This window comes from Microcebus murinus, chromosome 12, assembly GCF_040939455.1.
Source record: "Microcebus murinus isolate Inina chromosome 12, M.murinus_Inina_mat1.0, whole genome shotgun sequence".
In the NCBI taxonomy this organism is placed as follows: domain Eukaryota; kingdom Metazoa; phylum Chordata; class Mammalia; order Primates; family Cheirogaleidae; genus Microcebus; species Microcebus murinus.
The window spans coordinates 82,182,373-82,254,461 of NC_134115.1; the positions used below are offsets into that span (position 1 = coordinate 82,182,373).

The window sequence follows — 72,089 nt, forward strand, 5'->3', positions numbered from 1 at the left end:
ACAACAGATAATCTTAATCAGAAGATGATATGAACTTCATTCATAGTCTGCCTCTGTGGTTCCTGTGATAATCAGCCACAAATAGAGATGAGGAAAAACGTATCAAACTCTGAATCCTAATATCTCTGTCTTCTCAAACCACCTTGTCCCTCTCTCCCTCCCTACATTCTCTATAGATCTTGCTGTGGACTGCATATTTGTGTCCCCTCCCCAAATTTCATATGTTAAAATGCCAATGTCGAATGTGATGGTGTTAGGAGTTGGGGCCTTGGGATGTAATGAGGTCATGAAGGTTGGAGCCCAAATGATGCAATCAATGCCCTTATAACAAGAGCTGCTTCCTCCCTCTGCTCTGCCAGGTGAGGATGCCATGGGAGGATTGTCATCTGAAAACCAGAAACAGGCCCTCACCAGACAGTGGATTTGATGGCATCTTGAGCTTAGACGTTTAGCCTCCAGATGTGTGAGAAATAAATATTTGTTGTTTAAGCTACCCCACCTAAGGTAATTTGTATGGCAGCCTGAACTGACTAAGGCAGATTTATACCTCAAAGATTTTTAAAAGGAAAACAGACTAGCAGCTCTGGTTTTTTCCATACACAGGAAGATAATTAAACATGAGACTAAATGCTCTGTTGATACCTGTTCAGAGTAAGAACAATATCAAAAAAGATGCAACTTGTAGATGACAGAAGAACTGTTAATTGACAATGTTGTTTGCATTTAGGTACATACTGTCCATGGGAATGTCGAACCTGACAGGACTTTCTGAGTTTATCCTCCTGGGACTCTCCTCTCGGCCGGAGGACCAGAAGCCACTCTTTGCCCTCTTTCTTATCATATACCTGATCACCTTGGTGGGAAATGTGCTCATCATCTCTGCTATCCACTCTGACCCTCGACTCCAAAACCCTATGTATTTCTTCCTAAGTGTCTTGTCCTTTGTTGATATTTGCTACACAACAGTCATAGTCCCCAAGATGCTGGTGAACTTCTTATCAGAGAAAAAGACCATTTCTTATGCTGAATGCCTGACACAAATGTATTTCTTCCTGGCCTTTGGAAACACAGACAGTTATCTCCTGGCAGCTATGGCCATTGACCGCTATGTGGCCATCTGTAACCCCTTCCACTATGTCACTGTAATGAACCGCAGGTGCTGTGCCTTGCTACTCGCTTTCTCCATCACTTTCCCCTATCTCCACTCCCTCCTACAAGTCCTCCTGATGAATCGGCTCACCTTTTGTGCATCAAATGTTATCCATCACTTTTTTTGTGATTTCAGCCCTGTCCTGAAGCTGTCTTGCTCTTCTACTTTTGTCAATGAGGTTGTCACCATGACAGAAGGGCTCACCTTTGTGATGACTCCTTTCGTCTGTATCCTCATCTCTTACCTGAGAATCCTCATTTCTGTTCTCAAGATTCCCTCAGCAGCTGGAAAACGCAAAGCCTTCTCCACCTGTAGCTCCCATCTCACTGTGGTGACCTTGTTTTATGGAAGTATATCCTACGTCTATTTTCGGCCTTTGTCCAGCTATACTGTCAAGGACAGAATAGCAACAATCACCTACACTGTGTTGACACCAATGCTAAACCCATTTATCTACAGTCTAAGAAACAAAGACATGAAACGGGGCTTAGAGAAATTGTTAAACAAGATTAAGTTTCACATTGGTAGGTTTCCTCCTACAAAGGGCAATTAAATTTGTGGACCTTGATTAACAAGGAGTGGGTATGAATCTCTGTGTGTGTGTGTGTGTGTGTGTGTGTGTGTGTGTGTGTGTGTGTGACAGCACCTGATGAAACTACTGTGTGGAGAATGCTCTTTCATCAGTTGTAGCTGCACCTTGTAATTTTGCATCCAGTGGCCTCTGTCAACCCAGTACTGGATGGTTCAGATGTCTTGATAATGATATTCTAATCATAGACTTGCATTATAATATCTCTCCATTCCAGGAAATCATTCCATTCCCTTTACTCTTTCCATATTTATTTGGAGCCTCCTATATTTCCTTCTATTTATCAATTAAGCCACAGGAAATCATCCATTGCCTTTACTCTTTCCATATTTATTTGGAGCCTCCTCTATTTCCTTCTATTTATCAATTAAGCCAGGTTTTGTCATTTGAACTAGCAGAGAATGTTTGTACACATCTCTATATTAACAGAAATCTACCTATGCAAAGATATTTATGCATACATAGCTACTCAATTCTATTTGAAGCTGTCAGAAATGTTTTGCAGTTGTGTAGGGGAGGGTGGATAGGTATGTCTTACCTCCCATCTGACTAAGGGATTCCCAACTGCTGAGTCTGTGTTCCCTGATCATGTGATGGTACAACTATGGTCCCTTTTCTACATTCTCACAAGAGCTGGGTGGATATCCTGGGCTGTGGGGTCTTAGGTTCTAAACAACTGACACCAATCACCTCACTGACTGTCAGTAACACACCTCTATGCCTCTACATGTGTTTGGTCTCTACTCTTCCTTCCTTCATATACTTGAGGTGTGTTCATCCCCTGGCTCTTCCTGGGGCTTCCTGCCTGTGTGCTCTTCTGTCTAAAGATGTCTGTATTTCTGTAGTCAAGTGTTGAGTTTGTCTCAGATTAAAGGAAGGTTTATTCCATGCAATCAGAAATGTTTCCTATGGGCACTTGAAGCAGAGCCAAAAATATGTGGATATAAACTACTAGTACAGATTATTTGTTGTCATGGATGTTGACTAGGGCTTGCTTTGAGATTGGCAACTGGCTTGCATTGCTCTCTATAGTCTCTAATGAAGACTCCATGGAGATGCCACCCTTTGCCACCATGGGATGGCTAAATAAAACATTATTTTCCCATTAAATTAAAAAATCTCTGATATCATGTAGTAAATTCCAATATGCACTTAAATCTATTTCCTAACTTGTTATTTTGTTTTGCTAATGTAATCACCTCTACTTGTGTCAAACCATGATGTTTGATGGTTATAGCTTTTTAAAATGTATACTAAAGTAATCCTTCTCTCATTGAATCTTACCTTTTATAAATACAACTGACATTCCTCACACATTTATTCCTTCATGTGAAATTTTTTAAGAGTGGTACTTTTTTTCTTTTACCAACTGTTTTTATGTATGGTGTCAACTTGAAAATATAGAGTTTGAACTTGGTTTTTCCTTAGTTGTAGGATGAGACAGTTTAGATAGATATATTAAGAAATCACTTCAACCACTCTCATGCTACAAACATATGACTTGTATATTGATTTGCTTAAACCTGACATTTTTATGGTATTAATTTCCCATCCTAGAAATTTTATATCTTTCCCTATACTAATAAATTGATCCTTCCTACCAACCTCATACTCTGTGGTTCTCTAACATTTGTTTGACTGTTTCAAATGACAGAGAATTTGCAACACAATGGGATAAGCTATCAGGAAAATTCAAATTAAAAATACAATGAGATATCAGCTTATGCCTATCAGAATGGCTACAATTAATAAGGCAAAAAACAATAGATGTTGGCACAGATGCCTTAAACAGATCGCTTATAAACTGTTGCTGGGAATATAAATTAGTATGACCTCCATGGAAAACTATATGGAGATTTCTCACAGAACTAAAAGGGGATCTACCTTTCAGTCCAGCAATTCCACTACTAGGGATCTATCCAGAGCAAAGGAACTCATTTTATAGAAAAGACACCTGACCCTGTATGTGTATCGCAGCACAATTTACAATTGCAAACACATGGAACCAACTTAAGTGCCCACCACGTGATGAGTGGATAAAGAAAATGCGTGTGTGTTTGTGTTTGTGTGTGTGTGTGTGTGTGTGTGTGTGTATACATACCGTGGAATATGACTCAGCCACGAAAAAGAATGACATCATGTGTTTTGCAGAAACTTGGATGGAACTGGAAGCCATTATTATAAGTGAAGTAACCCTGGAACAGAAGCCAGGTACCACATGTTCGCACTTATAAATGGAGCTAAGCAATGAGTATGTGTGCTCATCTACTGTGACTTAATGGACATTGGCGACTCAGTAGAGGAACGGCATGCAGGACAAGAAATTACCTATTGGATACAATGTGCACTATTTAGGTGATAAGTATTTTAAAAGCATAGACTTTCCACTATGCAATTCATCCATGCAAGAAAAAAACATTTTTTAATCCCCTAAATGTATGAACATTCATAAAAGTAAGAAAGAAAAAATAAAAGAAGAGAGAGTACAATGGTGGTTGTCAGGAGCTGGGAGTTGGTGGGGGTAGAAACATATTGGTCAAAGGATACACACTTCCAGTTATAAGATGAGGAAGTTGTGAGGAATTAATGTACAGCATGATGATTATAGTTAATAATACTATATTGACCACATAAAATTTCCTAAGGCAGTAAATCATAAGTGTTCTCACCAAACACACACACACAATGTCAATGTATAGTCATGGATGTGTTAATTAATTTGAATGTGGTAATCATTCCACAATGTATATGTCTAGCAAATCATCATATTTATACCTTGAATATGTACAATTTATATTTATCCTTTATACCTTAAGAAAAATTGGAGAGAAAAGAAAAAAAGAAAGAATGTGAGGTGACTGAATTTTAAGATGGATTCAAAAATCAGTAAGTGACAGAAAACGGGTAAGTTGTAAAATACAAGGCAATTGCAAACCCTGATGTGTGGTTCTGTGTGCTTCCAAAAATAAACCAGAGTAAAATATCTGAAGCTATTGACTTTCTTTAATGTGATAACAAGGAATGGGAATCAAATATGTGCTCATCAGACTTGGAGATTACCTAATGAGGAAAGGGTGACCTATGGTTGAATTAAAAGGTTATGACACTACGTTTCATTAGAAGTTAGTCATGGGGTTGCTGATACTAAACGGCTGGCTATATCTAATCTTGGGAGGGTTGGGAAAGAAGGTACTGATGGTGTTGGGGTACTCGAGGGTAGTGTCCTTTGGAGAAATTGAGGCACTAAGGGGGAATCCAAATTGAAATTTTATAGGTTCCAGGGGGAAATAGGTTCACAGGTAGCAATACCCAGTAGTCTGTCCTCAGTACTACTTGTGACATCTCCCAAGTGAGTCCTCAAAGAGCTTGGAAGAGCCAGGAACAGGAAAGTACTGTCCATCTTGGATACCTATGCTAAGCTAAGCAGATATTGCACAACACTTGGAGACTCTGAGAGGACTATGGGTCCACCTGGGGAGTGAGAACACTTGTAATCCCTCTGGATCATTGGAGACAGTTCTGCACAAAGTTAATGAATGTGTGTTTTCTTATTCACTCCCCCACCAAACACCAGGGACTTAGTGGCAAAGTCTCAGAAGATACTCCCATGAGGAAAGTAGGGGCTATGAGTACATAGACATTATGAATGATGGTAAGAATCCAGGGAAGGGAGAAATCATAAGCAAGAAGCATTTTGAGACTTTCTTCAGTGAGATACCTTTCTGTGTGCTGTCTCTAGGCACACATTTGTTTTTCTTTTGATCATTCATTTCATGGAGCAGAAATGAGAGGAATGAATACATGAGGCAAAATATCAATGTCCTTTCCAGGTGAGAAATCAACTTTTAGACTGCCTGGTGAGAACGTGGAAATATCTGATCTCTGAGAGAAAACTAGTCATCGCTGGACGCTAAATGAGAGAGCTACCTGCTGTTCATCCTGAGTGTAGATGTTCCATAGTCATATTCCAAGGTTGGATCTTTCTCTATGGCAGCCTACTTCTGAGTCACATTCTCCTGACCTCAGGGTATTAATTATCAGCTGAAGAGAAGGGAAGTTTAGGAGAGAATTTTCCTACACAAGCTAACTCTCTGCTCATACTTTGTCTCCCCCATTTTTCTGAATGAAAACATAGCTGTTTACACCCCATCAGTGTTCTTTAGGTGATTTTCTTACTTCCATTGCAAATGATGTAGAAGGAAACATCTTGACTTCAAAGAAAGGTTGTCCATCTACCACAAGATAGGGATAACTACCACATTATGATCTAGATGTGGGTGAACAATAGATAATCTTAATCAGAAGATGACCTGAACCTTATTCATAGTCTGCCTCTGTGGTTCCTGTGATGATCAGCCACAAAGTAGAGAGGAGAAAAAAGGTATTGAATTCTCAATCCTATTATCTCTCTATCCCTCACCCACCTCTTACCTCTCTCCCTATCTATGGTCTTTATAGATTTTGCTGTGGACTGCATATTTGTGTCCCCTCCCAAAAATTCATATGTTAAAATGCCAATGCCCAATGTGATGGTATTTGGAGTTCGGGCCTGGGGACGTAATGAGGCTGTGATGGTTGGAGCCCAAATGATGCAGTCAGTGCCCTTATGACAAGAGCTGCTTCCTCCCTCTGCTCTGCCAGGTGAGGATGCCATGGGAGGATGGCCATCTGAAAGTCATGAAATATGCCCTCACCAGACAGTGGATTTGATGGCATCTTGAGCTTAGACATTTAGCCTCCAGATGTGTGAGAAATAAATATTTGTTGTTTAAGCTACCCCACCTAAGGTAATTTGTATGGCAGACTGAACTGACTAAGGCAGATTTATACCTCAAAGATTTTTAAAAGGAAAACAGACTAGTAGGTCTGGTTTTTTCCATACACAGGAAGATAATTAAACATGAGACTAAATGCTCTGTTGATACCTGTTCAGAGTAAGAACAATATCAAAAAAGATGCAACTTGTAGATGACAGAAGAACTGTTAATTGACAATGTTGTTTACATTTAGGTACATACTGTCCATGGGAATGTCGAACCTGACAGGACTTTCTGAGTTTATCCTCCTGGGACTCTCCTCTCGGCCTGAGGACCAGAAGCCACTCTTTGCCCTCTTTCTTATCATATACCTGATCACCTTGGTGGGAAATGTGCTCATCATCTTGGCTATCCACTCTGACCCTCGACTCCAAAACCCTATGTATTTCTTCCTAAGTGTCTTGTCCTTTGTTGATATTTGCTACACAACAGTCATAGTCCCCAAGATGCTGGTGATCTTCTTATCAGAGAAAAAGACCATTTCCTATGCTGAATGCCTGACACAAATGTATTTCTTCCTGGCCTTTGGAAACACAGACAGTTATCTCCTGGCAGCTATGGCCATTGACCGCTATGTGGCCATCTGTAACCCCTTCCACTATGTCACTGTAATGAACCGCAGGTGCTGTGCCTTGCTACTCGCCTTCTCCATCACTTTCTCCAACCTCCACTCCCTCCTACAAATCCTCCTGATGAATCAGCTCACGTTTTGTGCATCAAATGTTATCCATCACTTTTTTTGTGATTTCAGCCCTGTCCTGAAGCTGTCTTGCTCTTCTACTTTTGTCAATGAGGTTGTCACCATGACAGAAGGGCTGGCCTCTGTGATGGCTCCTTTTCTCTGTATTCTCATCTCTTACCTCAAAATCCTTATTTCTGTTCTCATGATTCCCTCAGCAGCTGGAAAACGCAAAGCCTTCTCCACCTGTAGCTCCCATCTCACTGTGGTGACCTTGTTTTATGGAAGTGTTTCCTATGTCTACTTTCGGCCTTTGTCCAGCTACACTGTCCAGGAGAGAATAGCAACAATCAACTACACTGTGTTGACACCAATGCTAAACCCATTTATCTACAGTCTAAGAAACAAAGACATGAAACGGGGCTTAGAGAAATTGTTAAACAAGATTAAGTCTTACATGGGTAGGTTTCCTTCTACAAAAGCCAATTAAATCTGTGGAACCTGATTTGCAAGGAGGGTGTTTTCATGTCTGTTTGTGTGTGTGAGAGACACCACCTGATACAACTCATTGTGGAGTATGTCCTTTCATGAATTGTAGCTGAATCTTACAATTTTGCACCCTGTGGTCTCTATCACCCCAGGTCTAGATGGTTCAGATGTGTTGATACTGATACTCCAGTAGTACTCTCAGTGTATAATATCTCTCCATTCCAGGAAATCACTCTCTTCCGTTTACTCTTTTCATATTATTTGGAGCCTCCCATATTTCTTTCTATTTATCAGTTAAGCCAGGTTTTGTCATTTGAACTAGCAGCGAGTGTTTGTACACATCTCTATATTAACAGAAATCTACCTATGCAAATATATTCATGTATACATAGCTACTCTATTCTATTTGAAGCTGTCAGAAATGTTTTGCAGTTGTGTAGGGGAGGGTGGATAGGTATGTCTTACCTCCCATCTGACTAAGGGATTCCCAACTGCTGAGTCTGTGTTCCCTGATCATGTGATGGTACAACTATGGTCCCTTTTCTACATTCTCACAAGAGCTGGGTGGATATCCTGGGCTGTGGGGTCTTAGGTTCTAAACAACTGACACCAATCACCTCACTGACTGTCAGTAACACACCTCTATGCCTCTACATGTGTTTGGTCTCTACTCTTCCTTCCTTCATATACTTGAGGTGTGTTCATCCCTGGCTCTTCCTGGGGCTTCCTGCCTGTGTGTTCTTCTCTCTAGAGATACTTTTATTTCTATAGTCAAGTGTTGAGTTTGTCTCAGATTAAAGGAAGGTTTATTCCATGTAATCAGAAATGTTTTCCATGGGCACTGGAGGCAGAGCCAAAAATCAGTGGATATAAACTACTAGTACGGATTATTTGTTGTCATGGACGTTGACTAGGGCTTGCTTTGGGATTGGCAACTGGCTTGCCTTTCTCCCTCTTTTTTAATTTCCAGATATTTAGAGGGTACAAGCATGTTGGTTACATTTTATCTTTGGCTCACGCAAGTGAGGATTACAGGCTCTCAGTGGAGATGTCAGCCATTGCCACCATGGGATGGTTAAATAAAACACTATTTTCCCAATATCTCCAATATCATGTAGTATATGTGTTTTAGTATGTAGTATATTCCAATATACATGCAGTATGTAGTATATGCCACTATACACCAATCTATTTCCTAACTTTTTATTTCATTCCACTAATGTAATCACCTCTACTTGTGTCAAACAATAATGTTTGATGGTTATAGCTTCTAAAATATACACTAAGGTAATTCTTCCTTCTTTGAATCCTACCTTTTATAAATACAGTGGACAATCCTCACACATTTATTTCTTCATGTCAGGTTTTTTAAGAGTGGTACTTTTTTTCTTTTTACCAACTACTTTTATGTTTGGTGTCAACTTGAAAATATTGAGTTTGAATTTGGTTTTTCCTTAGATGTAGGATGAGACAGTTTAGATAGATATATTGAGAGATCATCTCAATCACTTTCATGCTATATATGTTAGATGGCTATATATATATACAAATATATGTCTTATGTATTGATTTGCTTAAAACTGACATTTTTATGGTATTATTTTCCCATCCTAGAAATTTTATATCTTTCCCTATACTCATAAGTTGATCCTTCCTACAAACTGCATACACTCTGTGGTTCTCTAACATATGTTTGACTGCTTCAAATGACAGAGAATTCAGAAGGTAATAGGATAAACTATCAGGGAAATGCAAATTAAAATTACAATGAGATATAACTTTATGTCTATCAGAATGGCCACAATTAATAAGGCAAAAAAGCAATAAATGTTGGCACAGATGCCTTAAAACAGATCGCTTATAAACTGTTGCTGGGAATGTAAATTAGTATGACTTCCATGGAAAACTATATGGAGATTTCTCACAGAACTAAAATGAGATCTACCCTTCAGTCCAGCAATTCCACTACTAGGGATCTACCCAGAGCAAAGGAATTCATTTTATAGAAAAGACACCTGACACTGTATGTTTATTGCAGCACATTTCACAATTGCAAAGACATGTAACCAACTTAATTGCCCACCACGTGATGAGTGGATAAAGAAAATGTGTGTGTGTATGTATATGTATACATATCATGGAATATGACTCAGCCATGAAAAAGAATGAAATAATGTCTGCTACAGAAACTTGGATGGAGCTGGAAGCCATTATTATAAGTGAAGTAACCCTGAAACATAAAACCAGATGCCACATGTTTGCACTTATAAATGGAGCTAAGCAATGAGTATGTGTGCTCATCTACTGTGACTTAATGGACATTGGCGACTCAGTAGAGGAAGGACATGCAGGACAAGGTATTACCTACTGGGTACAATGGACACTATTTAGGTGACAGTTATATTAAAAACATAGACTCTCCACTATGCAATTCATCATGCAAGAAAAAAATGTTTTTTACCCCATAAATCTATCTACATTTTTGAAAAGTAAGAAAGAAAAAATAAAAGAAGAGAGAGTAGAATGGCGGTTGCCAGAAGCTGGGCGTTGGTGGAAGTAGAGATATATTGGTGAATGGATACACACTTTCAGTTATAAGATGAGGAAGTTGTGGGGAATTACTGTGAAGCATGATGACTATAGTTAATAATACCATATTTCCCACATAAAATTTCCTAAGAGAGTAAATTATAAGTGTTCTCACCAAACACACACACAAAATGTTCACCATGTGTAGTGATGGATGTATTAATTAATTATTATCTGGTAATCATTCCACAAGGTATATGTCTAGCAATTCATCACTTTGTACACTTTGAATATAGACAATTTTTATTTATCATTTATGCCTTAATAAAATCTGGGGAGAAAAGAAAAAAGAAATAAAGTGAGGTGACTAAATTGTAAGATGGATTCAGAAATCAGTAAGTGACAGAAAATGGGTAAGATGTAAAAGGCAGGGCAATTGCAAACCGTGATGTGTGGATCTGTGTGCCTCCATGAATCAACATGGGTAAAATATCTGACACCAATGGCTTTCTTTAGTTTGATAGCAAGGAACAGGGATCAAATATGTGCTCATCGGACTTGGTGATTGCCTAATAGGGAAAAGGTGACCTATGGTTGAGTCCAAAGGTTATGACACTACGTTTTGTTAGAAGTTAGTCATGGGGTTGCTGATACTAAATGGCCAGCTGTATCTAATCTTGGGAAGGTTGGGAAAGAAGGTACTGATGGTGTTGGGGTACTCAAGGGCAGTGTCCTTGGAGAAATGGAGGTACTATAAGGGAAGCCAAATTGAAATTTTATAGGTTTAAGGGGGAAAATATATTCACAGGTAACAATACCCAGTACACTGTCCTCAGTGCTACTAGGGACATCTCCCAGGTGAGCCCTCAAAGAGCTTGGAAGAGCCAGGAACAGATGAGTACTGTTCATCTTGGATACCTATGCCAAGCTAAACAGACATTGCACAACACTTGGAGATTCTGAGAGAGCTGTGGGGACACCTGGGGAGTGAAAACACTTGTAATCCCTCTGGATCATTGGAGACAGTTCTGCACAAAGTTAATGAATGTGTGTTTGCTTATTCTCTCCCCTACCAAATGCCAGGGACTTAGTGGCAAAGTCTCAGAAGATACTCCCATGAGGAAAGTAGGGGCTATGAGTACATAGACAATGTGAATGATGGTAAGAATCCAGGGAAGGGATAAATCATAAGCAAGAAGCATTTTGAGACTTTCTTCAGTGAGATACCTTTCTGTGTGCTGTCTCTAGGCACAGATTTGTTTTTCTTTTGATCAATCATTTCATGGAGCAGAAATGAGAGGAATGAATACATGAGGCAAAATATCAATATCTTTTCCAGGTAAGAAATCAACTTTGAGACTGCCTGGCAAGAACGTGGAAATATCTGATCTCTGAGAGATAATTAGTGATCACTGGACACTAAATGAGAGTGATCACAGGACACTAAATGACACTACCTGATGTTCATCCTGAGTGTAGATGTTCCATATTCATATTCCAAAGTTGGATCTTGCTCTATGGCAGTCTACTTCTGAGTCACATTCCCCTGACTTGGGTTTATGAATATGAGCTAAAGAGAAGGGAAGTTTAGGAGAGAATCTTCTTAACACATGTTCACTCCCTGCTCACACTTCGTCTCTCCCAATCTTTCTTTTCCCCATAATTGTTACACACCATCAGTATTCTATAGGTGATTTTCTTTTCTTTTTTTTTATTTCGGCATATTATGGGGGTACAGATTTTAAGGTTTCAATAAATGCCCTTTCCCCCCACCCCCCACAAGTCTGATTCTCCAGCATGACCATCCCTCAGATGGTACACATGTCACTCATTATAGGTGATTTTCTTTCTTCCATTGCAAATGATGTCGAAAGAAACATCTTGATTTCAAAGAAAGGTTATTCATCAACAACAAGCTAGAGATAACTACCACATTATGATCTAGATGTGGGTCAGCCACAGATAATTTTAATCAGAAGATGACTTGAACCTTATTCACAGTCTGTGTCTGCAGTTTCTGTGATGATCAGGAACAGAGTAATGAGGAGGAAAAAGGTATCAAACTCTTAATCCCAATATCTCCCTCTCTCCCCTGCTCCCTCCTTATAATCCTTCCTATGGTCTCTGTAGGTGTTGCAATGGACTGTATGTTTGTGTCCCCTCCCCCAAATTCATATGTTAAAACCCTAATGCCCAATATGATGGTATTTGGAGTTGGGGCCATGGGAGGCAATGAGGTCGTGACAGTTCGAGCCCAAATGATGCAATCAGTGCCCTTATAAGAAGAGCTGCTTCCTCTCTCTTCTCTGCCAGGTGAGGAAGCCACAGGAGGATGGCCATCTGAAAATCAAGAAACAGGCCCTCACCAGACACTGGATTTGATGGCATCTTGAGCTTAGACTTTTAGCCTACAGAAGTGTGAGAAATAAATGTTTGTTGTTTAAGCTACCCCAGCTACTGTGTTTCCCCGAAAATAAGACAGGGTCTTATATATATTTTTCCTCAAGAAGACACCTAAGCGCTTATTTTCAGGGGATGTGTTATTATTTTAAGTATGGTACAACAATCTACATTTTTTCAAATATAGTTAAATCATCTTCTTCTGGAACATTATCATAACTCTCCAAATCCCGAATTCCCTCCTGAATTTCTTGCAACTCTATTTTCTTTAGAACCATTGGCCCCAATCTCTCATGTCGAGCAATAGAGCTCTCATCAAATGAGCAGGGCAGGCTTATTTATCAGAGATCCAGTGAGCACTGAGTCCAATCTGCACAGGGGAGCAGAAATGATCTCTCTGGGCTCAGTAGAAGACTTCTTGCTGAAGCTTTTACCCTATCCCCTGGTGTTTGTGGGGCGTGAGAGAGGCCCACAGTGCTGAGTAAAATGGCAGCCACAGCTTTCGTCTTCCCCCTGGGCACACACAGACCTAAAGCAGAGCGTCCAGCTCCTCACTTCACTGAGGAGACTTTCCCCTCAAAGCCTCAGCTTGCAGCATTCACAGGATGGCCAGGACCTCACAGGGGGAGCCGACCTTGTTCGTGGGGCTGCCCACACCTTTCTGGTCACCTCTGGGATAGTAGCTGTCACGATGGGGCAGATGAGAAAGGCTGCTCTTCTTCTTTACTGCCTTGCGACGAAATGCATGGGTTGTTTAGATACACTGCATAGCCACATGCATCACTAGGTCTTATTTTCAGGATATGGCTTATATTACACAAATGCTTAGAAATACTTCCAGAGCTTATTTTATGGGTAGGTCTTATTTTCGAGGAAACACAGTATAGTAATTTGTTATGGCAGCCTGACTAAGGCACATTTATGCCTCAAAGATTTTTAAAGGGAAAACATACTTGCAGCTCTCATTTTTCCATACGCAGGAAGATAATTAAACATGAGACTAAATGCTCTATTGATACTTGTTCAGTGTAAGAACAATATAAAAAGATGCAAGTCCTAGATGAAAGAAAAACTGTTAATTGACAATGTTGTTTACCTTTAGGTACAAACTGTCCATGCAAATGTCGAACCTGACAGGACTTTCTGAGTTTATCCTCCTGGGACTCTCCTCTCGGCCTGAGGACCAGAAGCCACTCTTTGCCCTCTTTCTTATCATATACCTGATCACCTTGGTGGGAAATGTGCTCATCATCTTGGCTATCCACTCTGACCCTCGACTCCAAAACCCTATGTATTTCTTCCTAAGTGTCTTGTCCTTTGTTGATATTTGCTACACAACAGTCATAGTCCCCAAGATGCTGGTGAACTTCTTATCAGAGAAAAAGACCATTTCCTATGCTGAATGCCTGACACAAATGTATTTCTTCCTGGCCTTTGGAAACACAGACAGTTATCTCCTGGCAGCTATGGCCATTGACCGCTATGTAGCCATCTGTAACCCCTTCCACTATGTCACTGTAATGAACCGCAGGTGCTGTGCCTTGCTACTGGCCTTCTCCATCATTTTCCCCTACCTCCACTCCCTCCTACAAGTCCTCCTGATGAATCGGCTCACCTTTTGTGCATCAAATGTTATTCATCACTTTTTTTGTGATGGCTACCCTGTCCTGAAACTGTCTTGCTCTTCAACCTATGTCAATGAAGTTGTTACCATGACAGAAGGGCTGGCCTTTGTGATGGCTCCTTTTGTCTGTATCCTCATCTCCTACCTGAGAATCCTCATTTCTGTTCTCAGGATTCCCTCAGCAGCTGGAAAATACAAAACCTTCTCCACCTGCAGCTCCCATCTCACTGTGGTGACCTTGTTTTATGGAAGTATTTCCTATGTCTACTTTCGGCCTTTGTCCAGCTACACTGTCAAGGACCAAATAGCAACAATCACCTACACTGTGTTGACACCAATGCTAAACCCATTTATCTACAGTCTAAGAAACAAAGACATGAAACGGGGCTTAGAGAAATTGTTAAACAAGATTAAGTCTCACATGGGTAGGTTTCCTTCTACAAAGGCCAATTAAATCTGTGAACTCTGACTTGCAAGTAGGACATTTCATGTCTGTGTCTGTGTCTGTGTCTGTGTTTGTGTGTGTGAGAGACAGCACTTGATGGAACTTAATGTGGAGAATGTTCTTTCATGAATTGCAGCTGAATCTTACAATTTTGCACCCTGTGGTCTCTCTCACCCCAGATATGGACGGTTCAGATGTCTTGATACTGATACTCCAATCGCACACTCGGTCTATATCTCTCTATTCCAGGAAATCATTTCATTCCCTCTACTCTTTCCATATTTATTTGCATCCTCCTGTATTTCCTTCTATTTATCAATTTAGCTAAAGTTGGTTATTTGAACTAGCAGAGAATGTTTTTACACATCTCTATATTAATAGAAATCTACACATGCAAAAATATTCATGTATACATAGCTACTCTATTCTATTTGAAGCTGTCAGAAATGTTTTGCAGTTGTGTAGGGGAGGGTGGATAGGTATGTCTCACCTCCCATCAGATTAAAGGCTCCTCAACTGCTGAATCTGTGTTCACTGATCATGCAATGGTACATGTATGGTCCTTTTTCGTCATTCTGACAAGAGCTGGGTGGATATCCTGGGCTGTGGGGTCTTAGGTTCTAAACAACTGACACCAATCACCTCACTGACTGTCAGTAACACAGCTCTATGCCTCTACATGTGTTTGGTCTCTACTCTTCCTTCCTTCATATACTTGAGGTGTGTTCATCCCCTGGCTCTTCCTGGGGCTTCCTGCCTGTGTGCTCTTCTCTGTAGAGATACCTGTATTTCTGTAGTCAAGTGTTGAGTTTGTTTCAGATTAAAGGAAGGTTTATTCCATGTAATCAGAAATGTTTCCCATGGGCACTGGAGGCAGAGCCAAAAATTGATGGATATAAACTACTAGTACGGATTATTTGTTGTCATGGATGTTGACTAGGTCTTGCTTTGGGATTGGCAACTGGCTTGCATTTCTCTCTTTTTTTGATTTCCGGATATTTAGAGGGCACAAACATTTTGGTTACATTTTATCTTTGGCTCACGCAAGTGAGGATTACAGTCTCTCGGTAGAGATGTCACCCATTGCCACCATGGGATGGTTAAATAAAACATTATTTTTCCATTAAATTAAAAAATATCCAATATCAGGCCGGGCGCGGTGGCTCACGCCTGTAATCCTAGCTCTCTAGGAGGCCGAGGCGGGCGGATTGCTTGAGGTCAGGAGTTCGAAACCAGCCTGAGCAAGAGCGAGACCTTGTCTCTACTATAAATAGAAAGAAATTAATTGGCCAACTAATATATATAGAAAAAATTATCCAGGCATGGTGGCATGCCTGTAGTCCCAGCTACTTGGGAGGCTGAGGCAGCAGGATTGCTTGAGCCCAGGAGTTTGAAGTTGCTGTGAGCTAGGCTGACGCCACGGCACTCACTCTAGCCTAGGCAACAAAGCGAGACTCTGTCTCAAAAAAAAAAAAAAATCCAATATCATGTAGTACATTCCAATATATACCTCAATCTATTTTCTAACTTGTTATTTCATTCCACTAATGTAATCACCTCTACTTGTGTCAAACCATAATTGTTGACGATTATAGCTTTTTGAAATATATACTAAGGTAATTCTTCCTTCTTTGATTCTTACCTTTTATAAATACAATTGACAATACTCACACATTTATTTCTTGTGTCAGGTTTTTTAAGAGTGGGACTTTTTTTCTTTTTGCCAACTATTTTTATGTATGGTGTCAACCTGAAAATCTAGAGTTTGAATTTGGTTTTTCCTTAGGTGTAGGATGAGACAGTTTACATAGATATATTGAGAGATCATCTCCACCACTCTCATGCTATATATGTTAAATGACTATATATATATATATATATATATAAACATATGACTTGTATATTGATTTGCTTAAAACTGACATTTTTATGGCGTTAGTTTTTCATATCTTTCCCTATACTCATAAATTGATCCTTCCTACAAACTGTACACACTTTGTGGTCCTCTAGCGTATGTTTGATTGCTTCAATGACAGAGAATTCACAACACAATGGGATAAGGCATCATGGATATGCAAATTAAAATTACAATGAGATATCACTTTATGTCTATCAGAATGGCCACAATTAAGAAGGCCAAAAACAATAGATGTTGGCACAGATGCCTTAAAAGAGATCGCTTATATACTGTTGGTGGGAATGTATATTAGAATGACCTCCATGGAAAACTGTATGGAGATTTCTCACAGAACTAAAAGGAGATCTACCTTTCAATCTAGCAATCCCACTACTAGGGATCTACCCAGAGCAAAAGAACTCATTTTATGGAAAAGACACCTGACCCTCTATGTTTATTGCAGGACAATTCACAATTGCAAACACATGGAACCCACTTAAGTGCCACCAAGTGATGAGTGGATAAAGAAAGTGTGTGTCTTTGTGTGTGTGTGTGTGTGTGTAAACATACCATGGAATATGACTCAGCCATGAAAAAGAATGAAATAATGTCTGTTGCAGAAACTTGGTTGGAACTGGAAACCATTGTTATAAGTGAAGTAATCCTGGAACAGAAAACCAAATACCATATGTTTGCACTTATAAATGAAGCTAAGAAATGAGTATGTGTGGTCATCTACTGTAACTTAATGGACATTCATGACTCCAGAAGAAGAAGGGCATGCAGGACAGGAAATTACCTATTGTGTACAATGTACACTATTTAGGTAACAGGAATATTGAAAGCATAGACTCTCCACTATGCAATTCATCCATGCAAGAAAAAAAAACACATTTTACCCTCTAAATCTATTAAATTTTTAAGATGTAAAAAAGTAAAAATAAGAGTGTGTAGAATAGTGTTTCTTAGGAGCTGGAAGTTGGTGGAAGTAGGGAGATATTAGTGAAAGTATACACACTTTCAGTTATAAGATGAGCAAGTTGAGGAGATTCAATGTACAGCAATAATGACTATATTTAACAATACTATATTATCTACATAAAGTTTCCTAAGACAGTAAATCATAGATATTCTCACCAAACATACACACAATGTTCACCATGTGTGGTTATGGATGTGTTAATTAATTTGAATGTGGTAATCATTCCACATTGTATATGTCTAACAAATCATCACATTGTACACCTTGAATACATACAATTTTTATTTATAATTTGTACCTTAAGATAATTTGGGGAGAAAAGAAAATGAGTGACTGAATTGTAAGATGAAATCAGAAATCAGTAAGTGACAGAAAATGGGTAAGATGTAAAAGGCAGGGCAATTGCAGACCATGATGTGTGGATTCTGTGTGCCTCCATGAATCAATAGATGCAAAATATCTAAAGCTGGTGGCTTTCTTTACTGTGATAGCAAGAAATGGGAATCAAATATGTGCTCATCAGACTTGGAGATTGCCTAATAAAAAAAGGGTGACCTATGGTTGTGTTCAAAGGTTATGACACTATGTTTTGTTAGAAGCTAGTCATAAGGTAGCTGATACTAAATGGCTGGCTGTATCTTGGGTTGGGAAAGAAGGTACTGGTGGTGCTGGGGTACTCTAGGGTAGTGTCCTTGGAGAAATGGAGGTACTACGAGGGAAGCCAAATTGAAATTTTATAGGTTCAAGGGGGAAAATACATTCACAGGCAGCAATACCCTGTACTCTTTCCTCAGTGATACTTGGGATATCTCCCAGGTAAGCCCTCAAAGAGCCTGGAAGAACCAGGAACAGAAAAGTACTATTCAACTTGGTTACCTACACCAAGCTAAGCAGATGTTACGCAACACCTGGAGGTTCTGAGAGGACTGTGGTCCACCTGGGGAGTGAGAATACTTGTAATCCCTCTGGATCATTGGAGACAGTTCTGCACAAAGTTAATGAATGTGTGTTTTCTTACTCTCTACCCTACCAAACGCCGGGGACTTAGTGGCAAAGTCTCAGAAGATACTCCCATGAGGAAAGCAGGGGCTATGAGTACGCATAACTTGAGAATGATGGTAAGAATCCAGGGGAGGGAGCATTCAGAATCCAGAGGCATTTGGAGACTGTCTACAATTAGATACCTTTCTGTGTGCTGTCTCTAGGCATAGATTTGTTTTTCTTTTGATCATTCATTTCATGGAGCAGAAATGAGAGGAATGAATATATGAGGCAAAATAGCAATGTGTTTTCCAGGTGAGAAATCAACTTTGAGAGTGCCTGGTGAGAACGTGGAACTATCTGATTTCTGAGAGATAATTAGTGATGACTGAACACTAAATGAGAGAACTAACTGTTCATCCCTAATGCAGATTTTCTATATTCTTACACTAGATTTGGATCTTGCTTTATGGCAGTCTACTTCTGAGTCACATTCCCCTGACCTCGGTGTATGAATATGAGCTAAAGAAAAGGGAAATTTAGCAGAGAATCTTCTTATACAAGTTCACTCCCTGCTCACACTTTGTCTTCCCTTTCCTTTCATTTCCTCATAACTGTTTATATCACATCAGTGTTCTTTAGGTGATTTACTCACTTTCATTGCAAATGATGTGGAAAGAAAAATCTTGATTTCAAAGAAAGGTTATTCATCAACCACAAGCTAGGTGAGATAACTATTGCATTATGATCCAGATATGGGCTAGCCACAGACAATCTTAAATCTAAAAATGACCTGAACCTGATTCATAGTCGGTGTTTATGGTTCCTGTGATGATCAGCCACAGAGTAAGGAGGAGGAAAAAGGAATCAAACTCTCACTCCTAATGTCTCTCTCTCTCCCTCCCTATATTCTCTATAGATCTTGCTATGGACTGAGTGTTTGGGTCCCCTCCCCCAAATTCATATGTTAAAACCCTAATCCTCAATGTGATGGTAATGAGAGGGAATGTGAGAGGTAATGAGGTCATGTGGGTTGGAGCCCTCATAATGGGATCAGTGCCCTTATAAGAAGAGCTCTTCCTCTCTCTTCTCTGCCAGGTGAGGATGCCATGGGAGGATGGCCAACTGAAAATCAAGAAACAGGCCCTCACCAGTCACTGGATTTGATGGCTCTTGAGCTTAGACTTTTAGCTTCCAGAAGTGTGAGAAATAAAAATTTGCTGTTTAAGCTACCCAGTCTATGGTTTTTTCTTATGGCAACCTGAAAAATCTACCTCAAAGATTTTTTTAAAAGGGAAAATATACTTTCACCTCTGAGATTTCCATACTCAGGAATATAATTAAACATCAGAGTAAATGCTCCATTAATAACTGTGGGTCTGGTGCAGTGGCTCAAGACTGTAATCCTAGCACTCTGGGAGGCTGAGGCAGATGGATCATGTGATCTCAGGAGTTTCAGACCACCGTGAGCTAGAGTGAGACCCCATCTCTACTAAAAAAAAAAATAGAAAGAAATTAGCTGGACAACTAAAAATATATTTAAAAATTAGCAAGGCAGGGTGACACATGCTTGTAGTCCCAGCTATTCAAGGGGCTGAGGCAGTCAGATTTCTTAAGCCCAGGAGTTTGAGGTTGCTGTGAGCTAGGCTGATGCCAAGGCACTCTAGCCTGGGCAACAAAGTGAAACTCTGTCTCAAAAATAAAATAAAATAACTGTTCAGTGAAAGAACAAGATGAAAATGTGCATGTTGTAGATGACATAAGAACTGTTAATTCACAGTGTTGTTTATCTTTAGGTGCATACAAGTCCATGGGAATGTCGAACCTGACAAAATTGTCTGAATTTATCCTCTTGGGACTCTCCTCTCGGCCTGAGGACCAGAAGCCACTATTTGCCCTCTTTCTTATCATATACCTGGTCACCTTGGTGGGAAATATGCTCATCATCTCGGCTATCCACTCTGACCCTCGACTACAAAACCCTATGTATTTCTTCCTAAGTATCTTGTCCTTTGCTGATATTTGCTACACAACAGTCATAGTTCCGAAGATGCTGGTGAACTTCTTATCAGAGAAAAAGACCATTTCCTATGCTGAATGCCTGACACAAATGTATTTCTTCCTGGCCTTTGGAAACACAGACAGTTATCTCCTGGCAGCTATGGCCATTGACCGCTATGTGGCCATTTGTAACCCCTTCCATTATGTCACTGTTATGAACCGCAGGTGCTGTGCCTTGCTACTGGCCTTCTCCATCACTTTCTCCTACCTTCACTCCCTCCTACATGTCCTCCTGATGAATCAGCTCACGTTTTGTGCATCAAATGTTATCCATCACTTTTTTTGTGATATAAACCCTGTCCTGAAACTGTCTTGCTCTTCTACCTTTGTCATTGAAGTTGTGGACAAGACAGAAGGGCTGGCCTCTGTGATGGCTCCTTTTCTCTGTATCCTCATCTCTTACCTGAGAATCCTCTTTTCTGTTGTCAAGATTCCCTCAGCAACTGGAAAACGCAAAGCCTTCTCCACCTGCAGCTCCCATCTCACTGTGGTGACCTTGTTTTATGGAAGTATTTCCTATGTCTACTTTCGGCCTTTGTCCAGCTACACTGTCCAGGAGAGAATAGCAACAATCAACTACACTGTGTTGACACCAATGTTAAATCCATTTATCTACAGTTTAAGAAACAAAGACATGAAACATGGTTTAGAGAAAGTATTAAACAAGATTAAATCTCAAATGGGTAGGTTTCCTTCTACAAAGGTGAATTAATATATGGACCCTGATTTGCAAGGAGGGTGTTTGCATATCTGTGTCTATGTGTGTGTGTGTGAGAGAGAGAGAGACAGAGAGAGAGAGAGAGAGAGAGCACCTGATGGAACTCCTGTCTAGAGAAAGCTCTTTCACCAATTATAGCTGCACCTTGTAATTTTGCATCCCGTTGTCTGTCATCAAAAGATTGGACTATTCAGATATCTTAAAACTGTTGCTCCAAACATAAACTCACTCCATAATATTTCTCCACTTCAGAAAATCACATTTCCTTTACTCTCCATATTTATTTGAAGCCTCCTATATTTCCTTCTATTCATAATTTCAGGCATGTCTGGTCATTTAAACCAGTATTTCGTACACACATATACATATATAGAAATCTTACATATGCAAACATATTTATGCATACATAGGTACTCTACTTGAAGCTGTCAGAAACTCTTTACAGTTGTGTAGGAGAGGGTGGATAGGTGTGTCTTGCCTCCCATCAGATTAACGGCTCCCGAACTGCTGAGTCTCTGTTCCCTTATCATGCCATGGTACAAGTATGGTCCCTTTTCTTCATTCTCACCAGAGTGGGTGGATATTCTGGGCTCCACAGTCATAAGTTCTTAACAAATGACACCAATCACCTCATTGACTGCCAGTCACACAGCTCTATGCCTCTACCTGTGTTTGGTCTCTACTCTTCCTTCCTTCATATATTCACAGTACGGTCATCCCTGGCTCTTCCTGGGGCTTCCTGCCTGTGTGCTCCTCTCTCTAGAGATGCCTGTATCTGTAGTCTCTTATGTCAATTTGTTTCAGGATAATGGAAAGTTAACTTCATGTAATCAGAAATGTTTCCTAAGGGCACTGGAGAGAGAGTCAAAAATCCGTGGATATAAACTATCAGCAAGGATCTTTGGTTAGAAAGTCAATGGCTTTTTACACTGCTGGTGGGACTGCAAATTAGTGCAACCTTTGTGGAGAAGAATTTGGAGATACCTCAAACAGCTAGAAATTGAAATACCATTCGACCCAGCAATAGCATTGTTAGGCATCTACCCAAAAGAGCATAAGACATTCTATTATAAAGACATCTGCACTTGAATGTTTATGGCAGCACAATTCACTATTGCAAGGACATGGAAACAACCCAAGTGCCCATCTATTCATGAGTGGATAACCAAAATTTGGTATTTGCTGACAATGGCATATTACTCAATTTTAAGAAATGACAGCGAACTAGCACTGTTTATGCTATCCTGGATTAAGCTTAAGCCCATTATCCAAAGTGAGGCGACACAAGATCAGGAAAATGGGCTCCACATGTACTCGCGATCAAATTGGTACTGACTGATTAAAACTATGATGCTCAAATGGTGGTATTGCTCACCAGGGATTCGGGGGTGGGGGGAGACCCACATCTTAGTGATATGGTGAGCATTGTGGAGGGGGAGGGCTTACCTCTAACCCTTCTTAGCAAGAGGCAACGATATAAAATATAACAAAAATTCCAAAAAAAGAAAACAAAACAAAAAAATGTTTACCAGGTGGCAGGCAGGTGGGATGGGGGAGGAGGGGATCAGGTGTATACTTACATAATGAGTGCGATGTGCTTTATCTGGAGGATGGACACGCTTGAAGCTCTGACAAGGCCGGGGTGGGGAGGTGGGGAGGGATGGCAAGGACAACATATGTAACCTTAACAATATTTGTACCCCCACAATATCATGAAATAAAAAGAGAATAAAAAAGTCAATGGCTATTAAAAAAAAGTCAATGACTATAAACGACTAGTAAGGACCATTTGTAGCCATGGATGATTACTAGGGCTTGCTTTGGGATCGACAACTGGCTTTCATTTCTCCTTATGCACTCTAATGATAACTCAGAGGAGATATCACCCTTTGCCACTAAGGATGGTTAAACAAAACATTCTTTTTCCATGAAGTTAAGAAATGTCAGGTATTGTAAATTCCAATATATACTTAAATCTACTTCTTAACTCATTATTTCATTCCACTAATATAATCATCCCTACTTTGTCAAACCATAATGTTTGATAGTTATAGCTTTTTAAAATATATACTAAAATAATTCTTCCTTTTTTGGATCTTACTTTTCAAAAATATGATTGCAAATTCTTACCCATTTATTTCTTCATGTGAAATTCTTTAAGAATGATAATTTTTCTTCTTTTCACCAACTATTTTCAATATAGTGTCAAACAGATATTAGAGACTGTGAATTTGGTTCTGTCTTTAGATGTGGAGTGAAAGAGTTTAGATAGGTCAATAGATCATCCGAACTACTCTCATGCTATATATGATAGATGACTACATATATACAAATATATGATTTGTATATTGATATGCTTAAAACTGACATTTGTGTTATATACGGTCTTCCCATCTACAAAACTTTATATCTTTCTCTATACTCAATCTTTGATCCTCCCTGCAAACTGAACAGACTCTGTGGTCATCTAGCGTTTGTTGACTGCCTCAAATGACAGAGAACTCACAATACAATGAGATAGGGAAATGCAAACTAAAAGGCACAATGAGATATCACATTTCCCCTGTTAGAATGGTCTCTATTAATAAGTCAAAAATACAATAGATGTTGGCACAAGTGCAGTGAGAAGAGAGCTCTATGTATTATTGGTGGGAATGTGAATTAGTACAACCTCAATGGAAAACCGAAGGGAGCTTCTCAGAGTACAAGTCTATCTACCATTCAATACAGGAATACCACTACTAGGGATCTACCCAGGGGAAAAAAAAACTCATTTTAGAGAAAAGACACCTGACTCTGTATGTGTATCGCAGCACCAACCAACTTAAGGGCCCACCAAGTGATGAGTTAATAAAGAAAATGTGTGTGTGTGTGTGTGTGTGTGTCTGTGTGTGTGTACACACCATGGAAAAGCAGCCAGGTATTAAAAAGAATGAAATAATGTCTTTGGCAACAACTTGGATGGAACCAGAGGCCATTATTATAAGTGAAGTAACCCAGGAATGAAAAACCAACGTCTCATGTTCTCATTTATGATTAGAGCTAAGCAATGTGCATGTATGGTCATCTACTGTGACTTAATGGACATTGAAGATTCAGTAGGGGAACAACGTGCAGCATGAAAAATTACCTATTGGGTACAATGTACACTATTTGGGTGACAGGTATATTAAAGCATAGATTCTCCACTGTGCAATACATCCATATAACAAAAATGTTATACCCCCTAAATCTATCTAAATTTAAAAAAAGAGGGAAAAAGCAGAGAATAAAATTATGGTTGCTAAGAGATAGGAACTGGGGGAAATGGGGAGATGTTGGTCAAAGGGTACAAACTTTCTGTTATAAGACAAGCAAGTTGTGGGGATTTAATATACAGCATGATGACTATAATTAATAATACTATATTATCTACACAAAATTTCCTAAGATAGTACATCATAGGTGTTATAACCAAACACACACACACACACACACACACACACACACGTACACACACACAATGGTAACTATGTGTGCTGATGGTGGTGTTAATTAATGTGAATGTGGTGATCAATCCACAATGTATGCTTATATGAAATCATCACATTGTACAACTTGAATACATACAATTTTTATTTGTCAATTATGCCTGAATAAAATTAGGGAGAAGATTAAAACATAGAAAGTGAGGTGATCGAATTGTAAGATTTAATCATAAGTCAGTAAGTGAAAGGAAATGGACAATATGTCAGAGGCAGGCTGTATGAATTCTGTGGGCATCCATAAATAAACAGGAGGAAAATATCTGAAGTTGGTGGCTAGGGGGAAGGTGGCTAGGCTTCCCACTAAGGGGGAAGCCAAATTGAAATGGAGCCAGGTAGCAATACTTACTACTCTGTCCTCAGTGCTACTTGGGACACCTCCCAGGTGAGCCCTCCCTGAGCTTGGAAGAGCCAGGAACAGACAGGATTGTCCATCTTGCATACCTACACCAAGCTCAACAGATATTGCCCAACACCTAGAGGTTCCAAGGAGACTGTGGGGACACCTGGGGAGTTAGAACACTTGTAATCCCTCTGGATCATTGGAAACAGTTCTGCACAAAGTTAATGAATGTGTGTTTTCTTACTTTCTCCCCCACCAAACACCAGGGACTTAGTTGAAAAGTCCTAGAAGAAACTCCCATGAGGAAAGCAGAGGCTATGAGTACATAGACATTGTGAATGATAGTAAGAATCCAGGGAAGGGAGAAATCAGAATCGAGAGCTCTTTGGAGACTTGCTATAATTAGATACCTATCAGTGTGCTGTCTCTAGGCACAGATTTGTTTTCCTTTTGATCAATCATTTCATGGAGCAGAAACAAGAAGAATGAATACATGAGGCAAAATATCAATGTCCTTTCCAGGTAATAAATCAACTTTGAGAGTACCTGGGGATAAAGTGGAAATATCTGATCTCTGAGAGATAATTAGTCATCACTGGACATTAAATGAGAGAGATAACTGATGCTGATCTTGAGTATAGATGTTCCATATTCTTTCTCTAAGGTTTGATCTTGCTTTACACCAGTCTCCTTCTGAGTCACATTTCTCTGACCTCGGAGTATGAATTATCAGCTGAAGAGAAGGGAAGTTTAGAAGAGAATCTTATACAAGTTCACTCCCTGCTCACCCTTTGTCTCACTCAATCTTTCTTTTGCCCGTAACTGTTTACACCCCATCAGTGTTCTTTAAGTGATATTCTTACGTCCATTGCAAATGATGTGGAAAGAAACATCTTGATTTCGAAGAAAGGTTATTCATCAACCACAAGCTAGAGATAACTACCACATAATAATTTAGATGTGGGTTAGCCAAGACAATCCTTAATCAGAAGATGACCTGATCCTGATTCATAGTCTGCATCTGTGTTTCCTGTAATGATCAGCCACAAAGTAAAGAGGAGGAAAAAGGTATCAAACTATGAATCCTAATATCTGTCTCCCTCACCCACTCCCTCACTCTTTCCCTTCCTATGGTCTCTATAGATCTTGCTATGGACTGAGTGTTTCTGTCCCCTCCTCCAAATTCATCTGTTAAGACCCTAATGCCTAATGTGATATTATTTGGACTTGGAGCCTTGGCAGGTAATGAGATTGTGACGGGTGGAGTTCAAATGATGCAATCAGTGCCCTTATAACAAGACCTGCTTCCTCTCTGCTTCTGCCAGGGGAGGATACCATGGGAGGATGGCCATCTGAAAATCAAGAAACAGGACCTTCACCAGATACTGGATTTGATGGCATCCTGAGCTTAGACTTTTAGCCTTCAGAAGTGTGAGAAATAAACGTTTGTTGTTTACGCTATGCTACCTATGGTAATTTGTTATGGCAGCCTGAACTGACTAAGGCAGATTTATACCTCAAAGTTTTTTAAAGGGAAAACATACTAGCAGCTCTGGTTTTTTCCATACACAGGAAGATAATTAAACATGAGACTAAATGCTCTGTTGATACCTGTTCAGAGTAAGAACAATATCAAAAGATGCAAGTTCTAGATGACATAAGAACTGTTAATTGACAATGTTGTTTACTTTTAGGTACATACTGTCCATGGGAATGTCGAACCTGACAGGACTTTCTGAGTTTATCCTCTTAGGACTCTCTTCTCGGCCTGAGGACCAGAAGCCACTCTTTGCCCTCTTTCTTATCATATACCTGATCACCTTGGTGGGAAATATGCTCATCATCTCGGCTATCCACTCTGACCCTAGACTCCAAAACCCTATGTATTTCTTCCTAAGTGTCCTGTCCTTTGCTGATATTTGCTACACAACAGTCATAGTCCCCAAGATGCTGGTGAACTTCTTATCAGAGAAAAAGACCATTTCCTATGCTGAATGCCTGACACAAATGTATTTCTTCCTGGCCTTTGGAAACATAGGCAGTTATCTCCTGGCAGCTATGGCCATTGACCGCTATGTGGCCATTTGTAACCCCTTCCACTATGTCACTGTTATGAACCGCAGGTGCTGTGCCTTGCTACTGGCCTTCTCCATCACTTTCTCCTACCTTCACTCCCTCCTATACATTCTCCTGGTGAATAAGCTCACGTTTTGTGCATCAAATGTTATCCATCACTTTTTTTGTGATGGCTACCCTGTCCTGAAACTGTCCTGCTCTTCTACCTTTGTCATTGAAGTTGTGGCCATGACAGAAGGGCTGGCCACTGTGATGACTCCTTTTGTCTGTATCCTCATCTCTTACCTGAGAATCCTCTTTTCTGTTCTCAAGATTCCCTCAGCAGCTGGAAAACGCAAAGCCTTCTCCACTTGTGGCTCCCATCTCACTGTGGTGACCTTGTTTTATGGAAGTGTTTCCTATGTCTACTTTCGGCTTTTGTCCAGCTACACTGTCAAGGACCGAATAGCAACAATCACCTACACTGTGTTGACACCAGTGCTAAACCCATTTATCTACAGTTTAAGAAACAAAGATATGAAACGAGGCTTAGAGAAATTGTTAAATAAGTTGAAGTCTCACACGGGTAGGTTTCCTTCTACAAAGGCCAATTAAATCTGTGGACCCTGATTTCCAAGACGGGTATTTGCCTGCCTGTGTGTGTGAGAGAGACAGCACCAGATATCAACTCCTGTGTGAAGAATATTCTTTCATCAATTGTAGCTGCAACTTGCAATTTTGCACCCTGTGGTCTCTGTCATCCCAGGAATAGATGGTTGAGATATCTTCATACTGATGCTCCAATTGTAGACTTGCTCTGTAATATCTCTCCATTCCAGGAATCATTCCATTCCCTTTACACTTTCCATTTTTAATTGGAGCCTCCCATATTTCCTTCTATTCATCAATTTATCCAAGGTTGGTCATTTGAACTAGCAGAGAATGTTTGTACACATCTATATATTAATAGATATCTATACATGCAAAGATAATTATGCATACATAGCTACTCTATTCTATTTGAAGCTGTCAGAAATTTTTGCAGATGTGTAGAGGAGGGAACATAGGTGTGTCTCACCTCCCATCAGATTAAGGGCTCCCCAACTGCTGCGTCAGTATTCCCTGATCATGCCATGGTACAACTGTAGTCCTTTTCTTCATTTTCACAAGGTCTCTATGGATGTTCTAGGCTGTGGGATCATAGGTTCTCAACAACTGGCACCAATGACCTCACTGACTGTCAGTAACACAGCTCTATGCCTCTACATGTCTTTGGTCTCTACTCTTCATTCCTTCATATTCTCGAGGAGTGTTCATCCTGGGGCTTCCTGTCTGTGTGCTCCTCTCTCTAGAGATGAGAGTATGCCTATAGTCCTTTATGTCAATTCATTTCACAATAAAGGAAGGTTTACTCCATGTAATCGGAAATGTTTCCTATTAGCACTGGAGGCAGAGTCAAAAATCAGTGGACATAAACTACCAGTAAGGATCTTTGGTTAAAAAGTCGATGGCTATAAAAATAAAAGTCAATGGCTATACATGACTGGTAAAGACCATTTGTAGCCATGGATTATTACTTAGGCTTGCTTTGGGATTGTCAACTGGCTTTCATTTATCCTTATACTGTCTAATGATGACTCAGTGGAGATATAATGCTTTGCCAACATGGGATGGTTAAGCAAAACATTCTCTTCACATTAAATTAAGAAATGCCCCGTATTGTAAATTCTAATATATACTTAAATCTATTTCCTAACTCATTATTTCATTCCACTAATTTAATCATCCCTATTTGTGTCAAACCATAATGTTTGATGGTTATAGCTTTTTAAAATATATACTAAATAATTTTTCTTTTTAAAATCCTACTTTCAAAAATATGATTGAAAATTTTTTTTTCTCTTTTTATTTCATCATATTATGGGGGATAATAGGGGTACAAATATTGTTAAGGTTACATATATAGCTCTTGCCATTCCTCACCCCGCCCCCCATCCCCTCACCCCCCACCGTGTCAGAGCTTCCAACGCTTCCATCCTCCAGGTGGTGCGCATCACACTCCTTATGTAAGTATACACCCATCCCCTCCTCCCCCCTCCCACCTGCCCGCCACCCGATAAACTTTTTTTTTTTATTTGTTATGTTTTTTGATTTTTTGACATTTTGGTACATTTTATATCATTGCCCTCGCTTAGAAGGGTTAGAGGTAAGCCCTCCCCCTCCACAATGCTCGCCATATTACTAAGATGTGGGTCTCCCCCCACCCCCGAATCCCTGGTGAGCACTACCACCATTTGAGCATCATAGTTTTAATCAGTCAGTACCAATTTGATAGCGAGTACATGTGGAGCCCATTTTCCTGATCTTGTGTCGCCTCACTTTGGATAATGGGCTTAGCTTAATCCAGGATAGCATAAACTGTGCTATCTCGCTGTCGTTTCTTAAAATTGAGTAATATACCATTGTGAGCAAATACCAAATTTTGATTATCCACTCATGAATAGACAGGCACTTGGGTTGTTTCCATGTCCTTGCAATAGTGAATTGTGCTGCCATAAACATTCAAGTGCAGATGTCTTTATAATAGAATGTCTTATGCTCTTTTTATGTCTATTTTTAGCTGTTTGAGATATATCCAAATTCTTTCCACAGGGGTTGCACTAATTTGCAGTCCCACCAGCAGTGTGAAAGTGTTCTCGTCTCTCCACATCCTCGCCAGCATTTGTTGTTTTGGGGTTTCCTGATACAGGCCATTCTCACTGGGGTTAGGTGGTATCTCATTGTGGTTTTGATTTGCATTTCTCTGATGATTAGAGATGTTGAGCATTTTTTATATGTTTCCTGGCCATTATTCTGTCTTCTTTAGAAAAGTTTCTGTTCATTTCCATTGCCCATTTCTTGATGGGGTTGTTTGTTTTTTTTTTCTTGTTAATTCTTTTGAGTTCTAGATAGAGTCTTCTTATTAGACCTTTATCAGAGGTGTGTAGAGAGCAAATATCTTCTCCCATTCTGTGGGTTGACTATGTGCTCTAATGATATTTTCCTTGGCTGTGCAGAAACTTTTTAATTTGATCAGATCCCATTTGTTTATTTTTGATGCTGCGGTGATTGCCTTGGGGGTCTTCCTCAAAAATTCTTTGCCTAGACCAATGTCTAATAAGGTTTTCCCAACATCTTCTTCTAGGATTCTTCCATCTTGAGTGAATTTTTGTGAGAGGTATGAGGTAGGGATCCTGATTTACTCTTCTACATATAGCTATCCAGTTTTCCCAGCACCATTTATTGAAGAGAGATTCTTTTCCCCATTGTATATTTTTGCCTGCTTTATCAAAGATTAGGTTACCATATACTGATGGTTTCATCTCTGGTATCTCAGGTCTATTCCAAACATCGATACTTCTGTTCGGAAGTTGGAACCTTTGACTCGAAGTGCCAGTCCCAAGTTGCAGGAGGGTGTGGGTGCTAATGCCTTTCCTGGTTATATCTGGAAAAGCAGTCTCCTTCGTAACTCCACCTTGCTAAATCAGACTCCATTCTCTGGACACAGAGCGCGGGCGGCTTGAGCAGTGAGAGACTTCCCAAGATCAGACTGGTGGAGCAGTGGCATGAACCGCCACTCTCACATTTCTGTCTCTTTAAATATAGACTTGGAGTCAAGCGGCAGAAATGGGAACAGTCTCTTTCTCAGCTCTGCCTCAAGGCAGAGTCGTAACTTTTGGAGTGAAGCGCAGGGTCCCAAGTCACAGAAGGGTATGGATGATAGTGTCTCTCCTGGTTATATTTGGAGAAACAGCGTCCTTCACAACTCCACCTGGTCAAGCCAGGCTCCGCTCTCTGGACGCAGATGATTGAAAATTCTTACCCGTTTATTTCGTTATGTGAAACTCTTTAAGAGTGATAATTTTTTTTTCTTTTTACCAACTATTTTCAATATGGTGTCAAACAGATATTAGAGACTTTGAATTTGGTTCTGTCCTTAGATGTGGGGCGAAATAGTTTAGATAGGTCAATAGATCATCTGAACTACTCTCATGTTATATATGATAGATGATCACATATATACAAATATATGATTTGTATGTTGATATGTTTAAAACTGACATTTGTGTTATACTAGATCTTACCATCTACAAAATTTTACATCTTTCCCTATACTCAATCTTTGATCCTCCCTGCAAACTGAATAGGCTCTGTGGTCATCTACCATTTGTTTGACTGCCTCAAAAACAGAGAACTCACAACACAATGAGATAGTCTATCAGGAAAATGCAAATTAAAAAGTAGAATGAGGTATCACATTTCCCCTGTTATAATGGCCTCTATTAATAACTCAAAAAAAAAAAAAAACAATATATGTTGGTGCAGTTGCAGTGAGAAGAGAACAGTATGTAGTATTGGTGGGAATGTGAATTAGTACAACCTCAATGGAAAACTGTAGGGAGCTTCTCAGAGTAAAAGTCCATCTACCATTCAATACAGCAATCCCACTACTGGGCATCTACCTGGAGGGGAAAAAAACTCATTTTGCAGAAAACTTTCAGTTATAAGAGAAGGAAGTTTTGTCAAAGATTAGATGAAAATATGTAGACAGTTTCATCTCTGGATTCTCAATCTTATTCCAAAGATCTATGTCTCTATTCTTGTGCCAATTCCATGCTGTTTTAATTACTACAACCTTGTAGTACAGCTTGAAGTCTGGTAGACTGATACCTCTCAGTTTGTTCTTTTTTGCTTAAGATTGCTTTGACAGAGATATCTTCTCTGGTTCTATACAAAGCATAGAATTAGTTTTTATAGGGGCCTGGTGCGGATTTGAAATGGAGCCGCCTGTTGCTGGAAGATGGCGGCGTGGCCACAACAGCATCTCTCGCGGTGCAGCGCTGCCTGGGGGTGACTTTAATGATGGCGCTAGGAGGCCGATTGACGAACCTTCTTTGACAACCTCCATGGAGTGGGACACGCAGGTAGTGAAAGGATCCTCGCTTCTAGGCTCCGCAAAGCTAGAGGCGGAGGAGCCTGCTGCTGGCCCGCAGCTGCCGCGGTGGCTGGAGCCCGAGAGGTGCACAGTGTTCCATTGCGCCCAGTGCCACGCCGTGCTTGCCGACTCAGTGCACTTCGCCTGGGACCTGTCGCTGTCCCTTGGAGCCGTGGTCTTCTCCAGAGTCACAAATAACGTCCATTTGGAAACGCGCTTCCTAGTTGGCATTGAAGATTCGCTCAAAGGGAGCACTTATAACCTTCTATTCTGTGGTCCTTGTGGGATTCCCATTGGTTTCCATCTATATTCTACCCATGCTGCCATGGCTGCCTTGAGAGGTCACTTCTGCCTTTCCAGTGACAAAATTATGTGCTATCATTTAAAAACAAAAGCCATAGTAAATGCATCTGAGATGGATATTCACAATATACCTCTACGAGAAAATATTGCAAAGCTAAAAGAGAAGATAATGTTAACACATACTCGCTTAAGTTCACTAATGAAGATTCTGAAGGAAGTGACTCTTGACCAGCCCAAGCCAGAAAACTGATCCAGAACCAAGGCTCAAGCATCAGGTTTCAGGCTTTATTGTCTTCAACAATTTGGTCTTTTCTTGAAAAAGACTGGCTTCAAGAATGGGGGAAAATGCAGTTTATTATGTTTGCCGCTAGACTGATTTTCCAAATGATTTGTGAAGCTGTTTTTAGATTAGAAATTAAAGAGTCTTCTGTCCAGGTTTAATAGCTATTTGCTTTAAGAACTTATTTTAGCTTCTTATCAATTTCATAATACTTATCTCTGAACACATCTTTGATTGCAAATTTAGGAATTAGGATGCAATGTTCCATGTGTCTTCTGATCTAAAGTTGCATGGTTGGTCTGAAAGTAGAGTTGGGTTTAATGTTGACTATTTGTATTCCTCTATGGAGTAGTTGTTATTAATGCTGAAAAATCATTTTTTGCTTATGTGAAATAGAGATACCTGATACTCTATAGGTAATATTTAATAAATTGACTGGATAATAAAAAAAAAGAATTAGTTTTTATAGATCTGTAAAGATTGGCAATGGAACTTTGACAGGGAATGCATTAATTCTGTATATCACTTTAGGTATTAAGGACATTTTAACAATGTTTATTCTACCGATCCATGAGCAAGGTAGATTTTTCCATGTGTTTACATTTTCTACAATTTCTTTTCTTAGTGTTTCAAGTTCTCCCTGCATATGTCTCTCACCTCTTTTGTTAAATATATACCTAGATATATGATTTTCTTTGAGGCTATTGTAAAAGGTTCTGCATTTTTCATTTGAATTTCAGCTTGACTATATAAGAATGCCCCTGATTTGTGTGTTTTAATTTTGTATCCTGAGACTTCACTGAATTCATTTATCAATTCTGGGAATATCTTGGTTGAATCCTTGGGGTTTTCTATATATAATATCATATCATGGCAAAGAGTGAGTGTTTGATCTCTTCGGCTCCCATTTGGACGCCCTTAATTCTCCTCTCTTGTCTAATTGCTCTAGTAAGGAATTCCAGCACTATGTTCAATAGAAGTGGGGATAGTGGGCATCTTTTTCTGGTTCCAGATCTAAGTGGGAATAGTTTCAATTTTTACCCATTCAGAATGATAATGGCTGTGGATTTATTGTATATGGCCTTGATAATTTTAAGGTATGTCCCGTCTATGCCTATTTTGCTAAGAGTTTTTATCATAAAGGTGTGCTGCACTCTGTCAAATGCTCTCTCTGCATCAATTAAGAGAATCGTATGGTCTTTGTTCTTGCTTTTATTTATGAGGTAATTGCATTTTTAGATTTTCATATGTTGAACCAGCCTTGCATCTCTGCCATAAAGCCCACCTGATCATGGTGAATTATTTTTTTGATATGGCGTTAGATTCAATTTGCTAAAATTTTGTTGAGGATTTCTGCAGCAATATTCATGAGAGATATTGGTCTGTAGTTTTATTTTTTTGTTGTGTCCATTCCTGGTTTTTGTGTCAACATGATGTTGGATTTGTAGAATTAGTTACAGAGGATACTATCTTCCTCAAGGTTGTGGAATAATTTTTATAGTATAGGTATGACTTCTTCTTTGAATGTTTGGAAGAACTTGGAAGTGTAGCCAACAGGTCTGTGACTTTTCCTTTATGAATGTTTTAATCACTGTTCCAATTTCTGTGCTTGTTATTGGTCTGTTCAGGAATTCTAATTCCTCCTGGGTGTACTTAGGGAAGTTGTATTTTTCCAGGAATTTGTCCATTTTCTCCACATGATGAAGTTTTGGGGGATATAGGTTTTTATAGTATGCAAAGATAGTATTTTGTATTTACATGATGTGTGTTTTGACCCCTACTTTCTCATTTCTAATTGAGTTTCTTAGAGACCTTTTGCTTCAAGTTCTTGTCAATCTGGCAAGAGGGCTGTCAATTTGTTTATCTAATCTTTGACAAAGCAGACAAAAATATACATTGTGGAAATGGTGCTGGGAAAACTGGATAGCTACATGCAGAAGATTGAAAGTGGATCCCTACCTCTCACCCCATACAAAAATCAATTCAAGATGGATAACAGACTTAAACCTAAGGCAAGAAACTTCAAGAATCCTAGAAGAAAATGTCGGGAAGACTGTTTCAGACATTGGCCTGGGCAAAGAAGTTATGAAGAAGACCCCCAAAGCATTCACAGCAGCTGCAAACATAAATAAATGGGACCTGATGAAATTGAATAGCTTCTCTACAGCCCAAAACACTATAATTAGAGCAAATAGACAACCTACAGAATGGGAGAAAATATTTGCACGCTGCTCATCCAATAAAGGGCTGATAACAAGAATCTAGCTAGAATTCAAAAAAAATCAACAAGAAAAAAATCAAACAACTGCATTAATAAATGGGCAAAGGACATGAACAGAAACTTTTCAAAACAAGACAGAATAATGGCCAGCAAACATATAATAAATGCTCAACATCTCTAATCATTTGGGAAATGCAAATCAAAACCACAATGATATATCCCCTAACTCCAGTAAGATTGGCCTTTATCAAAAAATAACAAAGCAACAAATACTGGTGAGGATATGGAGAGATAGGAACATTCTTACACTGCAGGTGGGACTGCAAATTAATGCAAAATCTGTGGAAAAGAATTTGAAGATACCTCAAAGAGCTACAAGTAGAACTGCCATTTGATCCAGCAATAGCACTATTAGTCATCTTCTCAAAGGAACAAAAGTCATTTTATAATAAAGACAACTGCACTCGAATGTTTATGGAAGCACAATTCACTATAGCAAGGATGTGGAAACAACCCAAGTGCAAGTCAATCCATGAGTGGATTAGTAAAATATGGTATATGAATACAATGAATACTACTCAATTATAAAAAGCGATTGTGGAACTCCTGAGGCGGAGCAAGATGGTGGCTGAGAAACACCTCCAGACAGAGTGTCTCTGCAGAAAAGACAGATTCTAGGAGAAATTAAAAGGAAGAAGCAAGCAGATGAGCATACATCGGAGGAGGGTCAGAAAGAGGGGTACCTGAGACCACAGGGACTCTAAGGGAGGAGGTTGTGGAGGAGAATTGGAAGCAGAGACCTCCTGAGTAGCATGGAGACCAGCAGCAAGGGTAGGTGGAGTCGTTAACTTTCCCCTGCCTTGCATCTCAGATTGCTGGTGGGCTCCCCAGCGGTTGGAGAGACCTGCGGACACCAGCCCAGAGATGGCCACCGCCAGTGAGCGGTAAGCCTGTAGCAGATGCAGCACCAGGCTCCCAACTCCCTCAGGGCACCTCCCTGTACACAGACCTGAGCCCAGTGGCAGACATCATATTGCCTCCTTCTCCCCTCCCCCGTAACTATACATGGCTGCCGTGAGAGACAATATAGCCACCAGCTGGAGGCATCTCCAGGGACTGGAACCTTCCCTTTTGGGGCCCTACAGCTGACTGAGGGGTACTCAGATGGTGAGCTCCCTACCCTCCAGCCCTCCCAGGTGCTGCTGGCCGGGTGATTCCAGGAGAACGGTGCTGACCCTGAGGTTGAGAGACATCAACCCAGCTTGGGCTCCCCATGGGAAAATTAGGACTAGCACTCCTCTCCCTGGTGGGGTTAGGGATGGAACTCCGGGGGCCCAGAGATCAGACCTGCAGACCAGATCCCGTGCACCCAGGTCTTGCATTGCCCGGGGCACAAAAGGGATATACATGAACAGCCTACTGAGGTGTGTGTGCTTTCAGGGGCAGATCAGCATCCTTAAGGGCAACCCTCCTCCCAAAGGGGGGCTGTGCACCCAGCCCAGGCGGTGATCCTGTGCAGGGAACCTCCCGGCCAGCATCACATCCAGGAGAGGCCTGGTGGCATGAGGTCTGGCCTGCTGGCAGAGGCCCAGGAGTAGCTGCATGAGTTGGGGATGGTGGAAAGAAGTGAGGCCTGCTCCAGACCGCGGGTCTCAGACAGCTCCACCCCCACACGCAGACTTTCTGACTGAGTGGGGCCATTCCAGCCCCTCCCTGACAGCTTTTCCCCGAAAGCAGAGAACAGAACTTTGACGCCTACCAATAGTATTGGTGGTACCTGAGGGCAGGCTTACCCAACCAAACTCCACCCAGACTCACTCCCAGACCAACCATCACTGAAGGGGAGAAAAGGACACACCTGGAAGTCCCAGGGCCCCACCAACCACCTGAGGCACTAGAGTGCCTCTCCAGGAGAATAAGAACTGGATATAAGGCCCCAAAACAACAGTGTAGCCTGCTCCTCTGAGCAAGGGCCACTAACTGACAGGGAGGACATTCTGCACACCCTTTTCATGGCACCTACTGAGTCATCATACAGAGTGTGGTCGAATCTCACCCACAAACACCACCTACTGGCTCAGACTAAACAGGGTGTGTCAATAACCAAACAAAAACCTAAAGGCAAGAAGCAACAACTGATCCAGATGGGAAGAAATCAGCGAAGGAACTCTGGAAATATGAAGAACCAAAAGGAAACAACACCCCCAAAAAGGAGCACCAGCCCCTTAGAAACAGACACCAATCAAAATCAGGCCACCAAAATGACAGAAGAGGAATTTCAAATGTGGATAGTAAGAAAATTCAACAACTTGCAAGAACAACTGGATAACCAACACAAAGAAAACACAAAAAGACTCCAGGACCTGGAACAAAAATTCACTAAAGAAATTGAAACAATAAAGAAAAGTTTAACCAAACTCCTGGAAATGAAGAATCAATTCAGGGAACTACAAAAAACAGTGAAAGCCTCAAGAACAGGGTAGATCAAACAGAAGAAAGAATCTCAGAGATTGAAGATAACATCTTCCAATTAAATAAATCAGTCACAGAAATAGAGCAGAGAAATAAGAGAAAGGAGCAAAGCCTACAAGACATGTGGGATTATGTGAAGAAACCTAATGTGAGGGCCATAAGGTTACCAGAAGGGGAAGAAAGCACTCAAGGGTTGGACAAGCTATTTGAAGATATAATATAGGAAAATTTCCCAGGCCTTGCAAAAAATCTCCAGATACAACTTCAAGAAGCTCAAAGGACCCCTGGGAGATTCAAATGCAAACAGGAAGATGTCACAACATGCAGTCATAAGACTGACCAAAATATCAAATAAAGAGGCCCTTCTAAGAGCTGTAAGATGAAAGAAGCAAGTAGCATACAAGGGAAAGCCAATGTGAATAATGCCAGACTTCTCTATAGAAACTTTACAAGCAAGAAGAGACTGGGGCCCCATTCTCACTCTTCTGAAACAGAACAATGCCCAGCCTAGAATCTTAATCCCTGCAAAACTAAGTTTTGTATATGAAGGAGAAATCAAGACATTCTCAGATAAGCAAAGACTGAGGGAATTCACCAAGACAAGACCAGCCCTTCAAGAAGTACTCAAACAATGTTACCTACGGATCAGCACAATAAAAACTCATGAATGTAAATCTACTCAAAGCTAAAGATCAAAGCCCAGATACCACAATGGCTCAAGAGAGAAAACAAAGCAACAAAGTTCAACCCAACATAATGAACAGAAATCTGCCTCACCTATCAGTTATCTCAATAAATGTGAATGGCTTGAACTCCCCACTCAAGAGACCTAGGCTGGCCGAATGGATAAAAAAATGCAAGGCAAGTATCTGCTGCCCTCAGGAAACAAATCTAACCTGCAAGGATGCAGTTAGACTAAAAGTAAAGGGGTGGAGAACAATATTTAAGCAAACGGAAGCCAAAAGAAAGCTGGCATGGCCGTGCTGATTAGAGATAACATAGCTTTTAAATCAACAAAAGTAATAAAAGACAAAGAAGGTCACTATATAATGGTGAAGGGTACAGTTCAACAAGAAGACATAACAATTCTAAATATATATGCATCCAACCTTCGTGCACCCAGATACATAAAGCAAAGTCTACTTGATCTAAACAAATGGATAAACAATAACACCATAATAGTCAGAGACTTTAACACCCCACTGACAGCACAGGAAAGATCCTACAAACATAAAATCAACAAATAAATAATGGACTTAAACAGAACTCTAGAACAAATGGGCCTGACTGATATTTACAGGACATTCTACCCCAAAACCACTGAATATATGTTCTTCTCATCAGCTCATGGGTCATACTCTAAGATTGACCATATCCTAGGACACAAAGCACATCTCAAACAATTAAAAAAATAGAAATTATACCATGTATCTTTTCAGACCACAATGGAATAAATGTAGAAATCAATCCTAACAGGAGTTCTTATTTCTACACAAAGTCATGAAACTAAACAACCTTCTGCTGTATGCTCACTTCATAAATGAGGAAATCAAGATGGAAATCAAAAGATTCTTTGGACTAAATGACAAAGGTGACACAAGTTACCAAAACCTGTGGGACATAGCTAAAGAGGTCCTGAGAGGAAAGTTTATTTCCATAAACACTTATATCCAAAAATCAAAAAGATAACAGATAGACAACCTAATGAATCATATCAAAGAGCTGGAAAAAGAAGAACAGACAAACTCCAAATCCAGAAGAAGAAGTGAAATCATTAAGATCAAATCAGAACTAAATGAAATTGACAACAGGGAAACTATAAGGAAGATTAATAAAAAAAAATTTGGTTCTTTGAAAAAATAAACAAAATAGACACACCATTGGCTAGACTAATGAAAAGCAGAAAAGAAAAATCTCTAAACAGCTCCATCAAGAACAATAAAGGAGAAATTACAACTGATGCCCCAGACATACAAGATATAATTCACGAATACAACAAAAACTTCTATACACACAAACTGGAAAATGTGGAGGAAATGGACAATATCTTAGAAACACATAGCCTCCCTAGGCTCAACCAGGAATAAATAGAATTCCTGAACAGACCAATATCAAGTACTGAAATTGAAACAGCAATAAATATCCTTCCTAAAAACAAAACTACTGGACCAATGATTTCACACCTGAATTTTACCACACCTACAAGGAAGAATTGGTGCCTATCCTGCAGAAATTATTCCACAACATTGAGAAGGATGGAATCCTCCCCAACACATTTTATGAAGCAAACATAACCCTGATACCAAAACCAGGAAAGGATGCAACAAAAAGAGAAACTACAGACCAATATCTCTTATGAATATACATGCAAAAATTCTCAACAAAATTCTAGCCATCGAATCTAGGTGGTTGTCAAGAAAATAATCCATCACAACCAAGTGGGCTTCATCCCAGGTATGCAGGGATGGTTCAACATACACAAATCTATAAATGTAATTTACCATATAAACAGAAGCAAAAATAAAGACCATGTGATCCTCTCAGTAGATGCAGAAAAAGCATTTGACAAAATTCAACACCCTTTTATGATAAGAACGCTCAACAAAATAGGCATAGATGGGGCCTATCTAAAAATCATACAAGCCACATATGACAAACCACAGCCAACATCATACTGAATGGGGAAAAATTGAAAGCATTCCCACTTAGAACTGGAACAAGACAAAGTTGCCCACTATCTCTACTTCTATTCAACATAGTGCTGGAAGTCCTTGCTACAGCAATCAGACAAGAGAGCAGAATTAAGGGCATCCAAATGGGAACAGAAGAGATCAAACTATCACTCTTTGCTGATGACATGATATTATACCTAGAAAACCCCAAGGATTCAACCAAGAGACTCCCTGATCTGATAAATGAATTTGGTAAAGTCTCAGGATACAAAATCAATACACAGAAATCAGAGGCATTCATATACACCAACAACAGTACAAGTGAGAACAAAATCAAAGACTCAATTCCCTTCAAAATAGCAACAAAGAAAATAAGGTACCTTGGAATATATTTAACCAAGGAGGTAAAAGACCTCTACAGGGAGAACTATGAAACACTGAAGAAAGAAATGGCAGAGGATGTAAACAGGTGGAAGAATATACCATGCTCATGGGTCGGCAGAATCAACATTGTTAAAATGTCTATACTACCCAAAGTGACCTACAGAGTCAATGCAATCCCTATTAAAATATCATCATCATTTTTCACAAATATAGAAAAAATAGTTTTACGCTTTGTATGGAACCAGAGAAGACCCCATATAGCAAAATCAATCCTAGACAATAAAAACAAAATAGGAGATATCAATTTATCAGATTTCAAACTATGCTGTAAGGCTATAATAATTAAAACAGCATTTTTACTGGGACAAGAAGAGGGACATTGACCAGTGGAACAGAATAGAGAACCCAGACATAAACCATCCTCATATAGCCAGCTAATCTTTGACAAAGCAGACAAAAACATACACTGGGGAAAAGAATTCTTATTCAATAAATGATGCTGGGAAAACTGGATAGCCACATGCAGAAGACTGAAATAGGACCCACACCTTTCACCTCTCACAAAAATCAACTCATGCTGGGTAAGAGACTTGAACCTTAGGTGTGAAACTATTAGAATTCTAGAGGAAGACGTTGGGAATACTCTTCTAGACATTGGCCTAGGCAAAGAATTTATGAGGAAGAACCCAAAGGCAATCACAGCAGCAACAAAAATAAACAAATGGGACCTGATCAAATTAGAAAGCTTCTGCACAGCCATAGAAACTCTCAAGAAAGCAAACAGACAACCCACAGAATGGGAGAAAATTTTCGCAAACCACACATCCGACAAATGGCTGATAACTAGAATCTACTTAGAACTCAGGAAAATCGGCAAGAAAAAATCAAATAACCCTATCAAAAAATGGGCAAAGGACATGAACAGAAACTTCTCAAAAGAAGACAGAATAATGGCCAACAAACATATGAAAAAATGCTCAATATCTCTAATCATCAGGGAAATGCAAATCAAAACCACAATAAGATATCACTTAACTCCAGTGAAAATGGGTTTTATCAAAAAGTCCCCAAACAATAAATGTTGGTGTGGTTTCGGAGAGAGAGGAACACTCCTCCACTGCTGGTGGGACTGCAAACTAGTTCAACCTCTGTGGAAAGCAATATGGAAATACCTTAAAGCGATACAAGTAGATCTACCATTTGATCCAGCAATTCCACTACTGGACATCTACCCCAAAGATCAAAAGTCACTTTATGAAAAAGACACCTGCACTGGAATGTTTATGGCAGCATAATTCACAATTGTAAAGTTGTGGAAACAACCCAAGTGCCCATCAATTCATGAGTGGATTAATAAAATGTGGTATATGTATACCATGGAGTACTATTAAGCTTTAAGAAACAATGGTGATATAGCACCTCTTGTATTTTCCTGGATAGAGCTGGAACCCATTCTACTAAGTGAAGTATCTCATGAATGGAAACACAAGCACCACATGTACTCACCAGCAAGTTGCTATTAATGGATCAACACTTCAGTGGACATATAGGAATAACATTTATTGGGTGTCAGGCAGGTTAGAGGGAGGAGGAGGGGATGGGTATATACAAACACAATGAGTGAGATGTTCAACGTTTGGGGGATGGTCATGCTTGAGGCTCTGACTCGAGGGGGCAGGGGGTAATATATGTAACCTTAACACTTGTACCCCCATATTATGCTAAAAAAAAAAAAAGAAAAAAAACAGAAGTAAAAAAAAAATGATGGAGATAGCACCACTTATATTTTTCTGGATAGAGCTTGAGCCCATCCTCCAAAGTGAGGTATCACAAGAACACAAGAATAGGCACCACATGTACTTGCCATCAACCTGGACCTGACTAATCAACACTAAGGTGCTCACACAGTAATATTCTTTGGGGGCAGGGGTGTTGGGGGTGGGTAAACTCACAACTAATGGACATGGTGACTATTGTAGTGGGGGAAAAGCCATGTCTCAAATCATGGTTGGGATGTGGAAGTCGTAACATGTAAACAAAATGTTTGTACCCCTATAATTTCCTGAAATAAAAAAAATAAGACAAGCAAGTTGTGGGGATTTACTTTAAAGCATAATGTCTAAAGTTAATAATATTATATTGTCTACATAAAATTTCCTAAGATAGTACGTCATAGGTGTTCTCACCAAACACACACACAACCACATAATGGTAACCATGTGTGGTGATGGATATGTTAATTAATGTGAATGTGGTGATCAGTCCACAATGTAAGCTTATACAAAATCATCACATAGTACAGCTTCAATACATATAATATTTATTTATCAATGTATGCCTTAATAAAATTAGGGGAGAACATTAGAAAAATGAAAGTGAGGTGATTGAATTATAGGGTATAATCAGAAGTCAGTAATTGAAAGGAAATGGAAAATATGGAAAAGGCAGGCTGTATTAATTCTGGGGGCTTCCATAAATAAACAGAAGTAATATATCTGAAGCTGGTGGCTTTCCTTAGCAGTGATAGCAAAGAATGGAGATCAAATATATGAGCAGCAGACTTGGAGATTGCTTAATAGGGAAGGGGTGACTTATGGTCATGTTCAAAATTTGTGATACTACCTTTTCTGTTAATCATAAAGCTGCTGGTACTAAACTACCAGTGGTATCTAAAGTTGGGGGGGTTGGAAAAGAAGGTACCAATGATGTTGGGGTATTCTGGGGTAGTTGTCCTACAAGAAATAGAGGCACTATGGGGAGAATGAAATTGAAATGGACCCAGGTACCAACACCCACTATTCTGTCCTCAGTGCTACCTGGGACACCTCGCAGGTGAGCCCTCAATAAGCTTGGAAAGCCTGGAACAGACAAGTATTGTCCTTCTTGTATACCTACACCAAGCTAAGCAGATATTGCCCAACACCTAGAGGTTCAAAGAGGACAGCAGGGCAACCTGGGGAGTGAGAACATTTGTAATCCCACTGGATCACTGGAGACAGTGCTGCACAAAGTTAATGAATGTGCGTTTTCACACTCTCCCCACCGAATGACAGGGACTTAGTTGCAAAGTCCTAGAAGATACTCCCATGAGGAAAGTAGGGGCTATTAGTACATAGACATTGTAAATGACGGTAAGAATCCAGGGAAGGGAGAAATCATAAGCAAGAAAGATTACGAGTCTTTCCACAGTGAGGTACCTTTCTGCGTGCTGTCTCTAGACACAGATTTGTTTTCCTTTTGATCAATCATTTCATGGAGCAGAAATGAGAAGAATGAATACATGAGGCAAAATATCAATATCCTTTCCAGGTAAGAAATCAACTTTGAGACTGCCTGGTGAGAAAGTGGAAATAGCTGATCTCTGACAGATAACTAACTAGTCATCACTGGACTCTGAATGAGAGAACTGACTGATGTTCATCTTGAGTGTAGATGTTCCATATTCATACTGTAAGGTTGAATCTTGCTTTACACCAGTCCACTTCTGAGTCACATTCCCCTGAATGTAGGTATGAATCATCAGATGAAGTGAAGGGAAGTTTATGAGAGAATCTTCTTACACAAGTTGACTCCCTGCTCACACTGTGTATCCCCTGTCTTTCCTTTCCCTATAACTGTTTACACACCATAGGTGTTCCTTAGGTGATTTTTTTTGCTTCCATTGCAAATGATGTAGAAAGAAACATCTTGATGTCAAAGAAAGGTTATTCATCAACCACAGGCTAGGTAGATAACTACCACATTATGATCTAGATTAGGGTCAGCCACAGATAATCAGAAGATGACCTGAACCTGATTCATAGTCTGCCCCTGTGGTTCCTATGATGATCAGCCACAAGGAAAAGAGGAGGAAATAGGTATTGAACTCTCAACCCAAAATCTCTGTCTCCCTCACCCATACCCTCCCTCTTTCCCTCCATATTTTCTCTATAGATCTTGCTATGGACTGCATGTTTGTATCCTCTTTCCCCAAATTCTTTTGTGAAAACCCTAATACCCATGATGGTATTTGGAGTTGGAGCCTTCAGGGGAATGAGATTGTAAGTGTTGGAGCCATAATGATGGAATTAGTGCCCTTTAAGAAGAGCTGCTTCCTCTCTCTGTTTCTGCCAGGTGAGGATGCCATGGGAGGATGGCCGTCTGAAAATCAAGAAACAGGCCCTCACCAGACACTGGATTTGATGACATCTAGAGTCTAGACTTCCTTCCCTTCAGAGATGTGAGAAATAATGTTTCTTGTGTAAGGTACCCCACCTATGGTAGTTTCTTATGGTGGCCTGAACTGACTAAGGCAGATCTCTACCTCAAAGATTTTTAAAGGGAAAGCTCACTTGCAGCTCTGATTCTTACATAAACAAGAAGATAATAAAAATTGAGACTAAATGCTCTATTGAGCATTCAATATAGATCATTGTTCAGTGTACGAACAATATAAAAAGATGCATGTGTAGAAGAAATAAGAACTATTAATTCACAGTGTTGTTTATCTTTAGAGCATACAAGTCCTTGGGAATGTCGAACCTGACAGGACTTTCTGAGTTTATCCTCTTGGGACTCTCCTCTCGGCCTGAGGACCAGAAGCCACTCTTTGCCCTCTTTCTTATCATATACCTGGTCACCTTGGTGGGAAATGTGCTCATCATCTTGGCTATCCACTCTGACCCTCGACTCCAAAACCCTATGTATTTCTTCCTAAGCATCCTATCTTTTGCTGATATTTGCTACACGACAGTCATACTCCCCCAGATGCTGGTGAACTTCTTATCAGAGAAAAAGACCATTTCCTATGCTGAATGCCTGACACAAATGTATTTCTTCCTGGCCTTTGGAAACATAGACAGTTATCTCCTGGCAGCTATGGCCATTGACCGATATGTAGCTATATGTAACCCCTTCCACTATGTCACTGTTATGGACCGCAGGTGCTGTGCCTTGCTACTGGCCTTCTCCATCACAGTCCCCTATCTCCACTCCCTCCTATATGTCCTCCTGATGAATCAGCTCACGTTTTGTGCATCAAATGTTATCCATCACTTTTTTTGTGATGTCTATCCTGTCCTAAAACTGTCCTGCTCTTCTACCTTTGTCATTGAAGTTGTGGCAATGACAGAAGGGCTGGCTGCTGTGATGACTCCATTTGTCTGTATCCTCATCTCTTACCTGAGAATCCTCGTTTCTGTTCTCAAGATTCCCTCAGCAACTGGAAAATGCAAAGCCTTCTCCACCTGCAGCTCCCATCTCACCGTGGTGACCATGTTTTATGGAAGTATTTCCTATGTCTACTTTCAGCCCTTGTCCAGCTACACTGTCAAGGACCGAATAGCAACAATCACCTACACTGTGTTGACACCAATGCTAAACCCATTTATCTACAGTCTAAGAAACAAAGACATGAAACGGGGCTTAGAGAAATTGTTGAACAAGATTAAATCTCAAATGGGTAGGTTTCCTTCTAGAAAAGCCAATTAAATATGAGGACCCTGATTTGCCTGGAGGGTGTTTGTATGTCTCTGTGTGTGAGGTTTGGTATGTGAGAGAGAGGTGGCACTTGATGGAACTCCTGTGTGTAGAAAGCTCTTTCACCAATTTTAGCTGCAACTTGTAATTTTGCGCCCGTGGTCTGTCATCCAAGGATTGGACAATTCAGATGTTCTAAAACTGATGCTCCAATCATAAACTCACTCCATAATATCTCTCCATTCCAGAAAATCACATTCCCTTTACTCTCCATATTTATTTGAAGCCTCCCACATTTCCTTCTATTCATAATTTCAGGCATGTTTGGTCATTTGAACTAGCATTTTGTACGCACATATATATGTATAGAAATCTTACATATGCCAAGATATTTATGCATACATAGGTACTCTATTCTATTTGAGACTGTCAGAAAGTCTTTGTAGTTGTGTAGTGTAGGATGGAGAGGTATGTCTCACCTCCCTTCAGATTAAGGGCTCCCCAATTGCTGAATCTTTGTTCTCTGATCATGCCATGGTACAATTATGGTCCATTTTCTTCATTCTCACCAGAGTGGGGTGGACGTCCTGGGCTCTGGGTCATATGTTCTAAACAACTGACACCAATCACCTCATTGACTGCCAGTCACACAGCTCTATGTCTCCAGATTGTTTGGTCTCTACTCTTCCTTCCTTCATATATTCACAGTACATCCATCCCTGGCTCTTCCTGGGGCTTCCTGCCTGTGTGCTCCTCTCTCTAGACATGCCTGTATGTCTAGAGTCTCTTATGTCAATTTCCTTCAGAATAATAGAAGGTTTACTTCATGTAACCAGAAGTGTTTTCTACGGGCACTAGAGATAGAGTCAAAGTTCAGTGGACATGAACTATCAGTAAAGATCTCTGGTTAAGAAATCAATGACTATTAAAAAGAAATCAATGACTATAAATGACTAGTAAGGATCATTTGTAGCCATGGATGATTATTAGAGCTAGCTTTGGGATTGGCAACTGGCTTGCATTTCTCCTTATACTCTCTAATGATGACTCAATGGAGATATCACACTTTGCCACCATGGGATGGTTAAACAAAACATTCTTTTCACATTAAATTAAGAAATTTCCAGTATTGTAAATTCTAATATATAGTTAAATCTATTACCTAACTCATTATTTCATTCCACTAATTTAATCATCTTTACCTGTGTCAAACTATAATGTTTGATGGTTATAGCTTTTTAAAATATATACTAAAATAATTCTTCTTTCTTTAAATCCTACTTTTCAAGAATATGATTGAAAATTCTTACCCATTTATTTCTTCATGCCAATTTTTTTTAAGAGTGATAATTTACTTCTTTTCACCAACTATTCTCATATACGGTGTCAAACAGAAATTAGAGAGTTTGAATTTGATTCTGTCCTTAGATGTTGGGTGAAATAGTTTAGATACATAGGTTGATAGATCATCTGAACTACTCTCATGCTATATATGATAGATGACCACATATATACAAATATATGATTTATATATTAATATGCTTAAAACTGACATTTGTGTTAGATATTCCCGTATATGAAATTTTATATATTTCCCTATACTCAGTTTTTGATACCCCCTGCAAACTAAACAGACTCTGTAGTCATCTACCATTTGTTTGACTGCCTCAAATGACAGAGAACTCACAACACAATGAGATAGTCTATCAGGGAAATGCAAATTAAAAAGCACAATGAGGTATCACATTTCCCTTGTTAGAATGGCCTCTATTAATAAGTCAAAAAACAATAAATGTTGGTGCAGGGGCAGTGAAAAGAGAACATTATGTATTATTGGTGGGAATGTAAATTAGTACAACCTCAATGGAAAACTGTAGGGAGCTTCTCAGAGTAAAAGTCCATCTACCATTTAATACAGCAATCCCACTACTAGGGATATCCCAGCGGAAAAAAACTTCATTTTAGAGAAAAGACACCTGACTCTGTATGTTTATCCCAGCACATTTAACAATTGCAAAGACATGGAACCAACTTAAGTGCCCAACAAGTGATGAGTGGATAAAGAAAATGTGTGTGTGTGTGTGTGTGTACACCATCAAATACAACCCAGCCATGAGAAGGAATGAAATAATATCTTTTGCCACAACCTGGATGGAACTGGAGGCCATTATTATAAGTGAAGTAATACAGGAATGAAAAACTCCATGTCTCATGTTCTCATTTATGATTGGAGCTAAGCAATAAGCATGTATGATCATATACAGTGACTTAATGGACATTGAAGACTCAGTAGGGGAAGTAAAAGCAGGATATAAAATTACCTATTGGGTAAAATACACAATGTTTAGGTGACAGGTATATTAAAGCACAGATTTCCTGCTATGCAATTCATCCATGTAACAAAAAATATTTATACCCCCTAAATCTACCTAAATTTTAAAAAAGAAAAAAAATGAAGCAAAGAAAAAAATTTTATTACAAAAGACCTGGAAAATGGGTTACACATCTACTTGCCATCAAATTGGTACTGACAGCCTAAAACTATGGTGTTCAAATAACTGTAGTGTTCAACAGGGATCTGAGGGGGGGAGACCCACATCTTAAGGATGTAATGAGCATTGTAGGGGGGAAAGGATTACCTCTATCCCTTTTTAGGGAGAGGCAAAGAAACACACTGTAACCAAAATGTCTAAAAAAAAAAATTTTGTTAATGGGAGGTGAACAGGTGGAAGGGGGGAGAAGGGGAAGGGTATGCACTTTCATGGTGGGTGCAGGGCGCACCACTTGAAGACTGGACACACTTAAAGCTCTGGCAGAGTGGGGTGGGGAGGGGGGCAGGGGCAAGATATTTATACCCACAGAATTTGGGGGGAAAAACTAAAATTGTGCTTGCTAAGAGATGAGAGTTAGGAGAAGTGGGGAGATTGGTTAAAAGGTACAAACTTTCAGTTATAAGGCAAGCAAGTTTTGCAAAGATTACATGACAATATGCAGACAGTTTCATTTCTGGATTCTCAGTTCTGTTTTAAAAGTCTATGTCTCTATTCTTGTGCCAATTCCATGCTGTTTTAGTTACTATAAGCTTGCAGTACAGCTTGAAGTCTGGTAGACTGATACCTCCCACTTTATTCTTTTTGCTTAAGATTGCTTTGTCTATATGGGGTCTTTGCTGGTTCCATTCAAAGCTTATAATTATTTTTTCTAGATCTGTTAAGAATGATGATGGTCCTTTGATAAGAATTGCATTAATTCTGTACATCACTTTAGGTATTACGGACATTTTAACAAAGTTTATTCTACCAATTCATGAGCAAGGTAGATTTTTCTATCTGTGTACATCTTCTATAATTTCTCTTGTTAGTGTTTCCAGTTCTCACTGTATATGTCTCTCACCTCTTTCGTTAAATATATACCTAGATACTTGATTTTCTTTGAGGCTATTGTAAAAGTTTCTGCATTTTTCATTTGAATTTTGGCTTGACTTATCTTGTGTATAAGAATGCTTCTGATTTGTGTATTTTAATTTTGTATCCTGAGACTTCACTGAATTCATTTATCAATTCTGTGAATCTCTTGGTTGAATCCTTGGGGTTCTCTGGATATAATATCATATCATGAGCAAAGAGTGAGAGTTTGATCTCTTTGGCCCCCATTTGGATGCCCTTAATTCCCCTCTCTTGTCTAATTGCTCTAGCAAGGTCTTCCAGCATTATGTTGATTAGAAGTGGGGATAGTGGGCATCTTTTTCTGGTTCCATATCTAAGTTGGAATGGTTTCAATTTTTCCCCATTCAGAACGATATTGGCTGTGGATTTATTGTATATGGCCTTGATAATTTTAAGATATGTCCCATCTATGCCTATTTTGCTAAGAGTTTTATCACAAAGGTGTGCTGCACTCTGTCAAATGCTTTCTCTGCATCAACTGATAGAATCGTATGGTCTTTGTTCTTGCTTTTATTTATGAGGTGAATTGCATTTATAGATTTGCTTATGTCGAACCAGCCTTGCATCTCTGGCATAAAGCCACTTGATCATGGTGAATTTTTTTTTTTTTGCTATGGTGTTGGATTTGATTTACTAAAATTGTGTTGAGGATTGCATGAATATTAATGAGAGATATTGGTCTGTAGTTTTGTTTTTTTGTTGTCTCCTTTCCTGGTTTTTATCAACGTGATGTTGACTTTGTAGAATGGATACCATCTTCTTCAATGTTGTGGAATAATTTCTGTAGTATAGGTATGAGTTCTTCTTTGAATATTTGGTAGAACTGGGAAGTATAGCCATCTGGTCTGGGACTTTTCCTTTTTGGAAGGTTTTTAATTACTCTTCCAGTTTCTGGGCTTGTTATTGGTCTGTTCAGGAATTTTAATTCCTCCTGGGTGTACTTAAGGAAGTTGTACTTTTCCAGGAATTGGTCCATTTTCTCCACATTATGTAGTTTTGGGGCATATAGGTTTGTATAGTATTCAAAGATAATATTTCATATTTCCTTGGTGTCTGTTTTGACCACTCCTTTTTCATTTCTAATTGAGTTTATTATAGCACTTTCCCTTCAAGTTCTTGTCAATCTGGCAAGAGGACTGTCAATTTTGTTTATCTAATCTTTGATGAAGCAGACAAAAATATACATTGGGGAAAAGAATCTCTTTTCAATAAATGGTGCTGGGGAAACTGGATAGCTACATGCAAAAGATTGAAACTGGTTCCCCACCTCTCACCTCTTACACAAATCACTTCAAGATGGATAACAGACTTAAACCTAAGGCAAGAAACCTTAAGAATCCTAGAAGAAAATGTAGGGAAGACTGTTTCAGACATTGGCCTAAGAAAAGAGTTTATGAAGAAGACCCCCAAAGCAATCACAGCAGCTGCAAACATAAATAAATGGGACCTGATCAAATTGGAAAGCTTCTCTGCAGCCAAGGAAACTATAATGAGAGATAATAGATAACCTACAGAATGGGAGAAAATATTTGTTTCCTACACTTCCAATAAAGAGCTGATAACAAGAATCTAGCTAGAACTAAAAAAAAATCAACAAGAAAAAAATCAAACAACCGCATCAATAAATGGGCAAAGCACATGAACAGAAACTTTTCAAAGGAAGACAGAATAATGGCCAGTAAACATAGAAAAAAATGCACAACATCCTTGGGGAAATGCAAATCAAAACCACAATGAAATATCACCTAACTCCAGTAAGGTTGGCCTTTATCAAAAAATAACAAAGCAACAAATACGGGCAAGGATATGGAGAGATAGAAACATTCTTACACTGCTGATAGGACTGCAAATTAGTGCAGACTCTGTGGAAAATAATTTGGAGATACCACAAAGAGCTGCAGGTAGAACTACCATTTCATCCAGCAGAAGCACTATTAGGCATCTACGCAAAGGAACAAAGGTCATTGTATAATAAAGATATCTGCACCCCAATGTTTATGGCAGCATGATTCACTATAGTAAGGAAGTGGAAACAACCCAAGTGCCTGTCAATCTATGTTATGGTGTATATATATACAATGGAATACTACTCGATTATAACAAATGATGGTGATCTAGCACAACTTATAATTTCATGGAGAGAGCTGGAGCCCATCCTCCAGTGTGAGTTATCACAAGAAGGAAAGAATAGGCACCACATGTACTTGCCATCAAACTGGCACTGACTGACCAACACTAAGGTGCTCACACAGTAGCAATATTCTTAGAGGGTAGTGGCATTGGGGGTGGGTAAACTCACAACTAATGGATGTGGTGAATGCTGTAGCAGGGGAAAGGGCATGTCTAAAATCATGGTTGGGATGTGGCAAAGTCACAAGTGGAACCAAAATGTTTGTACCCCAAAATTTTCTGAAATAAAAAAAAATAAGACAAGCAAGTTGTTTGGATTTTACTATACAGTATAATGACTATAGTTAATAATATTATATTGTCTACATAAAATTTTCTAAGATAGTACATCATAGGTGTTCTCACCAAACACACACAGACACACACAGACACACAATGGTAACCATTTGTGTTGATAGATGTGTTAATTAATGTGAAAATGGTGACCAATCCACAATGTAAGCTTATATGAAATCATCACATTGTACAGCTCGAATACATACAATTTTTATTTATCAATTATGCCCTAATAAAATTAGGGGATAAAATTTTTTTAAAAAGTGTGCTGATTGAATTGTCGGGTATAATCAGAAGTCAGTAAGTGAAAGGAAATGGACAATATGCAAAAGGAAGGTTGTATGGATTCTGTGTGCTTCCATAAATCAAGAGGGGGAAAATATCTGAAGTTGCTGGCTTTCCTTAGTGGTGATAGCAAAGAATGGAGATCAAATATATGAGCAGCAGACTTGGAGATTGCCTAATAGGGAAAGGGTGACTTATGGTCATGTTCAAAAGTTGTGATACTACCTTTTTTGTTAGTCATAAAGCTATTGATACTAAATTAGTAGCTACATCTAAACTTGGGGGAGTTGGAAAAGAAAGTACCAATGATGCCAGGGTACCTTGGGCTAGTTGTCCTCCAAGAAATGGAGGCACTAAGGGGGAAGCCAAATTGAAATGGAGCCAGGTAGCAATACTCACTACTCTGTCCTCAGTGCTACTTGGGACACCTCACAGGTAAGTCTTCAATGAGCTTGGAAGAGCTAAGAACAGACAGGATTGTCCATCTTGCATACCTACACCAAGCGAAGCAGATATTGCCCAGCTCCTAGAGGATCAACAAAGACAGTAGCTCCACCTGGGGAATGAGAACTATTGTATTCCCTTTGGATCATTGGAGTCAGTTCTGCACAAACTTAATGAATGTGTGTTTTCACACTCTCCCCTACTGAACGACAGGGACTTAGTTGCAAAGTCCTAGAAGATACTCCCATGAGGAAAGTAGGGCCTATGAGTACATAGACAATGTGAATGATGGTAAGAATTCAGGGAAGGGAGGAATCATAAGCAAGAAGCATTACGAGTCTTTCCACAGTGAGGTACCTTTCTGCGTGCTGTCTCTAGACACAGATTTGTTTTCCTTCTGATCAATCATTTCATGGAGCAGAAATGAGAAGAATGAATACATGAGGCAAAATATCAATATCCTTTCCAGGTAAGAAATCAACTTTGAGAGTGCCTGGTGAGAAAGTGGAAATATCTGATCTCTGACAGATAACTAGTCATCACTGGACACTGAATGAGAGAACTGACTGATGTTCATCTTGAGTGTAGATGTTCCATATTCATACTGTAAGGTTGAATCTTGCTTTACACTAGTCCACTTCTGAGTCACATTCCCCTGAATGTAGGTATGAATCATCAGCTGAAGTGAAGGGAAGTTTATGAGAGAATCTTCTTACACAAGTTGACTCCCTGCTCACACTGTGTATCCCCTGTCTTTCTTTTCCCTGTAAATGTTTACACACCATCAGTGTTCTTTAGGTGATTTTTTTTTTTGCTCCCATTGCAAAAGATGTGGAAAGAAATATCTTGATGTCAAAGAAAGGTTATTCATCAACCACAGGCTAGGTGAGATAACTACCATGTTATGATCGAGATGTGGATCAGCCACGGACAGATAACCTTTAATCAGAAGATGACTTGAACCTGATTCATAGTCTGCCTTTGTGGTTCCTGTGATGATCAGCCACAAGGAAAAGAGGAGGAAATAGGTATTGAACTCTCAATCCCAATATCTCTCTCTCCCCACCCAATTCCCTCCCTCTTTCACTTCATATGGTCTCTATAGATGTTTCTGTCCTCTTGCCCCAAATTCTTTTGTGAAAACCCTAATACCCAATGATGGTATTTGGAGTTGGAGCATTTGGGGGAATGAGATTATGAGGGTTGGAGCCATAATGATGGAATTAGTGCCCTTGAAGAAGAGCTGCTTCCTCTCTCTGCTTCTGCCAGGTGAGGATGCCATGGGAGGATGGCCATCTGAAAATCAAGAAACCGGCCCTCACCAGACACTGCAGCTCTGATTTTTACATAAGCACAAAGATAATTAATGAGACTAAATGCTCTATAGAAAGCTGCTCAGTATAAGAACAATATAAAAAGATGCATACTGTAGAAGAAATAAGAACTGTTAATTCACAGTGTTGTTTCTCTTTAGTGCATACAAGTCCATGGGAATGTCGAACCTGACAAGACCTTCTGAGTTTATCCTCTTGGGACTCTCTTCTCGGCCTGAGGACCAGAAGCCACTCTTTGCCCTCTTTATTATCATATACTTGGTCACCTTAGTGGGAAATATGCTCATCATCTTGGCTATCCACTCTGACCCTCGACTCCAAAACCCTATGTATTTCTTCCTAAGCATCCTATCTTTTGCTGATATTTGCTACACAACAGTTATAGTCCCAAAGATGCTGGTGAACTTCTTATCGGAGAAAAAGACCATTGCCTATGCAGAATGCCTGACACAAATGTATTTCTTCCTGGCTTTTGGAAACACAGACAGTTATCTCCTGGCAGCTATGGCCATTGACCGCTATGTGGCCATTTGTAACCCCTTCCACTATGTCACTGTTATGAACCGCAGGTGCTGTGCCTTGCTACTGGTCTTCTCCATCACTGTCCCCTATCTCCACTCCCTCCTATACGTCCTCCTGATGAATCAGCTCACGTTTTGTGCATCAAATGTTATCCATCACTTTTTTTGTGATGTCTATCCTGTCCTAAAACTGTCCTGCTCTTCTACCTTTGTCATTGAAGTTGTGACCATGACAGAAGGGTTGGCTGCTGTGATGACTCCATTTGTCTGTATCCTCATCTCTTACCTGAGAATCCTCATTTCTATTATCAAGATTCCCTCAGCAGCTGGAAAACGCAAAGCCTTCTCCACCTGCAGCTCCCATCTCACTGTGGTGACCTTGTTTTATGGAAGTATTTCCTATGTCTACTTTCAGCCCTTGTCCAGCTATACTGTCAAAGACCGAATAGCAACAATCACCTACACTATGTTGACACCAATGCTAAACCCATTCATCTACAGTCTAAGAAACAAAGATGTGAAACAGGGCTTAGAGAAATTGTTAAACAAGATTAAATCTCACATGGGTAGGTTTCCTTCTACAAAGGCCAATTAAATATGAGGACCCTATTTGCAAGGAGGGTGTTTGTCTCTCTCTCTCTCCTTCTCTCTCTCTCTCTCTCTCTCTCTCTCTCTCTCTCTGTGTGTGTGTGTGTGTGTGTGTGTGTGTGTGTGTGTGTGTGAGACAGCACCTGATGGAACTGTTGGGGGAGAAAGCTCTTTCACCAATTGTAGCTGCACATTTTAATTTTGCACCCTGTGTTCTGTCATCCAAAGATTGGACAATTCAGATCTCTTAAAATGATGCTCCAATCATAAACTCACTCCATAATATCTCTCCATTCCAGAAAATCACATTCCCTTTACTCTCCATATTTATTTGAAGCTTCCCACATTTCCTTCTATTCATAATTTCAGGCATGTTTGGTCATTTGAACTAGCATTTTGTACGCACATATATATGTATAGAAATCTTACATATGCCAAGATATTTATGCATACATAGGTACTCTATTCTATTTGAGACTGTCAGAAAGTCTTTGTAGTTGTGTAGTGTAGGATGGAGAGGTATGTCTCACCTCCCTTCAGATTAAGGGCTCCCCAATTGCTGAATCTTTGTTCTCTGATCATGCCATGGTACAATTATGGTCCATTTTCTTCATTCTCACCAGAGTGGGGTGGACGTCCTGGGCTCTGGGGTCATATGTTCTAAACAACTGACACCAATCACCTCATTGACTGCCAGTCAGACAGCTCTATGTCTCCAGATTGTTTGGTCTCTACTCTTCCTTCCTTCATATATTCACAGTACGTCCATCCCTGGCTCTTCCTGGGGCTTCCTGCCTGTGTGCTCCTCTCTCTAGACATGCCTGTATGTCTAGAGTCTCTTATGTCAATTTCCTTCAGAATAATAGAAGGTTTACTTCATGTAACCAGAAGTGCTTTCTACGGGCACTGGAGATAGAGTCAAAGTTCAGTGGACATAAACTATCAGTAAGGATCTCTGGTTAAGAAATCAATGACTATAAATGACTAGTAAGGATCATTTGTAGCCATGGATGATTACTAGAGATAGCTTTGGGATTGGCAACTGGCTTGCATTTCTCCTTATACTCTCTAATGATGGCTCAATGGAGATATCACACTTTGCCACCATCAGATGGTTAAACAAAACATTCTATTCACATTATATTAATCAATGTCCAGTATTGTAAATTCAAATATAATGTTAAATCTATTTCCTAAATCATTATTTCATTCCACTAATTTAATTATCTCTGCTTGTATCAAACCATAATGTTTGATGGTTATAGCTTTTTAAAATATATACTAAAATAATTCTTCCTTCATTAAATCCTACTTTTCAAAAATATGATTTAATATTCTTACCCATTTATTTATTCATGCTAAATTGTTTTAAGAGTGATAATTTTTCTTCCTTTCACCAACTATTTTCATGTATGGCATCAATCAGAAATTAGAGAATTTGAATTCAGTTCTGTCCTTTGATGTTGGGTGAAATAGTTTAGATACATAGGTTGATGGATCATCTGAACTACTCTCATGCTATATATGATAAATGACCACATATTTACAAATATATGATTTGTATATTGATATACTTAAAACTGACATTTGTGTTATATTAGATATTCCCATCTACAAAACTTTATATCTTTCCCTATACTCAATCTTTGATCATCCCTGCAAACTGAATAGACTCTGTGGTCATCTAGCATTTGTTTAACTACCTCAAAGGACAGAGAACTCACAACACAATGAGATAGTCTATCAGGGAAATGCAAATTAAAAAGCACAGTGACGTATCACATTTCCCCTGTTAGAATGGCCTCTATTAATAAGTCAAGAAAACAATAGATGTTGGTGCAGGTGCAGTGAGAAGAGAGCACTATGTAGTATTGGTGGGAATGTGAATTAGTACAACCTCTATGGAAAACTGAAGGGAGTTTCTCAGAGTAAAAGTCCAGCTACTATTCAATACAGCAACCCCACTACTAGGGATCTACCCAGGGGAAAAACTCATTTTAGAGAAAAGACACTTGACTCTGTATGTGTATCGCAACACAATTCACAATTGCAAAGACATGGAACCAACTTAAGTACCTAACAAGTGATGAGTGGATAAAGAAAGTGTGTGAAGTGTGTGTGTGTGTGTACACCCTGGAATACCACCCAGCCATGATAAAGAATGAAATAATATCTTTTGCAATAACTTGGATGGAATTGAAGGCCATTATTATAAGTGAAGTAACCCAGGAACAAAAAACTAAATATCACATGTTCTCATTTATGATTGGAGCTAAGCAATCATCATGTATGGTCATTTACTGTGACTTAATGGACATTTAAAACTCAGTAGGGGAAGTACCTGCAGGATCAAAAATTACCTATTTGGTACAATGTACACTATTTTAGATGATGGGTATGTTATAGCATAGACTCTCCATTATGCAGTTCATTTTGTAATGAAAAAAATTGTATACCACCTAAATCTATCTAAATATTAAAAAAGTAAGAAAAAAAAGAAACAGAAAATAAAAAGTGCTTGCTAAGGGATGGGAATTGGGAGAAATGGGGAGATGTTGGTCAAAGGGTACAAACTTTCAGTTATAAGACAAGCAAGTATAATGAGTGAGATGTGCACCGTCTGGGGGATGGTCATGCTGGAGACTCAAACTTGTGGGGGGAGGGGGGAAAGAGCATTTATTGAAACCTTAAAATCTGTACCCCCATCATATGCCGAAAAAAAAAAAAGACAAGCAAGTTTTGTCAAAGATTATATGACAATATGTGGATGGTTTCATCTCTGGATTCTCAGTCCTGTTCCAAAGGTCTATGTCTCTATTCTTCTGCCAATTCCATGTTGTTTTATTTACTATAGCCTTGTAGTACAGCTTGAAGTCTGGTAGACTGATACCTCCCAGTTAGTTCTTTACCTTAACATTGCTTTGGCTATACATGGTCTTCTCTGGTTCTATGCAAAGCATAGAATTAGTTTTTCTAGATCTGTAAAGAATGATCATGGTACTTTGATAGGGATTGCATTGATTCTGTACATCACTTTGGGTATTATGGACATTTTAACAATGTTTATTCTACCAATTCATGAGCAAGGTAGATTTTTCCATCTGTGTACATCTTCTATAACTTCTTTTCTTAGTGTTTCCAGTTCTCCCTGTATATGTCTCTCACCTCTTGAGTTAAATATATACTTAGATACTTGATTTTCTTTGAGGCTATTATAAAAAGTTCTGCGTTTTTCATTTGAATTTCAGCTTGACTATATTGGCGTATAAGAATGCCTCTGATTTGTGTGTTTTAACTTTGTATCCTGAGACTTCACTGAATTCATTTATCAATTCTGGGAATCTCTTGGTTGAATCCTTGGGGTTTTCTACATATAATATCATGTCATGAGCAAAGAGTGAGAGTTTGATCTTTTCTGCTCCCATTTGATGCCCTTAATTCCCCTCTCTTGTCTAATTGCTCTAGCAAGTTCTTCCAGCACTATGTTGATTAGAAGTGGGGATAGTGGGCATCTTTTTCTGGTTCCAGATCTAAATGGGAATGGTTTCAATTTTTCCCCATTCAGAATGATATTGGCTGTATATTTATTGTATATGGCCATAATTTTAAGGTATGTCCTGTCTATGCCTATATTGCTAAGAGTTTTTATCATAAAGGTGTGCTGCACTCTGTCAAAGGCTTTCTCTGCATCAATTCAGAAAATCGTATGGTCTTTGTTCATGCCTTTATTTATGAGGTAATTGCATTTATAGATTTGTGTATGTTGAGCCAGCCTTGCATCTCTGGTATAAAGCCCACCTGGTCATGGTGAATTATGGTTTTGATGTGCTGTTGGATTCTATTTGCTAAAATTTTGTTGAGAATTTTTGCATCAATATTCATGAGAGATATTGGTCTGTAGTTTTATTTTTGTGTGTGTCCTTTCCTGGTTTTTGCATGAAGGTGGTATTGGTTTTGTAGAATGAGTTAGAGAGGATACCATCTTCTTCATTGTTGTTGAATAATTTCTGTAGTATAGGTATGAGTTCTTCTTTGAATATTTGGTGGAACTCAGAAGTGTAGCCATCTGGTCTGAGACTTTTCCTTTTTGGAAGGTTTTTAATTACTCTTCCAATTTCTGTGCTTGTTATTGTTCTGTTCAGGAATTCTAATTTCTCCTGAGTGAACTTAGGGAGGTTGTATTTTTCCAGGAATGTGTCCATTTCCTCCACATTATGTAGTTTTTGGATGTATAGGTTTTTATAGTATTCAAAGATAATATTTTGTACTTCCTTGGTGTCTGTTTTGACCTCTCCTTTTTCATTTCTAATTTAGTTTATTAGAGTTCTATCCCTTTGAGTTTTGTCAATCTGACAAGCAGGCTATTTTTTTTTTACCTAATCTTAGACAAAGCAGAAAAAAAGTACTGTGTTTCCCCGAAAATAAGATAGGGTCTTATGTTTGTTTTTCCTCAAGAAGACACCCTAGGGCTTATTTTTAGGAGATGTGTTATTTTTTTAAGTATGGTACAACAATCTGCACTTATGCAAATATAGTTAAGTCATCTTCTTCTGGAACATCATCATAACTCTCCAAACTCCTAATACCATCCTCAATTTCTTACAACTCTATCTCCTTTAGAAGGATTGGCCCCAATCTCTCATGTCAAGCATGCTCTCATGGGGTAGATGAGAAGGGCTGCTCATCTTTTTTACCACTCCATGACCAAATGCATGGGTTGTGCAGATACGCTGCGTAGCCACACCCATCACTAGGTCTTATTTTCGGGGTAGGGCTTATATTGCACAAATGCTTAGAAATCCTGCTAGGGCTTATTTTATGGGCAGGTCTTATTTTCAGGGAAACATGTTATATATTCGGGAAAAGAATCCCTTTTCAATAAATGTTACTGGGAAAACTTGATAGCTACATGCAGAGGATTAAAACTAGATCCCCACCTCTTACATCTTACAAAAATCAATCCAAGATGAATAAAAGACTAAAACCTATGGCATGAAAACTTAAGAAACCTAGAAAAATGTAGGGAAGACTCTTTTAGACATTGCCCTTGGCAAGAATTTATGAAGAAGACCCCCAAAGCAATCACAGCAACTACAAAACTAAATAAGTGGAACATGATCAAATTAAAAAGCTTTTGTACAACCGGGAAACTATTATTAGAGAGAATAGACAACCTACAGAATGGGAGAAAATATTTGCATGCTGCACATCTGATAAAGGGCTGATAACAAGAATCGATCTAGAGCTCAAAAAAAAAAAAATCAACAAGAAAAAAAGCAAACAACCCCAACAATAAATTGGCAAAGGACATGAAAAGAAACTTTTCAAAACAAGACAAACTAATGGCCAGGAAACATATAATAAATGCTTAACATCTTTAATCATTAGGAAAATGCAAATCAAAACCACAATGATATATCACCTAACTCCAGTAAGATTGGCCGTTATCAAAAAATAACAAAGCAACAAATGCTGACACAGATGTGGAGAGATAAAAACACTCTTACACTGCTGATGGGACTGCAAATTAGTGCAACCTCTGTGGAAAAGGGTTTGGAGATACCTCAAAGAACTACAAGTAGAACTACCATTTGATCCAGCAATAGCACTATTAGGCATCTACCCAAAGGAACAAAAGTCATTTATAATAAAGACATCTGCACTCCAATGTTTATGGCAGCACAATTCACTATAGCAAGGATGTGGAAACCCAAGTGACTGTCAATCCATGAGTGGATTAATAAAATATGGTATACGTATACAATGGAATACTACTCAAATATAAAAAATGATGGTGATCTAGTACCTCTTATATTTTCCTGGATAGAGCTTGAGCCTATCCTCCAAAGTGAGTTATCACACAAGGGAAGAATAGGTACCACATGTACTTGCCATCAAACTGGCACTGTCTGTTCAACACTACGGTACTCACACAGTAGTAATATTTTTTGGTGGTAGGTGGATTAGGGGTAGGTAAGCTCAAAACTAAGAAACATTGTAAGCATTGTAGGGGGAAAGTTTCATCTCAAATCATGGTTGGATCGTGGCAAAGTCATAAATGTAACCAAAGTGTTTGTACCCCATAATTTCCTGAAATAAAAAAAAAGTCAAGCAAGTCATGGGGATTTAAAGTACAGCATGATGACTATAGTTAGTAATACTACATTGTCTACATAAAATTTCCTAAGATAGTGCAGCATAGGTGTTCTCAATAAACACACACACATACAATGGTAACCATGTGTGGTGATAGATGTGTTAATTAACGTGAATGTGGTGATCAATCCACAATGTATGCTTATACAAAATCATCACATTATTTGTCAATTATGCCTGAATAAAATGAGGGAGAACATTAAAAAGGGAAAGTGCGGTGATGGAATTGTAAGATGTAATCAGAAGTCAGTAAGTGACAGGAAATGGGCAATATGCAAAAGGCAGGCTGTATGAATTCTGTGTGCTTCTATAAATCAAGAGGGGGAAAATATCTGAAGCTGGTGGCTTTCCTTAGTATAATATCAAGAAATGGAGATTAAATTTATGAGCAGCAGACTTGGAGATTGCCTAATGAGGAAAGAGTGACTTACGGTGATGTTCAAAAGTTGTGATTCTACCTTTTTTGTTAATCATACAGCTGCTGATACTAAACTAGTAACAGTATCTAAACTTTAGAGGGTTAGAAAAGAAAGTACCAATGATGTTGGGGTACTCTGGGGTAGTTGTCCAACAAGTAATGGAGGCACTAAAGGGGAGCGAAATTGAAATGGAGCCAGGTAGTAATACCCACTACTCTGTCCTCAGTGCTACTTGGGACACCTCCCAGGTGAGCCCTCGCTGAGTTTGGAAGAGCCAGGAACAGACAGGATTGTCCATCTTGCATACCTACACCAAGCTAAGCAGATATTGCCCAACACCTAGCGCTTCCAAGAGGACAGTGGGGACACCTGGGAAGTGAGAACACTTGTAATCCCTCTAGATCATTGGAGACAGTTCTGCACAAAGTTAATGAATGGTGTTTTCTCCCCTATTGAACGCCAGGGACCTAGTTGCAAAGTCCTAGAAGATACTCCCATGAGGAAAGCAGGAAAAATGAGAATGCACAGCTTGTGAATGATGGTAAGAATCCAGGGAGGGAAGAAATCAGAATTGAGAGCTATTTGGAGACTTTGTATAATTAGGTACCTTTCTGTACACTGTCTAGGCACAGATTTGTTTTCCTTTTGATCAATCATTTCATGGAGCAGAAATGAGAAGAATGAATACATGAGGCAAAATATCAATGTCCTTTCCAGGTAAGAAATCAACTTTGAGAGTGCCTCGTGAGTAAGTGGAAATATCTGATCTATGAGAGATAATTAGTCATCACAGGACACTAAATGAGAGAGCTAATTGATGTTCGTCTTTAGTGTAGATGTTCCATATTCATACTCTAATGTTGGATCTTGCTTTATGTCAGTCTACTTCTGGTCACATTGCCCTGAATGTTGCTATGAATTATCAGCTGAAGAGAAGGGAAGTTTAGGAGAAAATCTTCTTACACAAGTTCACTCCCTGCTCACATTCTGTCTCCCCCCATCTTTCTTTTCCCTTAACTGTTTACACCCCACCAGTGTTCTTTAGGTGGGTTTCTTGCTTCCATTGCAAATGATGTGAAAATAAACGTCTTGATTTCAAAGAAAGGTTATTCATCAACCACAAGCTAGAGATAACTACAACATTATGATCTAGATGTGGGTCAGCCACAGATAAAGTTAATCATAAGATGATATGAACCTGATTTATAGTCTGCCTCTGTGGTTCCTGTGATGATCAGCCACAACGTAGAGAGGAGGAAAAAGGTATTGGACTCTGAATCCTAATATCTCTGTCTCCCTCACCCAATCCCTCCCTTTTCCCTCCCTTTATTCTCTATTGACCTTGCTATGGACTGCATGTTTGTGTTCCCTTCCCCCAAATTCATGTGTTGAAACCCTAATGCCCAATGTGATCTTATTTGGATTTTGGGCCTTAGGAGGCAATGAGATTGTGAGGGTTGGAGCTCTAATGATGGAATTAGTGCCCTTATAAGAACAGCTGCTTCCTCTCTCTGCTTCTGCCAGGTGACGATGCCATGGGTGATGGCCATTTGAAAATCAAGAAACAGGCCCTCGCCAGACACTGGAGTTGATGACATCTAGAGTTTAGACTTCCTTCCCTTCAGGGTTGTGAGAAATAAATGTTTCTTGTTTAAGGTACCCCACGTATGGTAATTTCTCATGGTAACCTGAACTAAAGGCAGATCTCTACCTCAAAGATTTTTAAAGGGAAAGCATACTTGTAGCTCTGATTTTTCCATACTCAGGAAGGTAACTAAACATGAGATAAAATGCTCTATTGATAGCTTCTCAGTGTAAGAACAATATAAAAAGATGCATGTTGTAGATGACACAGAACAGTTAATTCACAGTGTTTTTTTATCTTTAGTGCATACAAGTCCATGGGAATGTCGAACCTGACAGGACTTTCTGAGTTTATCCTCTTGGGACTCTCCTCTCGGCCTGAGGACCAGAAGCCACTCTTTGCCCTCTTTCTTATCATATACCTGATCACCTTGGTGGGAAATGTGCTCATCATCTCTGCTATCCACTCTGACCCTCGACTCCAAAACCCTATGTATTTCTTCCTAAGTGTCTTGTCCTTTGCTGATATTTGCTACACAACAGTCATAGTCCCCAAGATGCTGGTGAACTTCTTATCAGAGAAAAAGACCATTTCCTATGCTGAATGCCTGACACAAATGTATTTCTTCCTGGCTTTTGGAAACACAGACAGTTATCTCCTGGCAGCTATGGCCATTGACCGCTATGTGGCCATCTGTAACCCCTTCCACTATGTCACTGTAATGAACCGCAGGTGCTGTGCCTTGCTACTGGCCTTCTCCATCACTTTCTCCTACCTTCACTCCCTCCTATACATCCTCCTGGTGAATCAGCTCACGTTTTGTGCATCAAATATTATCTATCACTTTTTTTGTGATGGCTACCCTGTCCTGAAACTGTCCTGCTCTTCTACTTTTGTCATTGAAACTGTGGACAAGACAGAAGGGCTGGCTGCTGTGATGGCTCCTTTTCTCTGTATTCTCATCTCTTACATGAGAATCCTCATTTCTGTTCTCAAGATCCCCTCAGCAGCTGGAAAACGCAAAGCCTTCTCCACCTGCAGCTCCCATCTCACTGTGGTGACCTTGTTTTATGGAAGTATTTCCTATGTCTACTTTCAGCCGTTGTCCACCTACACTGTCAAGGACAGAATAGCAACAATCACCTACACTGTGTTGACACCAATGCTAAACCCATTTATCTACAGTCTAAGAAACAAAGACATGAAACGGGGCCTAGAGAAATTGTTGAACAAGATAAAGTCCTGAATGGGTAGGTTTCCTTCTACAAAAGCCAATAAAATCTGTGGATCCTGATTTGCATGGGGTCGGTGCATGTCTGTGTGTGTTTGTGTGTGTGTGTGTGTGTGTGTGTGTGTGTGTGCGCGCGTGTGCAGGCGAGACAGCACCTACTGGAACTCCTGTGTGGAGAATGGCCTTTCATTAATTGTAGCTGCACCTTGTAGTTTTGCACTCTGTGGTCTATCTCGTACCAAGACTGGAAGGTTCAGACGTCTTCATACTGATGCTCCAATCATAGACTCACTGCATCATATCTCTCCGTTCCAGAAAATCATACTCTCTTAGTTTTCCATATTTATTTGGAGCATCCCATATTTCCTTCTATGTATCAAGTCAGCCAAGTTTGGTAATTTCAACTACCAAAGAATTATTGTACACAGCTATGTAGAAATCACATATGCAAAGATATTTATGCATACATAGCTACTCTATCCATTGGAAGCTGTCAGAAGTTTTTTGCAGTTGTATAGGGGAGGATGGATTGGTGTGTCTTGCCTCCCCATCAGACTAAGAGCTCCCCAACTGCTGAGTCTCTGTTCCTTTATCATTTCATGATACAATTATGGTCCCTTTTCTTCATTCTCACCAGAGCTGGGTGGATGTCCTGGGCCCGGGGGTTATAGGTTCTCAACAACTGGCCCCAATCACCTAATTGACTGTCAGTATCACAGTTCTGCCTCTACAAATGTTTGGTCTCTACTCTTCCTTCCTTCAGATACTCAAGGTGGGTTCATCCCCTGGCTCTTCCTGCCTGTGTTCCTCTTTCTGGAGATGCCTGTATGTGTATATTTCTTATTTCAATTTGTTTGAGATTAAAGGAAGGTTTATATCAGGTAATGAGAAATGTTTCCTATGGGCACTGGAAGCAGAGTCAAAAATCATTGGATATAAACTATTATGGAGGATCTTGATTCGGAGCACCTGATATAAAAGAGGCTCTCAATTTAATTGTGGAATAAATTATTAATATATGATTTAGGAAAGCATTCAGATGAATTATTTTAGCTTTGTGCAATCTTTTTTTTTTATTTCAGGAAATTATGGGGGTACAAACATTTTGGTTACATGTTATGACTTTGCCACATCCCAACCATAATTTGAGATGTGCCCTTCCCCCACTACAATGCTCACCATGTTCATTCGTTGTGAGTTTACCCAACTCCAACCTCCCTCCCCCAAAGAATATTACTACTGTATGAGCACCTTATTGTTGAAATTTTAAAAAAAGAAAATAAATAAATTGAAAAAAGTTTCACTGATCAGTCAGTGTCATTTTGATGGCAAATACATGTGGTGCCTAGTCTTCCATTCTTGTGATACCTCACTTCGGAGGATGGGCTCAAGCTCTATCCAGGAAAATATAAGAGGTACTAGATCACCATCTTTTTTATAATTGAGTGGTATCCCATTGTATACATATACCATATTTTATTAATCCACTCATGGATTGACGGGCACTTGGGCTGTTTCCAAATCTTTGCTATAGTCAATTGTGTTGCCATAAACATTCAAGTGCAGTTGTCTTTATAATAGAATGTCTTATGCTCTTTTGGGTAGATGCCTAACAATGCTATTGCTGGATCAAATGATAGTTCTACTTGTAGCTCTTTGAGGTATCTCCAAATTCTTTTCCACAGAGGTTGCACTGATTTGCAGTAAGAGTGTTCTTATCTCTCCACATCCTTGTCAGCGTTTGTTGCTTTGGGATTTTTTGATAAAGGCCAATCTTACTGGAGTTAGGTAATATATCATTGTGGTTTTGATTTGTATTTCCCTAATGATTAGAGATATTGAGCATTTTTAATATGTTTGCTGGCCATTATTCTGTCTTCTTTTGAAAACCTATAGAATGGGTGAAAATATTTGCTCTCTACATGTCCAATAAAGGGCTGATAACAAGAATCTATCTAGAACTCAAAAAAAATCAACAAGAAAAAAATCAAACAACCCCTTCACAATATTGTTTTTAAAAATTAGTTTAGTGATTCCCTTCTTTCCTAATGTTGTATTTTAATAGATGGAAATATCTAGGTCAAAGAAATTAGTCTCTCCTAATATTTTAGACTAGGAGCAGATAGATGATCCTAAAGCTTTAAATGATAGAATAAGGTGTTGGTGATCTATTACACAGCATGTTGACTATAGTTAATAATAATGCATTGTATATTTTTTAGTAGCTAAAAGAATGGATTTTAAATGTTCTCCCTATAAAGAAGTAGTAAGTAGGCCGGGCACAGTGGCTCACGCCTGTAATCCTAGCACTCTAGGAGGCCAAGGCAGGCGGATTGCTTGAGGTCAGGAGTTCGAAACCAGCCTAAGGAAGAGCAAGACCCCGTCTCTACTATAAATAGAAAGAAATTAATTGACCAACTAAAATATATATAGAAAAAATTAGCCGGGCATGGTGGCGCATGCCTGTAGTCCCAGCTACTCGGGAGGCTGAGGCAGTAGGATCGATTGAGCCCTGGAGATTGAGGTTGCTGTGAGCTAGGCTGATGCCACGGCACTCACTCTAGCCTGGGCAACAAAGTGAGACTCTGTCTCAAAAAAAAGAAAAGTAATAAGTAATTAAGTGATGGATATGTTAATTAGCCCTATTTGATCATTGCACAATGTATACATTTATGAACACATCACATTGTACCCCATAAATATATATAATTATTATTTATCAATTAAAAATAAAATGAAACTCTTTTCAATTTATTTATTTTCTTTTTTTTAAATTTCAGAATATTATAGGGGTACAAACATTTTGGTTGTGTGTATTGTCTTTACATCGCCCAAGCTATAGCTACAAGCATGCCTATCTCCCGTACAGTGTGCTCCACACCCATTAGTTATGAGTTTATCCATCCCCTCCACCCCCTCCCACTTGCCCAGCACCTAATGAATAGTCCTTCCATGTGCGCACCTAAGTGTTGATCAGTTAGACCCAATTTTATGGCAAGTACTTGTGGTGCTTGTTTTTCCATTCTTGTGATACTTTTCACTTTGAAGAATGGGCTCTACCTCCACCCAGGATAATATAGGAGGTGCTGGTTCACCATTGTTTTTATGGTTAAGTAGTATTCCGTGTTATACACATGGTATATACATGGTATACCACATTTTATTAATCCACTAATGTATTGATGGACACTTGGATTGTTTCCAAATCTTTGCAATTGTGAACTGTGCTGCCATTAAACATTTGAATGCAGATATCTTTATTATAAAATATATTTTTTTCCCTTTGAGTAAATGCCTCATAGTGGGATTGCTGGATCAAATGGTATCTATTTTTAGCTCTTTAAGCTATCTCCAAATTACTTTCCACAGAGGTTATACTAATTTGCAGTCCCACTGGCAGTGCATGAGTGTTCCTATCTCTCTGCATCCACACCAGCATTTGTGGTTTTGGGACTTTTTTTTTTTTTTTTTTTGAGACAGAGTCTCGCTTTGTTGTCCAGGCTAGAGTGAGTGCCGTGGCGTCAGCCTAGCTCACAGCAACCTCACACTCCTGGGCTCCAGAGATCCTTCTGCCTCAGCCTCCCGAGTAGCTGGGACTACAGGCATGCACCACCATGCCCGGCTAATTTTTTATATACATATCAGTTGGTCAATTAATTTCTTTCTATTTATAGTAGAGACGGGGTCTCGCTCTTGCTCAGGCTGGTTTTGAACTCCTGACCTTGAGCAATCCGCCCACCTCGGCCTCCCAGAGAGCTAGGATTACAGGCGTGAGCCACCGCGCCCGGCCAGTTTTGGGACTTTTTGATAAAAGCTAGTCTCACTGGGGTTAAGTGATATCTCACTGTGGTTTTTGTTTGTTTGTTTGTTTGTTTTTAATTTCGGCATATTATGGGGGTAGAGATTTTAAGGTTTCAATAAATGCCCATTTCCCCCTCTCCCCCCAAAACTCACTGTGGTTTTGAATTGCATTTCCCTGATGATTAGAGATGTTGAGCACTTTTTTATATGTTTGCTGGCCATTATTCTGTCTTCTTTTGTAATGTTTATGTTCCTGTCCTTTGCCCACTTTTAATGGGGTTGTTTGATTTTTTTTCTTGTTAATTCTCTTAAGTTCTATATAGATTGCTGTTATCAGCCCTTTATCAGATGTGTAGCATGCAAATATTTTCTCCCATTATGTAGGTTGTCTATTCTCTCTAATGATAGTTTCCTTGGCTATGCAGAAGCTTTTTAATTTGATCAGGTCCCATTTATTTATTTTTGTTGGTGCTGTGATTGCTTTGGGGGTCTTCTTCATAAATTCTTTGCCTAGGCTGATATCTATAAGAGTTTTCCCAAATTTTTCTTCTAGAATTCTTAAGGCTTCACATCTTAGGTTTAAGTCTGTTATCTGTCATGAGTTGATTTTTGTGAGAGGTGAGAGGTGCAAATCCAGTTTCAATCTTCTGCATGTGGCTACACAATTTTCTCAGCACCATTTATTGAATAGAGATTCTTTTCCCCAGTGTATTTTTGCCTGCTTTGTCAAATTGTTAGATTCACAATATGTTAGATGACATTAATAATGTCTAACAATGACAACATTGTTAGATGACAATATGAGGATGGTTTTATATCTGGGTTCTCAGTCCTGTTCCAAATGTCTATATCTCTGTTCTTATGCTAGTACCATGATGTTTTGATTACTATACCCTTTTATATATCTTGAAATCTGGTTGAGTGATGCCTTCCAATTTGTTCTTTTTGCTTAAAATTGGTTTGACTCTATGCGATCTTCTCTGGTTCCATATGAAGCATAGAATTATTTTCCTAGATCTACAAAAAATTATGATCGTATTTTGATAGGGATTGCACTGTTTCTGTAGATCACTTTAGGTAGTATGGACATTTTAACAATATTGATTCTGCCAATTCATGAGCACAATAGGGTTTTCCATCTGTTTATATCCTCTACAATTTTTTTCCCAGTGTTTCATAGTTCTCCCTATATAGGTCTCTCACCTCCCTAGTCCAATATATTCCTAAATATTCAATTTCCTTTGATGCTATTGTGAAAGGTGTTGTGTCTTTGATTTGATTTTCAGCTTGACTGTTACTGGCATATATGGAAGCCACTGATTTGTGTGCATTGATTTTGTATCCTGAGACTTTACTGAATTCATTTATCAATTCTAGGAGTCTCTTGGTGTCCAATGGTAGCAGAAGAGGTCAAACTCTCACTCTTTGCTAATGATATGATATACATGTAGATAACCCAAAGGATTCAACCAAAATAAAACTTTTTAAAAAGAATCTTTAAACCTCTTTGATTTTGTCACATTTATCCATAACCTAGGACAAGGTAGAAGCAAGGTGAGGATATATTGCTCAATTCATTTCATTATTTCCTGTATGGCATATTAATTTGAATTTCCATACCAACTCTGATCAATTGATAAAGACTCTTTCATTGCTATAGTGAGAAAATTTATATGCCTACCACGGGGCTGAATGAAGAAGGATGAATGAAGCTTAATTAGTCTGCTATGGGCATGGTGGGAACAAGAAGACTAGTACATATAAGTTAATTTTTGCAGCCATCACAGGCCTCAAGACTTGGGCATACAAAAGTGAAACTTTATTTCTGTAGTTTCATTTCTATAGTTTAATGTTATTTTTAGCTTTGAAGCCTCAGTCTACCTAATTACAACCCAATTCTGAATTTTTCTCAACCCAATAATTTCCCAGTGACTTCCTTTATGATTTAGCCCCATTCATTCAATTCACACCTCTCGTGGCTATCATTGCTCCTTCCAAGTCCTGCTTTTAAACTCTCAAGACTTATGCAACTTCCCCCTGATGTCCCTAATATAAAGGCAGGGTTTTAAAAGTCTAGTCTCTTTTGGTCCTATGCTAGAATCTGTTGTTAACATCTGCCCTTGTTGCAGCCATTTGTCACCCTGGGATGGTTAAATAAAAGAAATTTTAAAATCTTCAGTATTGCATAGTAAATTTCTATATATACCTAAATCTATTTCCTAACTCTTTATACTTTCCACTAATTTTATCATCTCTACTTGCATCAAACTATAACGTTTGATGGTTATAGCTTTTCAAAATATATACCAAAGTATATATTCCTTCTTTGATTTCTACTTTTCAAAAATATTATTGACAATTCTAGGACATTTATTTTTCCACTTGAAATTTTTAAAAAGTGAAATTGTTTTCCTTTTATCAACTATTTTCATATGTAGTGTCAAACAGGAATTAGAGGGCTTGAATTTGGCTCTGTCCTTAGATGTTGGGTGAGGCAGTTTAGGTAGATAGCTTGATCGATCAATTGCTAGATCATCTCAACCACTCTCATGCTATATATGCTAGATGACCATATATACACATGTATATATACAAATATATAATTTGCATACCTATTTGTATAAAACAGATATTTTTATGGTATTAAATCTTCTCATCAAAGAAATCTTATATCTTTCTCTATATGCATACTTTAATCCTTCCTACAAACTGAACATGCTTTGTGGTCATCTAGCATTTGTTTGCCTCAAATGACAGGGAAATCACAACACAATGTAATAACAATAATTATCAGGGAAATGAAAATTAAAACCACAACAAGATAACATCTTACTCCTATCAGAATGGCCATTACTAATAAGTCAGAAATGATAGATGCTGGCATGGATTCAGTGAAAAAGGGATGCTTATACACTGTTGATGGAAATGTAAATTAGTACAAGCTCTATGGAAAACTGTATGAAGATTCCTAAAAGAACTCGAAGTAGATCTACCATTCAATCCAAAACACCACTATTGGGTATCTACCCAAAGGAAAAGTCATTATATCAAGAAGACACCTGCACCTGAATGCTTATCACAGCACAATTCACAAATGCAAAGGTATAGAATCAACCTAAGTGTCCATCAACTAATGAGGGGATAAAGAAAATGTGGTATAGGTATGCCATGGAGCACTACTCAGCCTTAGAAAAGAATAAAATAATATCTTTGCAGCAACTTGGACGGAACTGGAGGCTTTTATCCTAAATGAAGTATCTCAGTAATAGAAAAACAAATACCACATGTTCTCATTTATAAGTGGGGGCTAAATCATGGGTATATATGGTCATCACGTGGTATAATGGACATTGGAAAATAAAAAGGGAAGAGGATAGGAAGGGGTGAGAGAGAAAAAAACTACCTATCAAGTACGTTGTATTTTCCTCTGGTGACAGGTATGCTAAAAGCCCTGACTTTGGCATTATACAATTTATGCATGAAAAAAAAAAAACACTTGTACACTCTAAATATATTAATATAAAAAATTTTCTTGGTCATTCTGAAACAATTTATTTTCAAGAAAAAATTTAACAAAAGTTAATCAATTCCACAAAAATATTGATATTTTTATTGTATATATTGAAGGTGTACAACATGATGTTTTGATACACATATACATAGTAAAATGATTACTATAGTGAAGAAAATTAACATATCCATCATCTTACATAGTTAGCTTTTTTAGTGTGCTAAAAGTATCTGAAATTTCTCTTAGCAAATTTAT

At 39.1% G+C, this 72,089-nt stretch overlaps 8 protein-coding genes and 1 pseudogene across 8 annotated transcripts; all 9 read left to right on the forward strand.

Moving 5' to 3' along the window:
• The first annotated feature begins 740 nt into the window (after positions 1 to 740).
• Positions 741 to 1,703, forward strand: LOC105875327 (olfactory receptor 1L3-like). The gene has a single exon (XM_012772263.2). It carries the CDS (start codon positions 741 to 743, stop codon positions 1,701 to 1,703), a length of 963 nt encoding a protein of 320 aa, XP_012627717.1.
• A 5,059-nt stretch (positions 1,704 to 6,762) lies between these two features.
• Positions 6,763 to 7,725, forward strand: LOC142874381 (olfactory receptor 1L3-like). Its single transcript, XM_076009234.1, has one exon. The coding sequence runs from the start codon at positions 6,763 to 6,765 to the stop codon at positions 7,723 to 7,725; it is 963 nt and encodes a 320-aa protein (XP_075865349.1).
• Positions 7,726 to 13,768: 6,043 nt separating this feature from the next.
• On the forward strand, positions 13,769 to 14,746 carry LOC105875328 (olfactory receptor 1L3-like; annotated as a pseudogene).
• A 5,646-nt stretch (positions 14,747 to 20,392) lies between these two features.
• Positions 20,393 to 21,355, forward strand: LOC105875310 (olfactory receptor 1L3-like). The gene has a single exon (XM_076008434.1). The coding sequence runs from the start codon at positions 20,393 to 20,395 to the stop codon at positions 21,353 to 21,355; it is 963 nt and encodes a 320-aa protein (XP_075864549.1).
• Positions 21,356 to 26,935: 5,580 nt separating this feature from the next.
• LOC105875311 (olfactory receptor 1L3-like) lies at positions 26,936 to 27,898 on the forward strand. The gene has a single exon (XM_012772246.2). The coding sequence runs from the start codon at positions 26,936 to 26,938 to the stop codon at positions 27,896 to 27,898; it is 963 nt and encodes a 320-aa protein (XP_012627700.2).
• A 4,225-nt stretch (positions 27,899 to 32,123) lies between these two features.
• Positions 32,124 to 33,281, forward strand: LOC142874382 (protein Mis18-beta-like). Its single transcript, XM_076009235.1, is given in 2 exon segments — positions 32,124 to 32,164; positions 32,166 to 33,281. Coding segments are annotated over 2 exon segments (687 nt in total). The 3' UTR covers positions 32,812 to 33,281.
• An 11,821-nt stretch (positions 33,282 to 45,102) lies between these two features.
• Positions 45,103 to 46,059, forward strand: LOC105875312 (olfactory receptor 1L3-like). The gene has a single exon (XM_020289600.2). The coding sequence runs from the start codon at positions 45,103 to 45,105 to the stop codon at positions 46,057 to 46,059; it is 957 nt and encodes a 318-aa protein (XP_020145189.2).
• Positions 46,060 to 54,175: 8,116 nt separating this feature from the next.
• On the forward strand, positions 54,176 to 55,138 carry LOC105875329 (olfactory receptor 1L3-like). Its single transcript, XM_012772265.2, has one exon. The coding sequence runs from the start codon at positions 54,176 to 54,178 to the stop codon at positions 55,136 to 55,138; it is 963 nt and encodes a 320-aa protein (XP_012627719.2).
• Positions 55,139 to 63,607: 8,469 nt separating this feature from the next.
• Positions 63,608 to 64,537, forward strand: LOC105875330 (olfactory receptor 1L3). The gene has a single exon (XM_012772267.2). The coding sequence runs from the start codon at positions 63,608 to 63,610 to the stop codon at positions 64,535 to 64,537; it is 930 nt and encodes a 309-aa protein (XP_012627721.2).
• Positions 64,538 to 72,089: the final 7,552 nt, after the last annotated feature.

Excerpts from the sequence above, each read along its gene's own strand:
- LOC105875310 (XM_076008434.1), top strand. The coding sequence starts at position 20,393 with ATGGGAATGTCGAACCTGACAAAATTGTCTGAATTTATCCTCTTGGGA.
- LOC142874381 (XM_076009234.1), top strand. The coding sequence starts at position 6,763 with ATGGGAATGTCGAACCTGACAGGACTTTCTGAGTTTATCCTCCTGGGA.
- LOC105875330 (XM_012772267.2), top strand. The coding sequence starts at position 63,608 with ATGGGAATGTCGAACCTGACAGGACTTTCTGAGTTTATCCTCTTGGGA.
- LOC105875312 (XM_020289600.2), top strand. The coding sequence starts at position 45,103 with ATGTCGAACCTGACAGGACTTTCTGAGTTTATCCTCTTGGGACTCTCC.
- LOC105875327 (XM_012772263.2), top strand. The coding sequence starts at position 741 with ATGGGAATGTCGAACCTGACAGGACTTTCTGAGTTTATCCTCCTGGGA.
- LOC105875311 (XM_012772246.2), top strand. The coding sequence starts at position 26,936 with ATGGGAATGTCGAACCTGACAGGACTTTCTGAGTTTATCCTCTTAGGA.
- LOC105875329 (XM_012772265.2), top strand. The coding sequence starts at position 54,176 with ATGGGAATGTCGAACCTGACAAGACCTTCTGAGTTTATCCTCTTGGGA.